Raw genomic sequence first — 72,089 nt, forward strand, 5'->3', positions numbered from 1 at the left:
CCCTGCACTCAAACGCGTTTTTCTGGAGTTACAAAAGTCCAATTGGCACGCTCTCAATTGGTCTAGAAATCTAACATCTTGGGCTTTTCAGCAATGTATAATAGTCCATACTTTGCTCGAGATTTGATGGCCCAAACTGGCGTTAAACGCCAGCCAGAGACCCTTTTCTGGCATAAAACACCGGAACTGGCACCAAAACTGGAGTTGAACGCCCAAACTGGCACCCAAGCTGGAGTTTAACTCCAAGAATGGCCTATGCACATGAAAGCTTCAAAGCTCAGCCTAAACACTCACCAAGTGGGCCCTAAAAAAGAATTTCTGCATTATCTGCACTTAGTTACACATTTTCTATAAACCTAAGTTACTAGTTTAGTATAAAAACTACTTTTAGAGATTCATTTTGGAGGGATGACATTTTACATCTCATATTGTATCTTCTACGGCATGAGTCTCTAAACCCCATAGGTGGGGGTGAGGAGCTCTGCTGTGTCTCAATGGATTAATGCAATTACTATTGTTTTCTATTCGATCACGCTTGATTCTGTTCTAAGATACTCACTCGTACTTCAATATAAAGAATATGATGATCCGTGACACTCATCATCATTCTCAAATTTATGAACGCGTGCTTGACAACCACTCCTGTTCTATCTGAGCTCAACGTAGTCATTGGGCGACAGCTTGAGTGCGTATCTCTTGGGTTTCTAATCCACGCGTTTGACTTGCATCGCCTGACAACAGAGCATTCAAACCCATGAGATCAGAACCTTCGTGGTAGAGGCTAGAACCAATTGGCAGCATTCCTGAAATCCGGAAAGTCTAAACCTTGTCTGTGGTATTCCGAGTAGGATCTGGGACGGGATGACTGTGACGAGCTTCAAACTCACGAATGTTGGGCGCAGTGACAGTGTGAAAAAGGATAGAGAGATCCTATTCCGACACAAGTGAGAACCGACAAATGATTAGCCGTGCGGTAGCTGTGCCTGGTATTTTTCATCCGAGACGAGAGATCCGACAGTTGATTAGCCGTACAGAAACCGTACCTGGACCATTTTCACTGAGAGGACGGATGGTAGCCATTGACAATGGTGATCCACCAACATACAGCTTGCCATGGAAGGAAGCCATGCGTGTTTGGAGAAGAAGACAGTAGAAAAGTAGAGATTCAAACGACAGAGCATCTCCGGAACCTCAACCTGTTCCTCATTACTGAATCACAAGTATCATTCATTTCATTTTATTTACTTTTCATAAACAAAATCATTTATATCATTTGAATCTCCTGACTAAGATTTACAGGATAACCATAGCTTGCTTCAAGCCGGCAATTTCTGTAGAATCGACCCTTACTCACGTAAGGTATTACTTAGACGACCCAGTGCACTTGCTGGTTAGTTGTATCGGAGTTGTGAAAAGTGTGATCATAATTCTGTGCACCACACCTCCCCTAAAACTTGGACTTTGCCACTCAGTTCGGGTCCCAACAAAACCGTTCCACAATCCTTTTCAACAGCCTAAAAATCCAAAATCAATTCAAGGCAAGCCAAAACCAACAGTCACCTCAATTCCATATTTTAAGGAAACCGTTTCAAAATTAAATCATTCTCAACCGAATAAACTCATTTCTAAAGCTTTAAAGAAACGGTTCAGCAACAATCATTTATCAAAACCAAATCATTTAATGCAAACCAAACTAAATTCAAGAGTGTATTCTATTTTTCAATTAAAGAAACGGTTCAGCAACAATCATTTATCAAAACCAAATCATTTAAAGCAAACCAAACTGAATTCAAGAGTGTATTCTATTTTTCACATTCTCAAGAAAATTAACTCAAATCAATTCTCAATGGATTAAACTCGATCTCAAATCTTTAAAAAAATCAACTTGAAAAGTATTCCGTTTCACAAAACCGCACAACTATCCAACCAAACAACAATCATAATCATTCGAGACAATCAAACAATACATAAGGCTGATACAATTACCAAATACACATTGTCTCACATTAGTATCCATATGTAATAATTCTAATATATAAAATATAGTTTTTGGAAAGCACCCCTACCTCAAAACGCAAATCCATAACCCAAACGCCTCACCGAGTCCTTTCCGCCTCAAACCAAAATCAAAGACAGCTTTAAAGCACAGCCCCACGCATTTTCACAGCAGCATAAACAGCTCTAAATTACAACAAGTAACCTCAGTTACTAAATCCTAAGAACATTAATACCGTAAAGGCTTCAATACAGGTACGGGACACTAACGCAGGGCATTTCGAAACATAATTACTTGCCGAAACTAAGAAAGAACGGCTGAACCGAAATAGCGGCGGTCTCCGAGCCGGTTCGGCGGCAGCCCGGCAGCCACCTCAAGCGGCAGCGGCGACAAATTCCGATCACGACAACTAAAACCAACACGCAGTGACTATAGTATTCTCGAAATTCAAAAAGGACAGAAACCGCAATTAAAACCCTTATTGGCAAAGTTTTCCGGCGACGGCAGAACAGCCAGAGGCCTCGGCAGTGGTCCTGGAAGTCACAGAACCACTCCCGGCGGTCAGAATCACAAGGGTGCAGCTCCCTTCTCTGGCAGCGACACCTGCGGCGGCCTGAACCCCTTTCTGACGGCGGCAGTTCCGATGGAGGAGGCTGGAGGTCACGGCACGTATGGCGGCGACAACCCACACACCACGACGGCAGCGACGGAGCTCCTCGCGACTCCCTGGGCAGCAATGAGCTCGAACGGCAGCATCGGCAGGGCACCACGGCGGTGGCTCCCCTCCCCTTGCCCCTGGCTCGTCCGCGGTTCTCCCTCTTCATGATCTGACGATAATGGAGCTGGCTCGACGTGCACGGCGCGACGTTGGCGACGGCGGGACGTGGCGTGGCAGCGACGAGGTGTGGATCAACGGTGGGCGCGATGGCGTCGAAGGCGCGACGGCCCCCAAGCCCGCGACAACCATCACTCGCAGACCACTCCTCTCCTCGATTCTGCTCTCCCAGGCGGCGGCATAGAGGGCGCGGTGGCGGCGGGCTGAACGGAGGCAGCAGCGTGGCTCACCTCCTCTTCTGATCGCAGCTCCGCCCCCTCTCTCCTGGGTCCGTTTTTCTTCTGCATCCCTTTCCCCCTTTACTGCTGTGACTGATTTGAGAAAGGGGAAAGGTTGGTATCACTGCTGCTAGGTCTGAGAAGAGGGCAATTGGAGTAGGGTTTTTCGGCGGCTAGGTTTGGGAAGGATTAGGGTTTCATTTTCAAAAGTTAGGGTTAGGGCATTTTAGTAATTTCAAATGAAATTGGAAAAAATATAGTAATTGAACCCCAATTTAAATTTAACATTAATTGTATATAAAAAAATACTATTTGCTCATCAATTTTATAAATTATTTTCAATAAAATGTCTAAATCTAAAAATTAGAAATAGTATGATTAAATCTTTTATTTTTTCAAAATTATTTATTCCAAATCATATAAAATCTTTATTATTTCACAACTACCAATTTTATAATTTGAATATAGAAAATAATTCAATAATTATAAAATTGGATAATACTCATAATTCCTCTCAAATTCGATAAATCAAAACTTGCCTTAATTATCCTTAATAAAATAATTTTTCTGAAATTAAGATTATAAATAACTATATGATTTGAAACTTGATCATAATAAGACTTTTTAAAAATTTTGAGTCTTACATTATACTTATCTCGTTTACACGGTAAACGAAATAAGGCTTAGTGGCACCTATAAGTAGAACTCGTTGACCGCACCCTTGACTCCACTCATTATTTACATCTCTCTCATTTCTCTCTTTCTCTAGCCATTTTATTGATATTTTTTACTTTCATTGATGTTATGGCACGTAATAACTATATGATTTGAAACTTGATCATAATAAAACTTTTCAAAAGTTTTGGGTCTTACATTATACTTATCTCGTTTACACAGTAAACGAAATAAGACTTAGTGACGCCTATAAGTAGAACTCGTTGACCGCACCCTTGACTCCACTCATTATTTACATCTCTCTCATTTCTCTCTTTCTCTAGCCATTTTATTGATATTTTTGACTTTCATTGATGTTATGGCACGTAATAACTATATGATTTGAAACTTGATCATAATAAGACTTTTCAAAAGTTTTGAGTCTTACATTATACTTATCTCGTTTACACGGTAAACGAAATAAGGCTTAGTAACGCCTATAAGTAGAACTCGTTGACCGCACCCTTGACTCCACTCATTATTTACATCTCTCTCATTTCTCTCTTTCTCTAGCCATTTTATTGATATTTTTTACTTCCATTGATGTTATGGCACGTAATCCTGACATCAACCGCCTAAATGCTAGCTGGCACATTGCAGGAGCTATCGATACTAACATCCTATATCCAATTCTACCAACCTATTTTCACTTCACCGTTACGAAGAATTACTGATATATTGGAGTCGGTACAAGTATCAAACAAACCCTCTTGCACTTTCTATTAGTCTTCCTCATATTAGAAGCTTGTCGCTTCTCCCGTGATTGATTTCTAATGATCTATTTGAATCAACATTGATTCCCTCAATTGAATCTTGTTGTTCCACAACCTGTTATTGAGCGGCTTTTTCCCTCATCTTCCTGCTTCTCTTCTTGTACTTCTTTGTCCCATTTATATCACCAGAACTACTAAATGGTGAAGTCACACTGCACATCAGACAATCTAGTTTCTTTTTGTGAATTCTGAAGTTTAGTATTTTCAGCATAATCACTGGATTTATTTCTTTCAAGCTCTTTTGAGGCTTCCAGCAAATCCTCTTGATTTTCACTGATCACACCAGCACTCAAAGGCTGTAATACAATTGAAAAGAACATCAATGCATAGTCAAGGTACAGTATCCTAAATTTATGTATGAATAACCGGGGGCTCCAATTCTCTCCTTACCTGTAATTTGACAGGACTTGAAAATAATTCAGGAGAGCAAGGCCTTTGTGTCCACTCAAACAGCTCACTATCAAAGAGATCAAAAGAGGTTTTATTTTGCACCTCATCCTACATGACAATATCAAGAAGCCAAGAAATAAAATCAGCAATTTATTATAAGTCTCTTCTAAAGTAATTTGATTTTAACCATGAAAACTCAATTTCCAAATTTTGTTCTGAGTGACTTCAACAACGTTTATCACCAACCAAGTAGTTGAATAGTTTAAGAACCATGAGACTGGGAAGTTATCTTCATCAGCCATATAAAACAAACAGTTAATGAAAAAGAAAAGAGTTTACAATTTCATAGTTTATGACGACATATTCAGTTGCTATAACAACCCGTTACTTAATGATAATGTCAGTTTAGTCGGATTTTCATCATCGGAGTCCTTGAGATCACTGAATGAAGGAGGGCTTGGTGTTGGGCTTTCCATCTATAAGCTTATCCCCGAAAGTTTGCTGACTTAAATTCTCAACACCTTCCTCCTCTCTTAACCAAAAGAAAGGTGAAAGAACGGGTACATCTCTTTCACTTTGGAGAGGGTTTTCATTTGCAGTATCAGTATCCTTTTCTTTTCCCTCTTTTCTAGTTCCACAGAGGGAGTCTCCGGAGCTTGAATTTTTGAATGGAGTTTCAGAAAGAGGATCTTGTGGCACCTGAACCCTTTTCTTAGCTGGAAGAGAAGGTTTTGCAGTGTCAGGAAGATTCTTCTTCCCTGACACTGTTTTTGAGGGTTTTCCTTTTCTGAGCAGGATTTCGATGACTTCGAGTAGCATCCTCTCTACCACAATCAGCATCAGCTTGACATTGCGTTTCTTCATCTGCCAGGTAACTAAATGTCAGTAAAGTATAAAAAGGAGGACATAAATGCATATGCTTGAAAGCACATTCCTATATTTCAAACAAAGCTAGAACTTGAACCTATAAACCCACAGGCAAATTAGCTTGCAACTAAAAGATAGCACAGGCATATGCTTATTACAACACATCAAATCAATAAAATAGTGCATAATGCAAACAAAAACTTGAACACAAGTCATAATAATTTGGAAGTAGGTGAAGTTATGCATAGACAAAAACAGATGGGAAAATTTAACCTGAAAACTTAGAGTGGTGCGGATTCTGGGTGAGGAATAAGTTCATACCAGAAGAGCGTTCCATTCTTTTGTAATATTTAACTTTCATTACATCCAATATTACCAGTAATCTTTACATGAACATGAGCCACCTCTAAAATGGTGGAACCTACTACGATCCCTGATAACAATCTCTCTATCATAAACCTTTGATATGAGTTTTATAGCCATATGACAATCTGCACAAACCCTCAAGTTCTTCATGACCCTAATTGGGGTCCCTGGTGGTGTATTTAGGATCATAAAAGCGATTGCCACCTTTTCACTGTGATAAGACAAAGCTTGCTCCTTCTCCTCTTCCTCTATGTCTGCAAGTACATTTGCAGTGTGAGGAACATAACCTTCTAACTTCAGCAACTCTGTGATTTTCTCTAACAGTGCATATACATCCTTACTCTGAGGATGAGACCTATCGCCCATAGTAAACTCATAAACCCGATTTCCCAACTCCACCATGCTATAGCCAGGTGTTTTCCTAACACCATCCTCTAGCATTGATCTTCTTACTGTCTGTACATCTGACCAACGGTGTTCGGCCGCATAAATATTCGAGAGAAGCACATAGTCCCCGCTATGTTTAGGCTCTAACTTCAAAAGGTGTGATCTAGCTATCTCCCCTAGGCCTAAATGACCATGGATTGTGCATGCTCCCAATAAGGTCCTCCAAATAACAGAATTTGGCTGGATTGGCATGTTCTGAATATATTCATATGCTTGTTTCACTAAACCTGCCCTACTCAGCAGGTCCACCATGCAGCCATAGTGTTCTATCCGTGGCATGATTTCATATTCATCTTTCATCCTTCTAAAGTAATTAAACCCTTCATTCAACATTCCACAGTGGCTGCAAGCATACAAGACACCAACAAAAGTAATCTCACTAGGCTTAACTCTTTGTTCTTCCATCTCTTTGAAAAACTCAAGTGCTTCCTCCCCAAAGCCATTCACTGCCAAGCCAACAATCAAAGAAGTAAAAGAAACCACATTCCTTTCTCTCATCTCGCCAAAAACTTGTTTCGCCTCCCTGATGCTCCCACACTTGGCATAAAAGTCCAGCAGTGAATTGTTCACATGCATGTTCTCTGTCAATCCTACCTTCAACAAGAACACATGAACCCTACGTCCTAATTCTAGAGCTCCAAGTTCAGCACAAGCAGATAAAAGGCTAACCATAGTGAACCCATCCGGCTCCAGTCCCTCCATTTTCATCTCCCTGAATAGCGTCAAGGCCTCACTAGGCCTGCCATTAAGAGCAAACCCATTAATCACAGAATTCCAAGCCACAAGATCTCTTTCCACCATTGACTCAAACAGCTTGTGTGCGCTTTCTGTATCGCCGCAAACAGCATACATGTGAAGCAAACCGTTCTGAACAAACATCAAAGAGCCAAACCCTTTTCTCACTGTAACTGAATGTATAGCTTCCCCTTCTCTAACATTCAAAGACTTGGCAACAGCCTTGAGAAGAAAAGGGTAAGTGTGAGTGTCAGGCTCAACACAAGACACCGACATTTTACGGTAGAAATGAAGTGCAGGACTTGGGTCATCACTTTCAGCATAACCCCTTATCATGGTGTTCCAAGTGAACACATTTGGGTCATGCAATACAGCAAACACATGGTAGGCATAAGACATGGGTGCAGAGAGGGATACAATTGTAAAAATGAGATGCTTGCCCATGTCAGGGTTGTTGAGTGGGACACCATGCCTAAGTGAATATGCATGGATTTGTCTTAGTTTGGATATGGAAGATGCCCAAAACTGCAATAGAGCAATGCATTTTGTGACAATATGGGGTACTGGGTTCAGTGTGGCAGTTGTTGATGATGATGATAAGAAGGTTGAGGAACATAGGTGGATTTTGGGGTTCAAAGGCTGAGATGTGTGCACCAATGAGGAGAGCTTTGAGTATAGTCTCATGTTACATGGTACGATACCACAACATGCTAAGCATTTGATATGTTAATGTTCGCTTAGATCGAATCTATATTGTGCAATGTGTAATGCGAATATAGTGCTGCCTCTTTTTTAAAAGAATACAAAATACAGACGTAGTCTTATATGGCATAATAATAGTAGGTTTGGATTCTGTTAACAAATATATATATATTTGAAGATGAAAATTTCAAACTTGAAGCAAAATGGCATAAGATTATATAATTCGAGTTATTAAAGCATTGAGCATATGACATATTTTCACACTAATGATCATAAGTTGAATAAGAAATATAAGACACTGGATTACACTTTAAATATAAAAACTTATATCACAATTTCATATCTTCCACATCATTATTGACTAGCAAAATAAGGATAAATAACTTTACAATCAAAAGGAATATGGAACAGGAAAGAATATCAACGCTTGAAAAATGAGTCTTTCTCTGTGTTTGTGGATAATCTACCAGATGATATCTCAAGGAGAGAATTGTATCACTTGTTCGAGTGGACGGCAAGAATTAACGACATCTATCTCTGCCGAAAACGAAAATTGGAAACGATCTATCTGTTTGCCTTTGTCCTATACACGACGAAAGGGGGTGCTCTAAAAGCTATCGCAGAGATGAATCACTGGAGGTTACGCGGTAAAGTGCTCTCGGTGGGAGAAGAAAGTTTAGGAGACAACCGCAGGTGAAGGAACGGCAGGTGCATGGGGCCCCGAGACGGCATCGCGAGGGAGGATCAGAGGAAAGACATCATGGAAAAGAAGTGGTTACCGCCCATGCTGTGGAGGAAATGAAAGGGAGTGGACCACCGGCAATGCAATAGGAGAGTCGGTGTACGAAAAGGATTAATGCGCCCATAGTGGATGAGAATATGGAGTGGCTGGGAAGGAGTTTAGTAGGAAAAATTTTCACGCCTCCGAACATGCAGTCTTTGAAGAGCACAATGTGCAAAAATATGCCTCAGGTAGTGGATGTTAGAGAGATCGGGGCATCAAAAGTCTTATTGATTTTTCATATGGTGAAGCAGGCAGACGAGGCTTTTACCTACAAGTTGGATACTCTGCTGCAATTTTTTCATAGGATTTGGAGGTGGGAAGAGGCGGATCGGTGCGAATCTCGAAGAGTGTAGTTACAGTGCTGTGGTGTGCCGCTACATGCCTGGTCGCCGGGGACAGTGGGGGTGAAGTGCTTCGGTGTGATGTACCGACAGAAGCAGGTGCATCCTTCAGGGTGGGGAGGGTTCAAGTTGATACATGTGTATTTGACGCCATTCGAGAATGGGTTCATATTACTGTCGGGAATGCTGGGTTTGAAGTTTTTGTGACGGAGACTGATGAACGGATTTTTGCTGGTAAAGAATTCACAATAAATTCTTGTTGCTAGTATAGTTTCTAAACCAACAAAGAATCCTTTCATACAAAATTTTGGTTGTCACAAGTAATAAACCCCTAAAAATAATAACCGAAGTATTCAAACCTCGGGTCGTCTCTCAAGGAATTGCAGGGAAGTGTTCTTGTTATTGGTTATGGGATTATATCTTTTTGGGGTTTTTGAAATAAGGAACAAGGAAAGTAAATGGCAAGAAAGTAAACTAATAACTAAGAAAGCTCTTGGCAAGGTATGAGAATTAGAAGTTCTATCCTCATTATCTTCCTCAATTGTGACATCAATTGTCCATTGCTCCCACTTAGTTAACCTCTAACTATGAAGGAAAGTCAAGTGGACAAATCAATTTGATTCCTCAAGTCGTAGTCAACTCCTAAGGAAAGACTAGTTTTAGAGAGATTCAAATCAACTAGCAACTTTCAATTATCAATCAACAAGGGAGTTTGATAACTCAAGAGTCTCCAATTACTCAACCAAAGCCAAAAGGAGAGAAATCTACACTAAAATCCAACTAAGCATTTTATCAAACACTTGGAAGGCATAACATAAAAACATAGATAACTAGCAAGGAATATTAAATCCAAAATAACCAATTGCAAACATCAATGACTCACAAATAATAGAAGAAGCAATAAATATGAAATACCTCAAATTGCATTAAATGGAAAATCAAATCTTAACATGAGAATTCATAAACTAAATTGGCAACATAAAGTAATCAACAAGGGAATGAAATAAACTAAAATGCTAAGCCAAATAAAAGTAGAAGAGAAACTAATTAAACTAAGATAGAAATCTAAAATTGAAAATAGCTAAACCTAGGAGTCCTAAAACCTAGAGAGAGTCTCTCTAGAAAACTACATCTAAAACCTAAAATTATGTGAATGAATTGTTGTATTGTGAATGAATTGATTTGATTCCCCCACTCTGCAGCCACTAATCTGTATTTTTTGGGCTTGAAACTGGGCCAAAAATAGCCCAAAAATCGCCCCCAGCGATTTTTGATACGTACAGCACGTGGTTCGGTCACGCGTACGCGTCACTTGTCTGCCGCACCATCCATGCATACGTGTGATGCACACACACGCATTCCTAAACGTCAGGAAACTATGGCAAATTTTATATTATTTCGAAGACCCGGATGTTAGCTTTCCAACGCAACTGGAACCGCCTCATTTGGACCTCTGTAACTCAAGTTATGATCGATTTAGTACGAAGAGGTCAGGCTTGACAACTCAGCAATTCCTTCAATTTCTTGTATTCCTTCCACTTTTGCATGCTTCCTTTCCATCCTCTAAGCCATTTCTGCCCTATAAACCCTGAAATCACTTAACACACATATCAAGGTATCGAATGATAATAAGAGAGGATTAAAATTAGCAAATTTAGGGCCAAAGAAGCATGTTTTCAATCATAGCACAAAATTAGGAAGGAAAATGTAAAACATGCAAATTCAATGAAAAAGTGTGAGAATAGTGGATAAAATCCACTCAATTAAGCACAAGATGTACCACGAAATAGTGGTGCATCAAATCTCCCCACACTTAAACATTAGCATGTCCTCATGCTAAGCTCAGGAGAAGCTACAAAGCAGTGAAGAGGAATGGTAGAAATTATGAAATGCAACCTATCTATATGAATGCAACTAAATGCAAAAATACTTCTACCTACTTGGTTAAAAGTAAACAAATTCTCCAAGACAAACATAAATCAGATTCCACTAATTCAAATTATACAATAAAAGACAAGTAAACTTGTAGGAAGATAGCTCATGAAAGCAGGGAACATAGAATCAAGCATTGAACCCTCACTGGAAGTGTATATGCACTCTAATTGCTCAAGTGTCTAGGGTTAATCCACTCTATTCTTCTCTAGTCATGCTTTCTAAAATTTTGTTCTTCATCTAACCAATTAACAATTATCAAGTGTACAAATACAAATATCATGATGGCTTTTCAATGTTGTAATGGGGCTAAGGTAGGGGTGAGGATATATGTATGGCCAAGTGAGCTATAATTTGAATCTTTGACTAACCTAAGTTCTCACCTAACACACACACACACTCTATATAATTCTAGAATCATGCCTAGCTACCCTTTTGTATATTTCACATACTCATGTATCAAATTTTCTTTAATTTCATCACATATGCATTGATCTTTTTATTGGACTTAACATTGGGGTAATTTTATCCCCTATTCATTTATTTATTTATTTATATTATATATATAATTTTTTTTCTCTTTTTTTTTTAAATAAATGAAAATATAATATATCAATGCATATGGTTTTTCTGATTTCACATGAGTAAGCACCCAAATTCCCAATATTTATCAGTAAAAACACAACACATTTTCATCAACCCAAGTTCCCACATGTCCACACTTAGTTGGCACACAATCTCTATCTTAAGCTAACCAAAGATTCAAATAAGGTAATTAATTGTTTTTCCGCTTAAGGCTAGTGATGTGGTAATATAAAGAACAAAAAAAGGGGGTTAAAAGGCTCAAAGTGGCAAACTTGGTGCACGAAATTGTGATCTCAGGCAACGGCGCCAGAAACTCTGTACGCACGTCTTAATAAATCGTTTTTCATTCACAACTTCGATACAACTAACCAACAAGTGCACTGGGTCGTCCAAGTAATAAACCTTACGTGAGTAAGGGTCGATCCCACGGAGATTGTTGGTATGAAGTAAGCTATGGTCACCTTGTAAATCTCAGTCAGGCGGATATAAAATAGTCATGGAGTTTTCGAACATAAATAATAAATAGATAGAACATAAGGATAGAAACACTTATGTATATCATTGGTGAGAATTTCATATAAGTGTATAGAGATGCTTTCGTTCTTCTAAACCTCTACTTTCCTGCTGTCTTCATCCAATCAGTCTTACTCCTTTCCATGGCTGGCTTTATATAAGGACATCACCGTTGTCAATGGCTACTTTTTATCCTCTCTGGAAAATGGTCCGATGCGCTGTCACTGCATGGCTAATCGTCTGGCGGCTTCACCCTTGTCAATGGCTGCATCCCATCCTCTTGTGAAAATGGTCCAAATGCTCTGTCACAGCACGGCTAATCATCTGAGGTTCTCGATCATACTGGAATAGGATTCACCCTCCTTTTGCGTCTGTCACTACGCCCAGCACTCGTGAGTTTGAAGTTCGTCACAGTCATTCAATCCCAGAGTCCTACTCGGAATACCACAGACAAGGTTTAGACTTTCCGGACTCTCATGAATGCCGCCATCAATCTAGCTTATACCATGAAGATTCTAATTAAGAGATCCAAGAGATACTCATTCAATCTAAGGTGGAACGGAAGTGGTTGTCAGGCACGCATTCGTGGGGGAATGATGATGATTGTCACGTTCATCACATTCAGGTTGAAGTGCGAATGAATATCTTAGAAGCGGAATAAGTTGAATTGAATAGAAAAACAGTAGTACTTTGCATTAATCTTTGAGGAACAGCAGAGCTCCACACCTTAATCTATGGAGTGCAGAAACTCTACCGTATGAAATTACATAAGTGATAATGGTTTAGGCATGGCCGAATGGCCAGCCCCCATGAAAGTCTAAGATAGCATAAAACTGATCAAAGATGTCTAATACAATAGTAAAAAGTCCTATTTATAATAAACTAGTTACTAGGGTTTACAGAAGTAAGTAATTGATGCATAAATCCACTTCCGGGGCCCACTTGGTGTGTGCTTGGGCTGAGCTTGAATGTTACACGTGTAGAGGTCAATCTTGGAGTTGAACGCCAGTTTATAACGTATTTCTGGCGTTCAACTCTGGCTTGTGACGTGTTTCTGGCGTTTAACTCCAGACAGCAGCGTAGAACTGGCGTTCAACACCCTTTTACGTCGTCTAAACTCGGCCAAAGTATGGACTATTATATATTGCTGGAAAGCCCTGGATTTCTACTTTCCAACGCAATTGGAAGCGCGCCATTTTGAGTTCTGAAGCTCCAGAAAATCCACTTTGAGTGCAGAGAGGTCAGAATCCAACAGCATCAGCAGTCCTTCTTCAACCTCTGAATCTGATTTTTGCTCAAGTCCCTCAATTTCAGCCAGAAAATACCTGAAATCATAGAAAAACACACAAACTCATAGTAAAGTCCAGAAATGTGAATTTAACATAAAAACTAATAAAAACATCCCTAAAAGTAACTAGATCCTACTAAAAACATACTAAAAACAATGCCAAAAAGCGTATAAATTATCCGCTCATCACAAACAAAGACAAATGAAATGGTAGGCTATTTGGGATAAGTGAGCTAATAACAAATGATGGCCTCAATCACATATATGCATGAATATACTAAATAATGGACATATAGAATGGAACAAAGTAAAGATTGTAATCATAGAGAAGAGAACACACAAGAATAAAAATTATGGTTAAATAATGTAACCATATAATTAAGCTCAAAATCTCACAGGTTGTGTGTTCTTAGCTATGGACCATGTTCCAAATTACAATCTTCAAACAAGTTTAACATAAATTTTCAATTTGAATTAGTGAAATGCTATAAAATAATTTCTTGGAAAAGAATTCATCGCTTCAACCAAGCAGTGGTAGAATATGCACAAAATCAAGCAAACATGCAATCAAACATGCAAATGCAACAATTAATTTAAAGAGGAAAATTAAACATTGGTGTTGAAATAGGAAATAACTAACCCACAGAAGTCGGTATCGACCTCCCCACACTTAAAGATTGCACCGTCCTCGGTGCATGCTAAGATGTGCAAGTGGATGTGTTGCTACATTGATACTTTTCTCCAAAGATTGTGCAGATGGACTTATCTGTTGCCCCATTGAGAAGCTTTTCTTTTCCCTTCTTGGTGGCCATCCTGAAAAAAAAAGGGAAAGGAAGAAAAGTAACCCAGAAATAAAGATGGAAAACCAATAAAATATGGTTGGATCAATGCCAAATAATGAGGGTCTCAACTACATGGTAGCTACAACATGCAAGTGAGAAAAACAGTAGAAGCAAATGGCATATCAATAATGCAAAAATTGCAACAATGGGGAAGAGAGAGTGGGTAAGGAAAGACAGTATAAGTGCATATCAATACAAATAGAATACAAGTATGATAAAAATTAGCATTGACTTATAATTAATAACACCCAAAAGTTTAGAACAAGTCACGAAACACCAAAATAATTCAAGAAAAGATGCAACAGTTGAATAAGAACATTTAACACCAATGGTAAAATAGGAAGTTAGAAAAGGAGATAAAAATATGAATAAAATTAAATTCAATGAAAGAAAGTATGCAAATGCAGTATGTAAAAGAGAATGAAAGAGAACAAGGATGAGAAGAAAGTGAGAAAAGAATAAGAGGGAGTAAGAGAGGAGAAAGAAGTAAAAAATGAAAAACAGAGCGCGACGCGCGCACATAGGTTGCGCTTGCACGTGAAAACGGACATGGCCATGCGACGCGTAAGCGTCTAGCACGCGTACGCGTGGGTGGTCTGAAAGCGAAAGGATGCGCACGCGTCAGGGACCCGTACGCGTGGGTGATTTTGTGCCTCTAGCACAGTGCCAGCCCCAGACCAGCACAACTCTCTGTTCAGCACGCTATTTACGCCGATTGCCATATCCACGTGTGCGCGTGCTTGACGCATACGCGTGGATTTCCCAGGTTGCAAGTGACGCGCACGCGTGGGTCGAATTGTGCGCAGAGCATGCTTTCTGCCCCACTCCCGCGCAACTCTCTGTTCAAACTTAATGTTTTTTGCATTCACATATGACGCGTGGGCGTCCTAGATGCTTGCACGTCGAATGCGGTTTTTTTTATGCAGAATGCAGGTGATGATGCAGAAATTATGAATGAACACTGATAAAAATAAAATAAAATAAAACTAAGAATGAAAAAGGAACGATCATACCATGGTAGGTTGTCTCCCACCTATCACTTTTAGTTATTATCCTTAAGTTGGACATTTGGTGAGCTCCTTGTCATGGTGACTTGTGCGTGAACTCATCTTGAAACTGCCACCAATGCTTGGACTTCCAATAAGCTCTAACATTTCCGAATGAGTTCACCAAGCCTTGATGGAGTTTTTCACAAGCTTTGAACTCCCAAAATTGATCCTCTTGTATGCTGGGATCCCAAATCTTGTTTCCACACCCGTCTTCAAGTTGATCATCATGATTCCATCCGGGTGGTTTAGCCTTGGAATTCTCATTTAAGCACCCAAACATCCTCCTAGACCCATTCACTTTGGTTCTATACCAACCATTGTTATCAAATCTTGAGCGTGCAACCATCATGAACCTAGAGTGATGCTTCCAACCACCACACAATTCTCCCTTTCTCTTCAATCCACAGAGAGCTCTAAGTTGACCATCCATTTCAAGCAACCCATACTCAAGTAGAATTAGAAAGCCTAGAGATAAGAGATTTAACAGAGCAAGGTCCACTCCCTTGTGCTTCTCTTTGATGATCTCCACCTCTTGACAAGCTTCTTCAATATTAACCTTGTCTTCAAGTTCAATGGGAGAGGATTCAATTGTGGATAGAAATTTGTTGATTCTTGAATCCATCTCTTGATCAACCTCCTCCAAGTTTTCAACCATGACATGTCTTAGAGGTTGTACACCCTCCTCAACATCAAATTCAAACGTCTTGGAAGGAGGTTCTATGACTTGAGTTTCCCATGGAGGTTCTGCATCTCCTAAGTCCTCGACCACTTCCTCTTCTTCGATAACTTCGGTTTTCTCCACTTGCTCTAGTACAAAATCGAACTCCTCTTTGATAACTTCCACTTCTTGACAACTTTCTTCAATCCCCCCTAATTCTTCAACTACTCCTTCATCTTCAAGGGTCTCTCCTACCTCCACTTTTTGGGCCTCCTCTTGCTTCTCTTGAAGTATGTATGCGTGAAACCGATCCATTACATCCCTAAGATGATCCTTTCTCTCTTGTTCCATGTCACTAGCATAACTGGGATCGTGTTGCTCTTGGATTGATGGATATGGATGTTCTTTCATAGAGGATGGTGGTGTACTAGAGCTTGAGGGTTGAGTATTCGAGGTAGAGGCTTGATCCATGCGGGATATAAAAGCTTGGATAGTAGAGGTTAGACTAGTGAAAGCAAAGGTAAGTGTGGTTTGAAGCTCTATTTGCCCTTGGCGAATAACATTAAGGGTGTTGTCATCCAGTGGAGGTTGGGGTGGATAGGAGGGTTCATTTGTTGGGAGAAAAGGCTCATAATACGGAGGTGGTTCTTCTTGATAAGGGTATGGAGATGGTGTATATTGAGGTGGTGGTTCTGGGTATGGTTCATATGGTTCGTATTGTGGTTGGTATGGTGGATAAGGGTTAGGGTTATATGGAGGTGAATGGTGAAAAGGGGCTTGTGAGTATGGTGGTTCATAACTATGTTGAGGAGGGGGTTCATAGGCATATGGTGGGCCTTGTTGGTAACTACAAGGGGGTTCACCATATCCATTAGATTGGTATGCATTAGGATTGGAGTTATACCTATATGAGACTGGAGGAGGTTGCTGCCAAGAAGGTTGATCAAATCCTTGTGGCTCCTTTCATCTTTGATTGTCCCAACCTTGATGCATGTTCTCATTGTAATCTCCACTTCCTGCTACATGATTGTAACCACACTCATAGCCAAAGGGGTGAGAATTCATAGTAACAAAAGAAAATAAAAACAAAAACTAATAAGAAAATAATGAGAGTAAACTCCTAAAACTAGAAACAACTAACAAAGAAACGAAAAAGCAAAATTATTCAAAATATTTACAATAACCAATAATAAGGCACACGTTTGAAATTCCCCAGCAACGGCGTCATTTTGATAAACAGATTTTTGCTGGTAAAGAATTCACAATAAATTCTCGTTGCTAGTATAGTTTCTAAACTAACAAAGAATTCTTTCATACAAAAGTTTGGTTGTCACAAGTAACAAACCCCTAAAAATAATAACAGAAGTATTCAAACCTCGGGTCGTCTCTCAAGGAATTGCAGGGAAGTGTTCTTGTTATTGGTTATAGGATTGTATCTTTTTGGGATTTTTGAAATAAGGAACAAGGAAAGTAAATGGCAAGAAAGTAAACTAACAGCTAAGAAAGCTCTTGGCAAGGTATGAGAATTAGAAGTCCTATCCTCATTATCTTCCTCAATTGTGACATCAATTGTCCATTGCTCCCACTTAGTTAATCTCTAACTATGAAGGAAAGTCAAGTGGACAAATCAATTCGATTCCTCAAGTCCTAGTCAACTCTTAAGGAAAGACTAGATTTAGAGGGATTCAAATCAACTAGCAACTTTCAATTATCAATCAACAAGGGAGTTTGATAACTCAAGAGTCTCCAATTACTTAACTAAACCCTGTTTTGGGAAGATAATTGGGTTCAAGGCGGCCTCTGAAAGCGAGTTTTCCAAGACTCTTCTCCATCTCAAACCAACAAGGTGGGGTGATACGGGATTGTGGATTCTGGGATGGGTTAGAGTGGATTTGGAATTTTCATTGGAGGAGGAAATTGTTCCAATGGGAACTGGAACTAGTCCATCAACTTCATGATAGGTTAAGGCCAATTAAGCTATCAACGGATCGGGAGGATAATGTTGTGTGGAAGTTTGATAAGAAGGGTGTCTTTTCTACTAGTTCTTTCTTGCAGGTCATCCAATTGGAAACTCTAACGGATGAGATCACAAGTTATAGTTTTACCAGTGTGATTTGGAGAAGCGTGGTGCCTCCGAGAGTGGAGTTATTTGGATGGTTTGTGCTAGTTGGTAGGGTTAATACCAAGGAGCGGTTGAGCTGGTTGGGTGTTCTTCCTAATAGTGATAATGTTTGTGTTCTGTGTAAAAAGGAGATAGAATCTGTGCAGCATTTGTTTCTCCTGTGTGAGGTTACATGGCAGATATGGTGCACTTGGTTGAGTTATTTTCGTACAGATTGGGCTGTTCTTGGTACCATGAAAGGGCTGTTTGAAAGTTGGACTGGAATACACAATAGAAAACAAGAACAGAGGAAGTGGCTGACTGGGTTCTTTGCAGTATCTGGAACATCTGGTAGGAACAGAATGATAGGATATTCAAAAATAAAGAAGCAGGTGTTGAGAAAATACAAAGTAGGACGGTTTTGAGCTACCAAGAATGGACCTCAAGTGATCCTTTTGGGTGTTGATGGCAATACTGGGATGCCAATGGAATGGATAACTCTTGTGTAGACTTCTTTTATTTTTGGGTTATTTATGCTCCACTCTATTGTATTGAGCTTCTTTTGTTTCAAAAAAAATAAATATAGACATATTAAAACTCCCAACAATAATTTTGACATAGATACAAGTATTTTGAACAGAACTTTTTCAGCGCACGCAATATTTATTGGCAGAAGAGTTGGCATAAAAATAAAATAAAGAGAAGCAAAGTCAATCAAATATTTCCCATAGTCGACGAAGGAGGATGATCAAAGGTCTCCCAGTTGGTTGTAACAACAACATGCTTTATTCTTGCATTAGATATCTTAAGTGCATCCAATGTTTCAACACATTTCTGCACTTTCTTTTCCTAAAAATATGTAACCATCAAATTTAGCATATAACTCATCATTCCTCTTGAACTTGTGTGATAATAAAGAATGGAATTAAATACCTAAACACTTTCTTGTGCAGAAACATCTTCTCTAGAAATGCTTTTTAATTTGATTGCTTGTCTTATAAACATCTCAATTAGTGTCAAAATCTGAATTTCAGGTGCTGTGTCCCCATTCGAAATGGACTTGTCAATTGCAGACATCTATAGATCAGGGAAACAGAAACAAATTCAATTATATGTGTGTTCATTATGCATTAATGAGAGGAGCTTATTATAGGGGGTTGTTCTCTCTATAAATTTTAATATGGCCTAATCAAATCAAAATAAACATACAATGAAGAGCATTAAACGTCTTAACCTACATAATTTGTGAGCATAATTCAACTGCCCTGTGTCCACCAAATTACGAAAGAGTTGCATAGGTATGTACCTGTTGTGCGAGGTGGTCGAGTTGGAGGATAATATCGTTGATTGCACCAATCGCAGTCTGAATCTAAGCGTTCCTATGCATCTATATGAATTTGCGTTGGATGCTCGAAAGGTCTTCAATCAGAACCAAGTTTGATCTGTCTTTCACTCTGCAAATGTCTAAGTACTCTCCGTTCTCTATCTCTCTCTCTCCCTTCCTCTGTACACCAAGCTCTGTTCATCAACCTGCAACCCCATTTCCACACTCAGAACCTTCTTCACCTCGAGGAAGCTGCTCATGCAACTCACGCTGATCTCATACCTCAATCCACCATAACCAATTGGTTCAGCCATCAATTTACTAAGTTTAGCTTTTGTTTTTCTTCATTGACCGAGCTTGTTCCCTAAGATTGTGTTGGAGTTCTAACACTGTTAGTATGTCAAATTAGTTCATGATTACTTCAATTTATACTATTTAATTAATCTTTGATTTAGCTTTATAATATGATGACTAGTTGAACTGTTTATGTAGCCTTATATTAAAATGAAAGTGAGGAAGTTTTGTCTAGTTGGTCTAAACAGAACAAAGCAAAGTTCATTCTCTTACTGTGCCTTCATTCTTAATCCACTAAGTTATACATAATATTTTACTGATTAATTGTTTTTTTCCCTGGACAAGTCATATTCATTGTTCTATTATTCTAAATTTGTCATGAATTGAATCTTGCATGATTGAAATAGTTAGTAAGAAAAGTCAATCCGGAAGATAGATATCTCTGAAACCTTAACTGTTTTCTCCATATATTTCACAAACAATTTACTGCTTGCTTTCTGATTCTTTGAATTACTGTTTGATGCATTTGAACTCTCAACACTCTTTTCTGTTTGTCTAACTAAGTTAATCAACCGTTATTTCTTTGTCCATCAATCCTCGTGGGATCGACCCTCATTCACTTGAGGTACTACTTGGTACGATCTGGCGCACTTGCCGGTTAGTTTGTGGACTTTAAATTCTGCACCAAATTTTTTGTGCCGTTGCCGGAGATTGACTGTGATTGGCAACTATTAGTTGTCTGATTGCTTAGATTAGGCATTTTAGTTTAATTCTATTTAATTCTTGCTTTACAATTTTCGAAAATTAGTACTATTGTTTTTCCTTAATTTCTGAAAGTTTGGTGTTACCTAGTTAATTTTATTTTTATTTCCTGTTTAATTTTCTTATTAAATTTCGAACTTCCTAGCTTGATTTTGGTCATTATTTTTGAAAATTTTAGCCTTAATTAGTAAGTATTTTTTTATTTATTTTTTTACACAGGTTACCTCATTGGGAATTCTCTACACTCTGACGTAAAGAATCTCATTTTTCTTGTCTTCTGCCTGTTTATGAGCTGGAACAGGGACAAGAAACCTCTTATAGAATTTGATCCTAAACCTGAAAGGACCTTGAGGCGGTGCTTGCAACAAGCTAGACTTTACAAGGCTAGTGAAACTCTTGAAAGGAAAGCTGTAGAGTCCACCATGGATCAGAATCGTGCTGTGAATGCCAATATGGCAAATCTGAATGAGAATGAGCAACCTAGAAGAGTGCTTGGCTCATACACTGCTCCCAATGCAGATCTTTATGGCAAAAGTATTGTGGTGCTTCCTATAGCTGCAAACAACTTTGAGCTGAAGCCACAGCTAGTCACTCTTGTGCAACAAAATTGTCAGTATCACGGACTCCCTTAGAGCATCTCCAACGGTAAAGAAATAAAGGACCCATTCACTATAGGTCTGACAAAAGATGAAGACCAACTGTTGGAGCAACATAAACATGAGTCCCAGCACATTTTTCAAAGCAAGCAAGGCCCTGCTCAGAGGGACTTAGTTTGTTTTCATTGTAATCAATGATATTTTAACATGTGGCACTTAAATTAAAAAAAAATTAAATAATATGATATTAATATAATAACTAACGTTGCATAATATGTTATCAATAAACGGTTGGTGTTCATCTTATTATATACCAATTTATTTAACTTTACGTATATAATTAAATATTATAATTATTTATAAATTAAATATGATTTAAGTATTTAATTTAGTTATTTAAAAAATTATATTAAATAATTAAATTATATTTAATTTATTAATAATTATAATAATTAATTATAATTCTATTTAATTAATAATTTATATTAATTATTTAAATCATAATTAATATAAGTAATTAAATTAATATTGAATATTAATTATATTATTATATTAAATTAGTCGTTGTAAAACTAGCCGTTGCAAAATTAGCTGTTGGAAACTACCCGTTACTATGTTACCATTATCATTAACAAATTAATATTTTGTTACTCTATATATATCACTTAGATACACTTCTATTCTCACAATTTCTACTACTCTTCTTCATCTTCTTCCAAGTTTACAAAATCAAAGTTCTGCTAATATTATTTTTTGTTCGAAAGAATGGATCCAAACCAACTCAACTCTTTCTTCAATTACTTACAAAATTCTTCTCAAATTCCAAATACCCAACAATCTCAAACCGCAAACTCTCAAGTTCTAAATTAAAACTTCACACTACCGAATACATTTCAAAATCCAAATCCACAAAATCTTTCTAATTTCAATTTTCAAGCTCCTTATAATAATCAATTTCCTATATTCCAACCGTAAAATCAAAATTCACAAACACCACATTTTCTATTTTCATCCATATTTAACCCCTCTATCAGAAATGTTACTCCAACTTTCTTGCCGTTTCCAACTCAATTCAATGCATCCAGACATAACTCATCTGGTATTGGTGGCTCTTCTAACCCATCCTCTCAAACTCCTATACAATCTAGTGCAAATTCGCAATATTCAGAATTTATCAACCCTCGTGGATTAGATGCTATCGCCTCAATGATGATGATATTGAAGATCGGAGGCAAGATAGTATTCAACACTGGCATTGAAAAGAGGATGAGATGCTGATCAGTGCATGGTTAAATGTTTCAACTGACCCTATAGTTGGTACCGATCAAAAGGGGAAAACATTTTGGAGTTGAATTTATAGCTACTAAGTAGAATTTTGCTCCGACATGACAAGGGAGGTTGTTGCATGTAAGAAACGATGGTATAAGATCAACAAGACTATTGCACAATTTGCTGGTTGCTACGATCAAGCTAGTCAAAATATAAGGAGTGGTTCAAATGCTGATGATATAAAGGAGTTGGCCTATAAATTTTATTCCATAAATTATGGTAAAAAATTCACTTTTGAGAGGTATTGGAACATGCTTCGGTTGGAGCAAAAATGGAAAAGCCAACTACCTACACAGAGTGGCGGCTCGAAGAGAACCAAGGTTAGTGCAACTGGAGCATACTCATCCTCATCAAACCCAGAAACACCGTTGGCTGACGAACCCGGTGTGGACTCTCCCATTTTCCCACAAGGATCAAAGAAGAGCAAGCGAAAAGGTAAGGGAAAAGCACAAATGTCTGAAAATTTTAACGAAAAGAAATCATCGGTTGTTAAAAAATTATCTCTCATGGAAGAAATTAAGAATGTTAGAGAAAAGGAACTAATGGATAGGGAAAAAAAAGAGAAGAGGAGAGGATATATAGAGCAAAGATTATGGCAATCAAAGAGAAGGAGTTACAAATTCAAGCGGCAATGAAAGAACAAGAATTACAAGCTCAAGCGGCAATGAAAGAACAAGAATTACAAACTCAGAGGTATATTAAAGAAATGCAGATAAATGCAAAAGAAAGGGAAATGGAAAGGATGGCCAAGGAAACGGAAATGGATATTGGTAGTGGGAAATCGTGATTCACACTTTTCACAACTTCGCACAACTAACCAGCAAGTGCACTGGGTCGTCCAAGTAATAAACCTTACGTGAGTAAGGGTCGATCCCACGGAGATTGTCGGCTTGAAGCAAGCTATGGTCATCTTGTAAATCTCAGTCAGGCGGATTCAAATGGTTATGAGGTTTTGATAATTAAAATATAAATAAAATATAAAATAAAATAAAGTTACTTATGTAATTCATTGGTGGGAATTTCAAATAAGCGTCTGGAGATGCTTTGTTGCTTCTGAACCTCTGCTTTCCTATTGCCTTCTTCCAACCATGCGTTACTTCCTTCCATGGTAAGCTATAAGATCCTCTCAGTGAAAATGGTCCTCTACGGTTTCTGCACGGCTAATCAACTGTCAGATTTCTCGTCTCGGATGAAAAATACCAGGTATAGCTACCGCATGGCTAATCATCTGTCGGTTCCAACTAGCGTCGGAATAGAATCCATTGATCCTTTTGCACACTGTCTCTTGCGCCCAACATTCACAGGTTTGAAGCTCGTCACAGTCATCCCTTCCCAAATCCTACTCAGAATACCACAGACAAAGTTTAGACTTTTCGGATCCCAGGAATGCTGCCAATAATTCTAGCCTATACCACGAAGATACTAATCTCACGGACTCGGTCCGTGTATTAGATATCCAAGAGAATATACTCCGGATGTCGTCCAATGACTACGTTGAACATCATGTAGACCGCTTTGTGGTTGTCAGGCACGCGGATCTTGGCTAAGCGACTAACGAAGATTGGGTGATTGTCACGGGTCACCCCTTCATTCTGACTTAACTGAATTAAGTACGAGAGTATATCTTGGAGAAGAAGTAGGCATGAATTGAATAGAAAAACAATAGTACTTGCATTAATTCATGAAGAACAGCAGAGCTCCACACCTTAATCTATGGGGTGTAGAAACTCCACCGTTGAAAATACATAAGTGAAAAAGGTCTAGGCATGGCCGTGAGGCCAGCCCCCAAACGTGTACAATGGTCTATGATAGCATAAAACTGATCAAAGATCAATAGTGATCAAAAGATATAAAATAAATCTCTAAAAGTAGTTTTTATACTAAACTAGTAACCTAGGTTTACAGAAAATGAATAACTAAGTGCAGATAGTGCAGAAATCCACTTCCGGGGCCCACTTTGTGTGTGCTTGGGCTGAGAATTGAGGTTTTCACGTGCATAGGCTATTTCGGGAGTTAAACGCCAGCTTGGGTGCCAGTTTGGGCGTTTAACTCCAATTCTGGTGCCAGTTTGGGCGTTTTATGCCAGAAAGTTTTAGGCTGGGTTTGGACGCCAGCTTGGGCCATCAAATCTCGAGAAAAGTATGGACTATTATATATTGTTGGAAAGCCCAGAATGTCTACTTTCCAACGCAATTGAGAGCGCGCCAATTGGGCTTTTGTAGCTCTAGAAAATCTACTTCGAGTGAAGGAGGGTCAGAATCCAACAGCATCTGCAGTCCTTTTTCAGCCTCTGAATCAGATTTTTGCTCATGTCCCTCAATTTCAGCCAGAAAATACCTGAAATCACAGAAAAACACACAAACTCATAGTAAAGTCCAAAAATATGATTTTTGCATAAAAACTAATAAAAATATAATAAAAAGTAACTAAAACATACTAAAAACTAAGTAAAAATAATGCCAAAAAGGGTATAAATTATCCGCTCATCACAACACCAAACTTAAATTGTTGCTTGTCCCCAAGCAACTAAAAACAAAATAGGATAAAAAGAAGAGAAAATACAATAAACCTCAAAAATATCAATGAAGATTAGCTTCAATTAGATGAGTGGGACTTGTAGCCTTTTTGCTTCTGAATAGTTTTGGCATCTCACTTTATCTTTTGAAGTTCAGAATGATTGGCATCCATAGGAACTCAAAATTCAGATAGTGTTATTGATTCTCCTAGTTCAGTATGTTGATTCTTGAACACAGCTACTTTCTGAGTCTTGGCCGTGACCCTAAGCATTTTGTTTTCCAGTATTACCACCGGATACATAAATGCCACAAACACATAACTGGGTGAACCTTTTCAGATTGTGACTCAGCTTTGCTAGAGTCCTCAGTTAGAGAGTCCTAGAGCTCTTAAGCACACTCTTTTTGCTTTGGACCATGACTTTAACCACTCAGTCTCAAGCTTTTCACTTGACACCTTCACGCCACAAGCACATGGTTAGGGACAGCTTGATTTAGCCGCTTAGGCCAGGATTTTATTCCTTTGGGCCCTCCTATCCATTAATGCTCAAAGCCTTGGATCCTTTTTTACTCTTGCCTTTTGATTTAAAGGGCTATTGGCTTTTTCTGCTTGCTTTTTCTTTTTCTTTCCTTTTTCCTTATTTTTTCGCCATTTTTTTTCATATTTTTTTCAGAAGCTTTTGAATTTCACTGTTTTTTCTTGCTTCAAGAATCAATTTTATGATTTTTCAAATTATCAATAATATTTCTCTTTTTCTTTATTCTTTCAAGAGCCAAAAATTTTAACATTCATAAACAACAAATTCAAAAATATGCACTGTTCAAGCATTCATTCAGAAAATAAAAAGTATTGCCACCACATCAAAATAATTAAGCTAATTTCAAGATAAAATTCGAAATCCATGTACCTCTTGTTCTTTTGTAATTAAAAACATTTTTCATTTAAGAAAGGTGAAGGATTCATAGGACATTCATAGCTTTAAGACATAGACACTAGACACTAATGATCATGTAGTAAAGACAAAAACATAAAGCATATAATTCGAACAATAGAAAAATAAAAATAAGGAAATTAAAGAACGGGTCCACCTTAGTGATGGCGGCTAGTTCTTCCTCTTGAAGATCTTATGGAGTGCTTGAGCTCCTCTATGTCTCTTCCTTGTCTTTGTTGCTCCTCCCTCATGGCTCTTTGGTCCTCTCTGATTTCATTGAGGATAATGGAGTGCTCTTGGTGCTCCATCCTTAGTTGCCCCATGTTGGAACTCAATTCTCCTAAGGAGGTGTTGATTTGCTCCCAATAGTTTTGTGGAGGAAAGTGCATCCCTTGAGGTATCTCAGGAATTTCTTGATGAGGAATTTCCTCATGCTCTTATTGAGGTCCATGAGTGGGCTCTCTTGTTTGCTCCATCTTCTTCTTAGTGATGGCCTTGTCTCCTTCAATGAAGATGTCTTCCTCTATGACAATTCCAGTTGAATTGCATAGGGTACAGATGAGATGAGGGAAGGCTAACCTTGCCAAAGTAAAAGGCTTGTCCGCCACCTTGTAGAGTTCTAGAGGTATGATCTCATGAACTTCTACTTCCTCTCCAATCATGATGCTGTGGATCATGATAGCCCGGTCTATTGTAACTTCAGACCAGTTGCTAGTAGGAATGATAGAGCGTTGGATGAACTCCAACCATCCCCTAACCACGGGCTTGAGGTCAAGCCTTCTTAGTTGAACCGGCTTGCCTCTTGAGTCTCTCTTCCATTGAGCTCCTTCCACACAAATGTCTCTAAGGACTTGGTCCAACCTTTGATCAAAGTTGGCCCTTCTAGCGAAAGGATGAGGATCTCCTCTCATCATTGGCAAATTAAATGCCAACCTCACATTTTTCGGACTGAAATCCAAGTAATTCCCCCGAACCATTGTGAGCCAATTCTTTGGGTTCGGGTTCATACTTTGATCATGGTTCCTAGTGATCCATGCATTAGCATAGAACTCTTGAACCATTAAGATTCCGACTTGTTGGATTGGGTTGGTGAGAGCTTTCCAACCTATTCTTTGAATCTCACGCCGGATCTCCGGATATTCACCCTTTTTGAGCTGGAAAGGGACTTCGGAAATCACTTTTTTCTTGGCCACAACTTCATAGAAGTGGTCTTGATGGACCTTTGAGATGAATCTCTCCATCTCCCATGACTCGGAGGTGGAAGCAATTGCCTTCCCTTTCCTCTTTCTAGAGGTTTCTTCGACTTTAGGTGCCATTGATGGTTATGGAAAACAAAAAAGCAGGGCTTTTTCCACACCAAACTTAAAAGGTTTGCTTGTCCTCGAGCAAAAGAAGGAAGAAAGGAGTAGAAGGAAGAAAGGAGTAGAAGAAGAAGAAATAGAGGAGATGGAGGGTATTATTGGTTTCGGCCAAGGTGGGTAGGAGTGTGTATGATGTGTGAAATTGAAGGTGGTAACGAGAGGTATTTATAGGGTAGGGGAGAGAGGGAATTCGTGTGAGAATGGGTGGGTTTGGGAGGGAAATGGTTTGAATTTGAATGGTGAGGTAGGTGGGGTTTATGATGGATGGATGTGAGTGGTGAAGAGAATATGGGGAAGAGGGTAGGATTTGATTGGTCAAGGGTATTTAAGGAAGAGTTAATGATGGGATTGGTCAATGGTATTTGGGGAAGAGTGTTATGGAAAGGTGTGAAGAGGAGAGAAGAAGAGGTGGGGTAGGTGGGGATTCTGTGGGGTCCACAGATCCTGAGGTGTCAAGGAATTCTGCTCCCTGCACCATTCTGGCGTTCAAACACCCTCAGTGTGCCAATTCTGGCGTTAAACGGCTCTGCTACCTTTCCTGGCGTTAAACGCCAGTCTGCTGCCTATTTCTGGCATTAAACGCCAATATGTCTGCCATTTCTTGCGTTTAACGCCAGCCAGACGCCAGATAGCCTTTTCTGGCGTTAAGCACCCAGAGTGTTATCCATTCTGGCGTTTAACGCCCAGAATGCTGCTAGGCTGGGCGTTAAACGCCCATTCTGCTATCCTTACTGGCGTTTAAACGCCAGTAAGCCTATCCTCCAGGGTATGCTATTTTTGATGCTATTTTTCATTTTGCTTTAATTTTGCAGTTATTTTTATGACTTCACATGATCATCAACCTAAAGAAAACATAAAATAACAATGGAAAATAAATAAATATAATTAAATAACATTCGGTTGCCTCCCAACAAGTGTTTTTTTAATGTCAATAGCTTGATAGTGGGCTCTTAGAGAGCTTCACAGAGACTCAGAGCTTAATGGTGGCCTCCCAACACCAAACTTAGAAGTTTAGTGTGGGGGCTTTGTTTGACTCTGTATTGAGAGAAGCTTTTCATGCTTCCTCTCCATGGTTACAGAAGAAGATCCTTGAGCCTTAAACACAAGGTAGTCCTCATTCAATTGAAGGACTAACTCTCCTCTGTCCACATCAATCACAGCTCTTGCTGTGGCTAGGAAGGGTCTTCCAAGGATGATGGATTCATCTTCATCCTTTCTAGTATCTAGGATTACGAAGTCAGCAAGGATGTAATAGCCTTCAACCTTCACTAAGACATCCTCTACAAGTCCATAAGTTTGTTTCCTTGAATTGTCTGCCATCTCTAGTGAGATTCTTGCAGCTTGTACCTCAAAGATCCCTAGTTTCTCCATTACAGAGAGTGGCATGAGGTTTATACTTGAACGAAGGTCACACAGAGCGTTCTTAAAGGTCATGGTGCCTATGATGCAAGGTATTAAGAACTTTTTTGGGATCCTGTTTCTTCTGAGGTAATTTCTGTTGAACCAAGGTATTTAGTTCATTGATGAGCAATGGAGGTTCATCCTCCCAAGTCTCATTACCAAATAACTTGGCATTCAGCTTCATGATTGCTCCTAGATATTGAGCAACTTGCTCTTCAGTAATATCTTCATCCTCTTTAGAGGAAGAATACTCATCAGAGCTCATGAATGGCAACAGTAAGTTCAGTGGAATCTCTATGGTCTCTGTATGAGCCTCAGATTCCTTTGGTTCCTCAATAGGGAACTCCATAGTGGCCAGTAGACATCCATTGAGGTCTTCCTCAGTGGAAATCACTGTCTTTCCCTCCTCTACAGGTTCGGTCATTTTGGACATATTGATGGCCTTGCACTCTCTCTTTGGATTCTCTTCTGTATTGCTTGGGAGAGTACTAGGAGAGATTTCAGTAACTCTTTTACTCAGCTGACCCACTTGTGCCTCCAAATTTCTAATGGAGGACCTTGTTTCAGTCATGAAACTGTGAGTGGTCTTACTTAGATCAGAGATTATGGTTGTTAAGTCAGAGAAGCTCTGCTTAGAATTTTCTGTCTGTTGCTTAGAAGATGATGGAAAAGGCTTGCTATTGCCAAACCTATTTCTTCCACCATTATTATTATTGAAGCCTTGATTAGGCTTCTGTTGATCCTTCCATGAGAAATTTGGATGATTTCTCCATGAAGGATTATAGGTGTTTCCGTAGGATTCTCCCATGTAATTCACCTCTTCCATTGCAGGATTCTCAGGGTCATAAGCTTCTTCTTCAGAGGAAGCTTCTTTAGTACTGCCGGATGCAGCTTGCATTCTAGTCAGACTCTGAGAAATCATATTGACTTGCTGAGTTAATATTTTATTCTGAGCCAATATTACATTCAGAGTATCAATCTCAAAAACTCCTTTCTTTTGAGTTGTCCCATTATTCACAGGATTTCTTTCAGAAGTGTACATGAATTGGTTATTTGCAACCATTTCAATGAGTTCCTGGGCTTCTGCAGGCGTCTTCTTCAGATGAAGAGATCCACCAGCAGAGTGGTCCAATGACATCTTGGACAATTCAGATAGACCATCATAGAATATACATAAGATGCTCCATTCTGAAAGCATGTCAGAAGGACACCTTCTGATCAATTGCTTGTATCTTTCCCAAGCTTCATAGAGGGACTCGCCTTCCTTCTGTCTGAAGGTTTGGACTTCCACTCTAAGCTTGCTTAACTTTTGAGGTGGAAAGAATTTGGCCAAGAAAGCATTGACCAACTTTTCCCAAGAGTTCAGACTCTCTTTAGGTTGTGAGTCCAACCATGTTCTAGTTCTATCTCTTACAGCAAAGGGGAAAAGCATAAGTCTGTAGACCTTAAGATTAACCCCATTGGTCTTAACAGTGTCACAGATTTGTAAGAATTCAGCTAGGAACTGATGAGGATCTTCCAATGGAAGTCCATGAAACTTGCAATTCTGCTGCATTAGAGAAACTAATTGAGGCTTAAGCTCAAAGTTGTTTGCTCCAATTGCAGGAATTGAGATGCTTCTTCCATAGAAGTCAGAAGTGGGTGCAGTAAAGTCACCAAGCATCTTCCTTGCATCTCCACCATTGTTGTTATTTTTGGCTGCCATAACTACTTCTTTTTCGAAAATTTCTGTTAGGTCCTCTCCAGAGTGTTGTGCTTTAGCTTCTCTTAGTTTCCTCTTTAGAGTCCTTTCAGGTTCAGGATCAACTTCAACAAGAATGTTCTTATCCTTGCTCCTGCTCATATGAAAAAGAAGAGAACAGAAAAGAATAGGAATCCTTTATGTCACATTATAGAGATTCCTTTATGTGAGTAGAAGAATATAAGAATAGAATGAAGAAGGAAGAAGAAGGAGAATTCGAACACAGAGAGAGGGAGAGGGTTCGAATTATAAGAAGAAGAGAAGTGTTAGTAAATAAATAAATAAATAGAAAGAGATGAGAAAGAGAAGAAATTTGAATATTAATTTAAAAGAAAAGAAAAATATTTTTATTTTTATTTTAATTATTAGTTAGAATTCGAATTTAAGAAGGAAAATAAAATAAAATTAGAATTTAAAACAATTAGTTAATTAAAAAGAATTTTGAAAAAGGGGTTAGTGATTTTCGAAAACCAGAGAGAGAAAAGTAGTTAGGTGGTTTTGAAAAAGATAAAAAATAGTAACTTTTAAAATCAAACAAAAAGTCAAGTAGTTAATTGAAAAAGATTTGAAAATCAATTTTGAAAAGATAAGAAGTTAGAAAAATATTTTGAAATTAAGTTTTGACAAAGATATGATTGAAATTTATTTTGAAAAAGATTTGAAAAGGAAATTAAAAAGATTTGATTTTTGAAATTAAAGTTGATTACTTGACTAACAAGAAACTAAAAGATATGATTCTAGAATTTAAAGATTGATCCTTTCTTAATAGGCAAGTAACAACTTGAAAATTTTTTACTCAAAACATTAATTGTTAGCATTAATTTCGAAAATATGAAATAAAAATAGGAAAAAGATTTTGAAAGTAAATTTTAAAATTTTTGAAAATATTGAGAAGAAAAATGAAAAGGATTTGATTTTTGAAAAATATTTGCAAAGATAGAATTTTTAAATTGAAATTTTGACTTGACTAATAAGAAACAACCAAATTTTGAAAAGTTTTGACTAAATCAATCTAAAATTTCGAAAATTATGAGCAAAATAAGGGAAAGATATTTTATTGATTTTTTAATTTTTAATAAGGAGAGAGAAAAATACCAAAATGAAACAAAACATAAGAAATTAAAATCAAAAGGACTAATGCATGCAAGAACACTTTGAATGTCAAGATGAACACCAAGAACACTTTGAAGATCATGATGAACATCAAGAACATATTTTTGAAAATTTTTAAGAAAAGAAAGTCATGCAAGACACCAAACTTAAAAATTTTTAATGTTTAGACACTATGAAATTGAAAATGCATATGAAAAACAAGGAAAGACACAAAACAAGAAAAATCAAAGATCAAACAAGGAAAATCATCAAGAACAATTTGAAGATCAAAGAAGAACACATGATGAATTTTTGAAAATTTAAAGAAAAATTAAAAAGATGCAATTGACACCAAACTTAAAATTTGACACTAGACTCAAACAAGAAACGCAAAATATTTTTGGTTTTATGATTTTATTAAATTTTTTTGTATTTTTTGAAAATTATTTGGAAAAAGAAAATAAAGGGATACAAAATTTTTAATAAGAATCCCAGGAATCATGCAATGTTAGTCTAAAGCTCCAGTCCAAAAGATTTAGACATGGCCAATGGCCAGCCAAGCTTTAGTGAAAGCTTCGGTCCAAAAAAATTAGACATGGCCAAATAGCCAGCCAAGCTTTAGCATAAAACATACAAGCATGTCAATGAGAAGTGGAAGCCTCAGTCCAAAAGATTAGACATGGCTTCACAGCCAGCCAGGCTTCAACATATCTCATGAAACTCTAGAATTCATTATTAAAAATTCTGAAGAACACAAAATTTTTTGGATTTTTCGAAAATAAAAATGAAAAGCGTAAACATAAAATAAAATTACCCAATCTAAGCAACAAGATGAATCATCAGTTGTCCAAACTCGAACAATCCCCGACAATGGTGCCAAAAACTTGGTAGTGGGAAATCGTGATTCACACTTTTCACAACTCCGCACAACTAACCAGCAAGTGCACTGGGTCGTCCAAGTAATAAACCTTACGTGAGTAAGGGTCGATCCCACGGAGATTGTCGGCTTGAAGCAAGCTATGGTCATCTTGTAAATCTCAGTCAGGCGGATTCAAATGGTTATGAGATTTTGATAATTAAAATATAAATAAAATATAAAATAAAATAAAGTTACTTATGTAATTCATTGGTGGGAATTTCAGATAAGCGTCTGGAGATGCCTTGTTGCTTCTGAACCTCTGCTTTCCTATTGCCTTCTTCCAACCATGCGTTACTTCCTTCCATGGCAAGCTGTAAGATCCTCTCAGTGAAAATGGTCCTCTACGGTTTCTACACGGCTAATCAACTGTCGGATTTCTTGTCTCAGATGAAAAATACCAGGTATAGCTACCGCATGGCTAATCATCTGTCGGTTCCCGCTAGCGTCGGAATAGAATCCATTGATCCTTTTGCACACTGTCACTTGCACCCAACATTCGCAGGTTTGAAGCTCGTCACAGTCATCCCTTCCCGAATCCTACTCGGAATACCACAGACAAGGTTTAAACTTTCCGGATCCCAGGAATGCTGCCAATAATTCTAGCCTATACCACGAAGATACTAATCTCATGGACTCGGTCCGTGTATTAGATATTCAAGGGAATATACTCCGGCTGTCGTCCAATGACTACGTTGAACATCATGTAGACCGCTTTGTGGTTGTCAGGCACGCGGATCTTGGCTAAGCGAGTAACGAAGATTGGGTGATTGTCACGGGTCACCCCTTCATTCTGACTTAACTGAATTAAGTACGAGAGTATATCTTGGAGAATAAGTAGGCGTGAATTGAATAGAAAAACAATAGTACTTGCATTAATTCATGAAGAACAGCTTGTGCACGAAATCGTGATCGTTCATTCCTTGGTAACGGCGCCAAAAACTTAATACGCACGTTCATAATCTTAATTCTTTGTCACAACTTCGCACAACTAACCAGCAAGTGCACTGGGTCGTCCAAGTAATAAACCTTACGTCAGTAAGGGTCGATCCCACGGCGATTGTCGGTTTGAAGCAAGCTATGGTCACCTTGTAAATCTCAATCAGGCGGATTCAATTGGTTATGGATATTTGATAATTAAAATATAATTAAAATATAAAATAGGATAGAAATACTTATGTAATTCATTGGTGAGAATTTCAGATAAGCGTATGGAGATGCTTTTATTCCTTCTGAACCTCTGCTTTCCTACTGCTTTCATCCAATCATTCATACTCCTTTCCATGGCAAGCTGTATATTGGGCATCACCGTTGTCAATGGCTACATCCCGTCCTCTTAGTGAAAATGGTCCAAATGCGCTGTCACCACACGGCTAATCATCTGTCGGTTCTCGATCATGCTAGAATAGGATTCAATAATCCTTTTGCGTCTGTCACTACGCCCAGCACTCGCGAGTTTGAAGCTCGTCACAGCCATCCCTTCCTAGATCCTACTCAGAATACCACAGACAAGATTTAGACTTTCCGGATTTCAAGAATGGCCGCCAATAATTCTATCCTATACCACGAAGACTCTGATCGTAGATCAGGAGGCTAAGAGATATGCATTCAAGCTTGCTTTCATGTAGAATGGAAGTATTTGTCAGGCACGCGTTCATAAGTGAGAATGGTGATGAGCGTCACATAATCATCACATTCATCATGTTCTTGTGTGTGAATGAATATCTTAGAGAAGAAATAGGCTTGAGTTGAATAGAAAAATAATAGTACTTTGCATTAATTCATGAGGAACAGCAGAGCTCCATACCTTAATCTATGATGTGTAGAAACTCTACCGTTGAAAATACATAAGAACAAGGTCCAGGCATGGCCGAATGGCCAGCCCCCTAAACGTGATCTCAGAACATAAAATTATTCAAAGACTAACCAGATATGATCAAAAGATGTAAATACAATAGTAAAAAGTCCTATTTATACTAAACTAGTTACTAGGGTTTACAGAGATAAGTAAATGATGCAGAAATCCACTTCCGGGCCCACTTGGTGTGTGCTTGGACTGAGCATTGAAGCTTTCACGTGTAGAGGTCTTCCTTGGAGTTGAACACTAGTTTGTAACTTATTTCTGGCGTTTAACTCTGCTTTGCAACTTGTTTCTGGCGTTTAACGCCAGAATAGGGCAGAAAGCTGGCGTTGAACGCCAGTTTGCGTCATCTAAACTTGGGCAAAGTATGGACTATTATATATTGCTGAAAAGCCCTGAATGTCTACTTTCCAACGCAATTAAGAGCGCACCATTTGGATTTTTGTAGCTCCAGAAAATCCACTTTGAGTGCAGGGAGGTCAGAATCCAACAACATCTGCAGTCCTTCTTCAGCCTCTGAATCAGATTTTTGCTCAAGTCCTTCAATTTCAGTCAGAAATACCTGAAATCACAGAAAAACACACAAACTTCTAGTAAAGTCCAGAAATGTGATTTTTAATTAAAAACTAATAAAAATATACTAAAAACTAATCAAATCATACTAAAAACTATGTAAAAACAATGCCAAAAAGCGTATAAATTATCCGCTCATCACAACACCAAACTTAAATTGTTGCTTGTCCCCAAGCAACTGAAAATCAAATAGGATAAAAAGAAGAGAATATACTATAAATTCCAAATATCAATGAAACTTAGCTCCAATTAGATGAGCGGGACTAGTAGCTTTTTGCCTTTGAACAGTTTTGGCATCTCACTTTATCCTTTGAAGTTCAGAATTATTGGCATCTATGGGAACTCAGAATTTAGATAGTGTTATTGATTCTCCTAGTTCAGTGTGTTGATTCTTGAACACAGCTACTTTATGAGTCTTGGCCGTGGGCCTAAGCACTTTGTTTTCCAGTATTACCACCGAATACATAAATGCCACAGACACATAATTGGGTGAACCTTTTCAGATTGTAACTCAGCGTTGCTAAAGTCCCCAATTAGAGGTGTCCAGAGTTCTTAAGCACACTCTGTTTTTGCTTTGGACCTCGACTTTTACCACTCAGTCTCAAGCTTTTCACTTGACACCTTCACGCCACAAGCACATAGTTAGGGACAGCTTGGTTTAGCCGCTTAGACCAGGATTTTATTCCTTTGGGCCCTCCTATCCACTGATGCTCAAAGCCTTGGATCCTTTTTATTACCCTTGCCTTTTGGTTTTAAGGGCTATTGACTTTTTCTGCTTGCTTCTTTTTTCCTTTTCTTTCTTTTTTTTCGCCTCCTGCATTTTTTTTCTCAAGCTTTTCTCTATTCACTGCTTTTTCTTGCTTCAAGAATCATTTTTATGATTTTTCAGATCATCAATAACATTTCTCCTTTTGCATCATTCTTTCAAGAGCCAACAATTTTAACATTCATAGACAACAAATTCAAAAGACATATGCACTGTTCAAGCATTCATTCAGAAAATAAAAATTATTATCACCACATCAAAATAATTAAACTAATTTCAAGGATGAATTCGAAATCATGTACTTCTTGTTCTTTTATTTTTAGAACATTTTTCAATTAAGAGAGGTGATGGATTCATAGGACATTCATAGCTTTAAGACATAGACACTTAAACACTAATGATTATATAGTAAAGACACAAACATAAATAAAACATAAGGCTCAAGAACCGAAAAACAGGAAAATAAGAACAAGGAGATTAAGGAACGGGTCCACCTTAGTGAGGGTGGCGTCTTCCTCTTCTTGAAGAACCAATGGTGCTCTTGAGCTCCTCTATGTCTCTTTCTTGTCTTTGTTGCTCCTCCCTCATAGCTCTTTGATCTTCTCTAATCTCATGGAGAATGATGGAGTGCTCTTGGTGTTCCATCCTTAGTTGTCCCATGTTGGAACTTAATTCTCCTAGGGAGGTGTTGATTTGCTCCCAATAGTTTTGTGGAGGGAAGTGCATCCCTTGAGGCATCTCAGGGATTTCATGGTGAGGAATTTCCTCATTCTCTTGTTGAGGTCCATGATCTCTTGTTTGCTCCATCCTTTTCTTAGTGATGGGCTTGTCCTTATCAATGAGGATATCTCCCTCTATGTCAATTCCAGCCAAATTGCAGAGGTGGCAAATGAGGGGAGGAAAGGCTAACCTTGCCAAAGTGGATGACTTGTCACCCACCTTGTAGAGTTCTTGAGGTATAATCTCATGAACTTCCACTTCCTCCCCAATCATGATACTATGGATCATGATGGCCCGGTCTACAGTAACTTCAGACCGGTTTCTAGTAGGAATAATTGAGTGTTGGATAAACTCCAACCATCCTCTAGCTACAGGCTTAAGGTCCGGTCTTCTCAATTGAACCGGCTTGCCTCTTGAGTCAACTTTCCATTGAGCTCCTTCCACACATATGTCCATGAGGACTTGGTCCAACCTTTGATCAAAGTTGACCCTTCTAGTGTAGGGGCGTGCATTTTCTTGCATCATTGGCAAGTTGAACGCCAACCTTACATTTTTTGGACTGAAATCTAAGTATTTCCCCCGAACCATTATAAACCAATTCTTTGTATTCGGGTTCCTACTTTGATCATGGTTCCTAGTGATCCATGTGTTTGCATAGAACTCTTGAACCATTAAGATCCCGACTTGTTGAATAGGATTAGAGAGAACTTCCCATCCTCTTCTTCTAATCTCTTGTCGGATCTCTGGATATTCACTCTTTTTGAGCTTAAAAGGGACCTCAGAGATCACCTTTTTCTTGGCCACAACTTCATAGAAGTGGTCTTGATGGACCTTTGAGATGAATCTCTCCATCTCCCATGGCTCAGAGGTGGAAGCAATTTCCTTTCCTTTCCTCTTTCTTGAGGTTTCTCTGGCCTTAGGTGCCATTAATGGTTATGGAAAAACAAAAAGCAATGCTTTTACCACACAAAACTTAAAAAGTTTGCTCGTCCCCGAGCAAAAGAAGAAAGAAAGTAGTAGAAGAAGAAGAAAATGGAGGAGATGAAGGGAGAAGGTGTATTCGGCCAAGGGGAAGAAGTGGTGGTTGTAATGTGTGAAAATGGAGTAGTGTTGAGGGGTTTATATATGGGTGGGGTGGAGGGTAGGTTTCGGCCATTAGGGTTGGGTTTGGGAGGGAAAAGAATTTGAATTTTGGAGGTAGGTGGGGTTTATGGGGAAGAGTGGATGGATGTGAGTGGTTAAGGGTATTTAGGGAAGAGGTATGGAGGTGATTGGTGAAGGGTATTTGGGGAAGAGAGGTATGAAAAGGTGTGAAGAGGAGAGAAGAAGAGGTGGGTAGGTGGGGATCCTGTGGGGTCCACAGATCCAGAGGGATCAAGGACTTAACATCCCTGCTCTATTTAGGCGTGCAAACGCCCTTAGAATGCATGTTTGGCGTTTAAACGCCAGCTTGCTGCTTGTTCCTGGTGTTTAACGCCAATTCCATGCTCTGTTCTGGCGTTAAACGCCAGTTTGGTGCTTATTTCTGGCGTTTAACGCCAGCTTGATGCTTCTTTTTGGCGTTAAACGCTAGTTTGATACTTCTTACTGGCGTTTAAATGCCAGTAAGCTCTTCCTCTAGGGTGAGCTATTTTTAATGCTATTTTTCATTCTGTTTTTGAATTTTCAGTAGTTTTTGTGACTTCACATGATCATCAACCTAAAGAAAACATAAAATAGCAATGGAAAATAAATAGATATAATTAAATAACATTGGGTTGCCTCCCAACAAGCGCTTCTTTAATGTCAATAGCTTGATAGTGAGCTCTCATGGAGCCTCACAGATGTTCAGAGCATTGTTGGGACCTCCCAACACCAAACTTAGAGTTTGGTTGTGGCCTCCCAATGCCAAACTTAGAGTTTGACTATGGGGGCTTTAGTTGACTCTGCAGTGAGAGAAGCTTTTCATGCTTCTTCTCCATGGTTACAGAAAGAGAACCTTGAGTCTTAAATACAAGGTAGTACTCATTCAGTTGAAGGACCAACTCTCCTCTGTCCACATCAATCACAACTTTTTCTGTGGCTAGGAAGGGTCTTCCAAGGATGATGGATTCATCCTCATCCTTTTCAGTGTCTAGGATTATGAAATCAGTAGGGATCTAAAGGCCTTCAACCTTTACTAACAAGTCCTCTATTAATCTATAAGCCTGTTTCATTGATTTGTCTGCCATCTCTAGTGAGATTCTTGCAGCTTGTACCTCATAGATTCCCAGTTTCTCTATTACAGAGAGTGGCATGAGGTTTATCCCTGACCCAAGGTCACACAGAGCCTTCTCAAAGGTCATGGTGCCTATGGTACAAGGTATGAAGAACTTTTCGGGATCCGGTTTCTTCTGAGGCAATGTCTGACTTATCAATGCACTTAGTTCATTAGTGAACAAAGAGGGTTCATCCTCCCAAGTATCATTACCAAATAAACTGGCATTCAACTTCATGATGGCTCCTAGATATTTAGCAACCTGCTCTTCAATGATGTCTTCATCCTCTTCAGAGGAAAAATAGTCATCAGAGCTCATGAATGGTAAAAGGAGGTTCAATGGAATCTCTATGGTCTCTAGATGAGCCTCAGATTCCTTTGGTTCCTCAAAGGAAAACTCCTTACACTACAAAAATAGAAGTTTAAAATGGCATTTATATTACGGCGGTTTCAAAGAACCGCCGTAATATTTAGATAGTATGGCACTTTTGGTCGCTGCCAGTAATAAATTTGTATTTGATGGCGATTTCGATCATTATGGCGGTTTTGAACCGCCGTTATCACTTGTATATAAAAACACAAATTGAACATCCCTCGTTCCAGAAACACTTGGTTGAAAGTTGAAGCTCGTGTACGATGCTACTGCAGTGACCTCTCTCTCTTGTGTTCTCTGACGATCTCCTCCAACGAAGATCTTCTCCGGTGACATCTCCTCCAGCGACAGCTTTCCCAACGGCGATCTCCTCCGGTGACGTCCCCTCTAGCTTCCTCTCCTTGCCATACCCTGCGTCTTCTCCGCCAAAATCTCAGCGCCTCCCTTTCGTTCTGGATCAGAAAGGTTGGCTTACCTCTTTTAAGTAGTTTTCGAGGATTCATCGCGAGTGGTTCCACTGTTTGCGCAGCAAGATCAACAGCAACAGCAAGAATAAGATGTGTGGTTGAATCTGGTTTATGCCTTTTTGTAAACTTGTAATTGCGGTTTTAGATTGCTATTGATGTGATTATGATTATGATTGAGCTACTGTTATTGCAATTGAAATAAGAACCCTAGGTTTTTGGCAAGCATTTGCACCTAATTGTGACTAGACAATACGTGATTGAACGAGAATGCATTTGAATATTAGTGTTTTGATTTCTCGTAATTTATATGCTGTATTTTGCATTTCAGTTACAGTTGATTGAAGAACAGGGATTTTGGTAAGGATGTTTAAACTTGAAACATGGAAATGGACCCCTGACTCATTAAGATTTTGGAATGATGAGTTCTATTTTCATTTCTTTTAGTGCAACTCAAAGTTCAGAGTTGTTTTCAGTTGATATTTGTTGTGACTAGCTCTTACAATTTCTTGCAATTTCTTGTCCATAAGGTATGTTATTGTCTTTGAGTCTAATATTTCTTTTGAGAAGCTTATGCTTTATGTATTTTTTGTGCTTGGGTCATCATTCATTCACTTTTGCTTTGTTGATATGATTGAGATGGATTGTTTCTAAGCCATAGAGGAAGTATCTAAAAGAACAGTGGCGTTAATTGACTGCTTTTGAAATGATTTCTCTAGTAATCTTTGTCATCAGTTGAGTTTGAAAATATCTTCACCAATTGTTGGCCTATCTTTTGAAAATGAGTCAGATGAGCACAAGTCTTACATGTAAGTTCTAACATTTCTGTGTTCCTTGCTTTTAATATTCTGTAGAAAAATTGAAGTGTGACTACTTGAACACTTTCTCGGGTAATGTTGGGAACTAAATAAGCCAATGGAAAGCCAATATGAACATGTTTTGCTCTCTCTTTTGATGTAGGTTCTCTGTCATTACATCTGATGGTTCACTTCAACAAATTGAGCTCAGTTATGGACAAAGTGGATATACCTTTCCCAATTATACTTCTTATCACAGGAAAAATCTCTGCAGCAATATTTTCTGCTTTGACCGTCATCATGAACTTAACTTTTTGGTGGCTGTTCACAAGAACTCTGGTACGATTTTGGTTATTTTCTGTTATATATGATTTGTTCTGTTTTAAGAAATACATTATACTATTTAAATAGATGAATTTTGGCTATCACTTTTATTAATTCCATAAGCAAACTTTTCACCTGATTGGTTTCAGTCTTTCTTTCTTAACAATTCAAATAAAGCTAAGAAAAGGACATTTAATACATACTTCTGAAATCTGAATAAAGTTTCTCTGGGTTACAAACATTTGTGTGCTAAAAATTACCTTTTGGTTCAATTGTTTAAAAGCTGCATTAAACTCACTTCCGTTCTCTGTTTTTGGTTTAAATAAGCTTTTTATGATTAAACTACATATTGTTGTTGTCTTCTCTGTATATATTTGATATCCTTTCTTTCAATTTTTTGGAAAAAAATATATAGTTCTTATTTTGATCCTTTGAGCGTAAGAAAAGGGAATTTTTTGTTTTATTCGCCTCCCTCCTTTTTTTAACATATATGCAGTAAAATATGTGTTATGTCACACATGTTTGTAAAGGGGAAGGCCAATGTATTCTTAAGTACTCACTCGTATTGTTTTATTTTAAATTTCAAATTATTTTTTTTTTATTTTTGGTAATCAATTTTCATTGATTTCATGCCTTTGAAATCCCCCCCCCCCCCTCTTTTTTTTCTGGTTCACAAAAATGAATTAATTCATCACTGAACTTTATGCCTTATCCTCTTATCTTGAGTTTGTTGATATCCCTAGTACTATTTCTTTTCTAGTAACACAAGTTATTGGAAATGGAGAAGAGGCAATTGAATTATTATTTTTTTACATGTCTTGATCTACAACTGGTGTTTGACAAAGTTCTTCACTAATTAGTTATGCATTTATCTCTAGGGTCTTGCCATCTTTCTCTTTGGCATACAAATTCAAGTAGAGAACTGGAGCAGTTGTCCTCTTTGCAGTTTAAGGGATTATATGTAAAGCCATGACATTCAAATCCAAGTCAAAACTGAACCACTTGTTAAACATTTTCTTGGAACTTTTTGGCCATCAATTGATGAGCTCACCAATTGGTATAAAACAAGAGCTAGATTCATGGATGATTTCAGTGGGCAGCTGGATAATTGTTTAAGCTTTCTTGAGTTTGCTCTTCACAAAGGTTTATCTGAGTTGCAGCAATTCCATCAGGATGTCCTATACTTGTATCAAATTATTTATTCTGATGACAGTGATGGCGAAACAAGCTCCAATATGAGTCTTGCCAAGTGGGGAGAGTTGTCGGACTATGATAAATTTAAATTTATGCTTAAGGGAGTCAAAGAGGAGAATGTAAATGAAAGACTACGCAATAGAGCTATTCCTTTTATGCATGGAAAGCTTCACATGGTATCTCTAAGCGGAGATATTAGTCTTCTTGATTCTGCAAATCAAAATATAGAGAAATCATTTCTGGTGAGATGGTTGACAGAAACTGCTTTGGTGAATAATTTGAACATATGCTTGGTGGTTATTGAGGAAGGGTGCAGAAACTTCCAAAGTAATGCCTATTTCAAATAGAGAACCTTTTAGTTTATATTTGATTGTGATATCATTGTGTTCTTAAGCTGGGTACTTATCCTTTGGATCCCAAAACTTAACAAGTTCCAAGACATTTCTATTCATATCTTATATCTATATGTGCATGTGCTAGTATGTGCCATTGAGTGAATTCTTGCAGATATGATTTGGTATCTAATATTAATCATTGGTTACATTAAAATATGTATTCTTGCGTAGGTACTACAATTCAAATAGTGAACCTTGAGAGAAGACTTAGACTTGCTGAAGGTCATATTGAAGCTGGGAGACTTTTGGCATTCTACCAGGTTGGTAGTTTCTCCTTTCTCGCTATGTAACTCCAAACTGGCATACTTTATGGTTATTTGTATGTCAATGGAAATGTGTATGTCAACATGGTCCGGATTACGAAATTGTTGCTTGGTACTGTTTTTGCCACTTAACTATTTGGCAACATGGTTATAAAGTTCAATATATTGTTTTAGCCATATGTTATGTACTTATTTTATTGTGTTGTCTTTTGTATCGATACAGGTCCCAAAAGCCATTAAACTTTTTTGTGGAGGCTGAATCAGATGAGAAGGGTGTCAAACAGATCATTCGCCTTATTTTATCTAAATTTATTCGCCGTCAACCTAGCCGATCTGATAGTGAATGGGCCACTATGTGGCGTGATATGCAATACTTGAGGGAAAAAGCATTTCCTTTCCTGGACCTGGAGTATATTTTGGTTGAATTTTGCAGAGGGCTACTCAAAGCTGGGAAGTTCTCTCTTGCAGGAAATTACTTGAAGGGTACGAGTTCAGTTTCTTTGGCATCGGAGAAGGCAGAAAGCCTTGTCATTCAAGATTTCAACTGCATGAATTGGTTAATTACGGTGCTGTAAATTGTTCCAGATCTGGAATGCTAGAGAATGCCTTAACCTATATCCAAATAGTGCAAATGTCAAGGCAGAGGCAGATATTATTGATGCACTTACAGTTAAGCTTCCCAACCTTGGGGTGAACATTCTACCCATGCAGTTCAGGCAAATAAAAGATCCTATGGAGATTGTGAAAATGGCAATCACAAGTCCAACTGGAGCATATTTTCTTGTTGATGAACTTATTGAAGTTGCTAGACTTCTTGGCCTGAGGTCTGCAGATGAAATAGCAGCTGTTGAGGAAGCTATTGCTAGAGAAGCTGCAGCTTCAGGTGATTTGCAATTGGCATTTGATCTTTGTCTTGGCCCGCAAGGGGCATGGTTACGTATGGGATTTATGTGCTGCAATTGCAAGAGGTCCTGCTCTTGAAAATATGGATGTAGACTCTAAAAAGCTCTTAATTTGGTCAGTTATTATTATTATTATTATTATTATTATTATTATTATTATTATTCTTATTATTATTATTATTATTAATTTGATTTGCTTTGTTTTACAGCGTTCTCAAATATGATATGCAGAATCTAGAGGTTCCAACCATTTCTTTCCTAGGAACACTAGTTAATTCTGGTATTAGAGTTCTAGTATACAGGTAGGTAAAACTTTCCTTTATTTTCTATAATAATCATGTTAAGTAGTTTAATTAATTAATTAATTATATCATCATACATTACACCTACCACTAGTCCACTAGTCCAGTTACTGGTTACATGGAGCGCGGTTCAAGCTTCCCATGATTCCTGCTTGTGGACCCCAGAATTTAATATATATATATATATATATATATATATCTTAATTATTTTTTTTTGCTTTCCACATGTCATTCATATCCATATATAATTAGAGCGTATTTCATCTTTTTTGTATACATATACACTTAATATATGATCGTTTTCTGAACTTGAGTCATTTTCTATCTAAGATTTTTTTTATATGATAGAACAAGAAACAAAAATGCTGGAACAAATTCTCGGGATGAAACTCACACAAGAGACCAAGAAATTAAGGCAGGCTTGTTTTAAAGTTAATTACAAAAGGAGGAAACTTTTGGCCTCCAAATCTTATTCATCATCACTTAGCTAAGTTAAGCTACTTGTCTTGTATATTCATATTCTAAGTAGTAAAAACAGCACCTATTAGATGATTTAAATACATTATTAGATATTAACATACTTTAGTGAACTGGATGGTAGATTTGACTAATTAGTGTTTATTGCAAATTTGCAATGCTTGTATTTTGGTAAGTTTAGTAAGACAAGGTTTTGTATAGGAGTTATTACTTTTGATTTTCAATAATAAAAAATTATATATTATATTAATATTTTGTTTATGAGTTATATAATATTTCATTTATGGATTATGATTTTTTGCTATTGTGAAATTTTAATCACAAAATTATTTATTTAACGCGATAAAAATAACAGTAAAAATTATTTTTTTAAACGATAAAAAATGTCACTGTCAGGGTAAAATGGCGATTCATGTCAGGGTAAAAATGGCAGTTCAAAAATGTCGTTTTAACCAATCAAAACGTTATTGTCAGAGTAATAATGGCGGTTCAAACCGCCGTTTTAACCTATCCAAAAACTGCCATTTTAACCCTGGAAATAACGACGGTTTGAATTGCCGTTTTAACCAACCAAAACGCCACTCTGTCAGGGTAATAATGGCGGTTCAAACCGCCGTTTTAACCTATCCAAGAACCGCCATTTTAACCCTAGAAATAACGGCGGTTTTGAACCGCCGTTTTAACCTATTCAAAAACCGCCGTAATAACCAGAATGGCACCCAGAATTACGTCGCTTTACGAAACCGCCATTATTGGTAATAATGGCGGTTCAAACCGCCGTAAATACAAAAAAAACCGCCGTTTTTACCAGAATTTTTTGTAGTGTTATTGGTCAATGAACGTCCTAGGAGGTCTTCCTCACTAGGATTCACGTCCTTCTCCTCCTCTCTGGGTTCGGCCACACCAAGTAAGGTTATGGCCTTGCACTCTCTTTTTGGATTCTCTTCTGTATTGCTTGGGAGAGTACTAGGAGGAGTTTCAGTGACTCTTTTACTCAGCTGGCCTACTTGTGCCTCCAAATTTCTAATGGAGGACCTTGTTTCATTCATGAAGCTTAGAGTGGCTTTAGATAGATCAGAGACTATATTTGCTAAGCTAGATGGATTCTGCTCAGAATTCTCTGTCTGTTGCTGAGAGGATGATGGAAAAGGCTTGCTATTGCTAAACCTGTTTCTTCCACCATTATTAAAGCCTTGTTGAGGCGTTTGTTGATCCTTCCATGAGAAATTTGGATGATTTCTCCATGAGGGATTATAGCTGTTTCCATAGGGTTCTCCCATGTAATTCACCTATGCTATTGCAGGGTTCTTAGGATCATAAGCTTCTTCTTCAGAAGATGCTTCTTTAGTACTGTTGGATGCAGCTTGCAATCCATTCAGACTCTGAGAAATCATATTGACTTGCTGAGTCAATATTTTATTCTGAGCCAATATGGCATTCAGAGTATCAATTTCAAGAACTCCCTTCCTCTGAGGCGTCACATTACTCACAGGATTCCTTTCAGAAGTGTACATGAACTGGTTATTTGTAACCATGTCAATGAGTTCCTGAGCTTCTGCAGACGTTTTCTTTAGGTGAATGGATCCTCCTGCAGAATGGTCCAATGACATTTTTGACAACTCAGACAGACCATCATAGAATATACTTATGATGCTCCATTCTAGAAGCATGTTAGTAGGACACCTTTTGATCAGTTGCTTGTATCTTTCCCAAGCTTCATAGAGGGATTCTCCTTCCTTCTGTCTGAAGGTTTGGATTTCTACTCTAAGCTTGCTCATCTTTTGAGGTGGAAAGAATTTGGCCAGGAAAGCACTGACCAACTTATCCCAAGAGTTTAGGCTATCTTTAGGTTAAGAGTCCAACCATATTCTAGCTCTGTCTCTTACAACAAACGGGAAAAGCATAAGCCTGTAGACCTCGGGATCAACCCCATTGGTCTTAACAGTATCACAGATTTGTAAGAATTCAGTTAAGAACTGAAAAGGATCTTCTGATGAAAGTCCATGAAACTTGCAATTCTGTTGCATCAGAGAAACTAATTGAGGCTTTAGCTCAAAATTGTTTGCTCCAATGGCAGAAATTGAGATGCTTCTTCCATGTAAGTTGGAATTTGGTGCAGTAAAGTCACCAAGCATCTTCCTTGCATCTCCACCATTGTTATTATTTTCGGCCATGTCTCCTTCTTTTTCAAAAATTTCTGTCAGATTTTCTCCAGAGAGTTGTGCTTTAGCTTCCCTTAACTTCCTCTTCAGAGTCCTTTCAGGTTTAGGATCGGCTTCAACAAGAATGTTCTTATCCTTGTTCCTGCTCATATGAAAAAGAAGAGAACAGAAAAGAAAATATGGAATTCTCTATGTCACAGTATAGAGATTCCTTATGTGAGTATAAGAGGAGAAGAATAGAAGGAGGAGAAGAGAAAAACTCGAACACAGAGAAGAAGATAGGGTTTGAATTATGAGTAGAAGAGAAGTGTTAGTAGATAAATAAATAAATAGAAGGAAATAAGAGAGGAGGGAGAAAATTCGAATTTAATTTAAAAATAAAAGAAAAATATTTTTGTTTTTATTTTAAAATGCAGGTAGAGTTCGAAAATTAAAAGAAGGATTAAAATTAAAATAAAAAATTAAAACAATTAGTTAATTAGAAAAAATTTTGAAAAAGTGGATAGGAGTTTTCGAAAATTAGAGAGAGAAAATTAGTTAGGTGGTTTTGAAAAAGATACGATTGAAATAGAAAACCTTTAAAAATAAACCAAAAAGTCAAGAAGTTAATTGAAAAAGATTTGAAAATCAAATTTGAAAGGGTGAGAAGTTAGAAAAGATTTTGAAATTGATTTTGAAAAAGATATGATTGAAAATCATTTTGAAAAAGATTTGAATTGGAAATTAAAAATATTTGATTTTTGAAAATTGAAATTGATTACTTGACTAACAAGAAACTAAAAGATATGATTTTAAAATTTAAAGATTGAACCTTTCTTAATAGGCAAGTAACAAACTCAAAAAATTTTTGAATCAATCACATTAATTGTTAGTAAAGATTTTGAAAAATATGGAATAAAATAAGAAAAATATTTTTGAAAATCAATTTAAATTTTCGAAAATATGAAAGAAAAATGAAAAAGATTTGATTTTAAAAAAAATTGAAAAGATAGGATTTTTAAATTGAAAATTTGACTTGACTCATAAGAAACAACTAAATTTTAAAAAGTTTTGAAAAAGTCAACTCAAATTTTTGAAAATTTATGAGAGAATAAGGGAAAGATATTTTTTTTATTTTTGAATTTTTATGAAGAGGGAGAAAAACAACAAAAAGACTCAAAACATGAAAATTATAAATCAAAACACACAATGCATGCAAGAACACTTTGAATGTCAAGATGAATACCAAGAACACTTTGAATGTCAAGATGAACACCAAGAACACTTTGAAGATCAAGATGAATACCAAGAACTTATTTTTGAAAATTTTTTAGAAAAGAAAAACATGCAAGACACCAAACTTAAAAAATTTTACTCCATAGACACTAATAATTCTAAAATGCATATGAAAAACAAGAAAAGACACCAAACAAGAAAAATTTAGAGATCAAACAAAGAAATTCATCAAGAACAACTTGAAGATCATGAATAACAAATGCATGACTTTTCGAAAATTTTAATGAAACATTAAAGATTAAAAAGATGCAATTGACACCAAACTTAAAAATTGACACTAGACTCAAGCAAGAAACATCAAATTTTGGTTTTTTTTTATTTTATTAATTTTTTTTTTTGGATTTTTCGAAAATTAATTTGAAAAAGAAAAATAAGGATTTCAAAATTTCTAATGAGAATTCCAGGAATCATGCAATGTTAGTCTAAAATTCCGGTCCAAGAATTAGACATGGCTTACTAGCCAGCCAAGTTTTCAGTGAAAGCTCCGGTCCAAAAGCTAAATTGCTAAGACAAGCTTTAGCAGATCATTACATACAAAAGCTAAATTGCTGAGAAAGACAAAGAAGCTCTTCTAATGATAGTTGAAACCTCGGTCCAAAGGATTGGACATGGCTTCACAGCCAGCCAGACTTCAACAGATCATCGTGAAAAACTCTAGAATTCATTCTTAAAAATTCTGAAGCCATAGATAATAATAATAATAATAATAATAATAATAATAATAATAATAATAATAATAATAATAATAATAATAATAATTATTATTATTATTATTATTATTATTATTATTATTATTATTATTATTGTTATTGTTATTGTTATTGTTATTGTTATTGTTATTGTTATTGTTATTGTTGTTATTATTATTATTATTATTATTATTATTATTATTATTAAAAAATTTTCGAAAATAAAAAGAATAAAAACAAAAACTTAAAATTAAAATAAAATTACCTAATCTGAGCAACAAGATAAACCGTCAGTTGTCCAAACTCGAACAATCCCCGGCAACGGCGCCAAAAACTTGGTGCACGAAATCGTGATCGTTCATTTCTTGGTAACGGCGCCAAAAACTTAATATGCACGTTCATAATCTTAATTCTTTGTCACAACTTTGCACAACTAACCAGCAAGTGCACTGGGTCGTCCAAGTAATAAACCTTACGTGAGTAAGGTCGATCCCACGGAGATTGTCGGTTTGAAGCAAGCTATGGTCACCTTGTAAATCTCAGTCAGGCGGATTCAATTGGTTATGGAGATTTGATAATTAAAATATAATTAAAATATAAAATAGGATAGAAATACTTATGTAATTCATTGGTGAGAATTTCAGATAAGCGTATGGAGATTGCTTTTATTCCTTCTGAACCTCTGCTTTCCTACTGCTTTCATCCAATCATTCATACTCCTTTCCATGGCAAGCTGTATATTAGGCGTCACCGTTGTCAATGGCTACATCCCGTCCTCTCAGTGAAAATGGTCCAAATGCGCTGTCACCGCACGGCTAATGTAATACCCTAATATTCAAATCCTTATGCTCGAGTCATAAGTTAATGATATTACGGTGGTACGACTCTCAGGTGGATTTTTAATAAATAAATATAGGTAATTTCGAAAGGAGTATTAATCGAGAAGCCTAAAAAGAGTAGAAATAAAATCGCGAAGACGTATCACTCACGTTTCGACAACAAAAGATAAACCGTGAAGCCAAAAACGATATACGGACAAGGCATAGAGGAGATTGAGAGATAGATAACAGATAGATATTTATAACATAAGTAAATAGCCACTAGTCGCGACCCGCGAAGTTTAGGCCGGCTAGGGTATAGTATGATAGTAGTTGAAAACAGTATATCATAATCTCTCCCAAAGGAAACATGAGAGCCTCTATAGGCAATTCAAAAGAGTTCAATACATAATATAATCTTTCCAAAACAAAGGTGGAGAGATTCTAAGCAAAACACCAAGTAGAGAAAATAAAGATCTTCGACGTCTCTCAGACGACCCACAACTCACTTCTGAGCACCTGGACCTGTATCTGAAAAACAAGAGATATATACGGAATGAGAACCCCGGGCCCATGGGTTCCCAGTACGGTAAAAGTGCCAAATAAATTCAATGTACTGCAATAAAAACTCACTAAGCATCCTAAACTTCTTTGCCAATTATTCATCCTAGGTTCTCGCTAACCCATGAATAGGCAACTGTCATAAGGGAGTGCTAAATTTAATTCATGTTTCACATGTTTCCTAACTCGCTGACTCTTCCACGAATCAGACTCAGAATCATAAGCAAAACCATCACCAGTTGTTCTGCCTCAGCAATTCTATATCAATACATCATACCCTCGCCTGGAGCTAGTGAAACCACATCACTGCGTCTACCCAGGGAGCTCTAATTATCTTATTCAATAATCATCATCATCATGCAATCGCATCATCAATTCATCTCCTCAAGAACAGCCCTCAACACCCACCGACATCAGCATGAGGGGCCTCTCAATTGCACAAACACAAGCAATACAGGCAAGTAATACACAAATATGGTACAAGTAGAACAAGTAGCATATAGTCAGGTAACATGGCATATATGATGTAGAAATCCAAAACAAAGAGGCAAACCCAAACAATTCAAACATATGCAAATGATGAATGCCTGCCCTATGGCCGATGATATCATCTGTCGGTTATATAGCCAACCCGACATGTCCTGGTAGCTAACCATTGGACAGAAACACCCATCGTGGAGCAAGTAGGTTTGAGCTACAACCCCATTGCTACTACCCACTCAACCCAGAGCCAGTGGAATAACCACTACTGCGGCTACTACCCAGGCGGGTGTTTAAAAGCTCAACCTGGAGCGAGTGGATTCACCACTACTGCCGCTACTACCCAGGCGTCACAATCTCTGACCTGGAGCAAGTGGGACGAACCACAACCCTTGCTACTACCCAGGATCTCAAAACATACATTCATTCAGTTTAGAAACAATCATCACTGTTATCAAATCTCAAACATTAACCTGGAGCAAGCGGGATGAACCACCACCCTTACTACTACCCAGGTATCGCAAATACACATTTATTCAAAACTCCATAATTAAACTCATTTATCATAAACATCCTTTCCCGTCTCATACCCGGAGCAAGTGGACAACGCCACTGCCTACTACCCGGGGTCACACATCACATTTCAACATTTTTCATTATTATCCATTTAACACATTCATTCATTAATCATATATGCATTATACTCAGCCATAAACAATAATGGCTTTACCGTAACCCGGCAATAACTCAGCCATTCGGCTCATGGTTCAATCAAGAACCGGCCATTTATCAATAAATATAGCCCTTCGGCTCATGGCATACACGGTACTTCCACCGTCATCCTCCATATCTCATATAATCATTTTTGATCATCATTGATCATAACCTTTCCCCTTGCTTCACTCGCAAGTTACTACATCCCCTAGCTCCTTTCTCATTGCTAGGCATATCATAATGATTTAATACATAAGGGGTAAGATTGGAGGCTTAGAAGTATGAGATTTGGCTTTGAAAACTCAAAAATCAACTTTGGCATGAAAACAGGGCCACGCGTACGCGCACTCCACGCGCACGCGTGGATGGCCACAAAACTCATCAACGCGCAAGCGTCATACGCATGGACGCGCGGGTTGCAAAATAGCCAAACGATGTACACGCGTCAACCACGCGTACGCGCGGATACCTTTGTGCCCCAGGCACAAAACTGGCACAACTCTCGGGAAAATGGCTGGGCATTTGGTGCAGCGCATCGACGCGCCTGCGCACACCACGCACACGCGTGGATGGTGCTTTCTTGAAGAACGGCACGTACGCGCCAAGTGCGCCTACGCGCGGAAGGTCGTTCTGCTAAAAATTTTCTAAGTTAAAAGCTGCAGAATTTACAGATTCAACCCCCAATCTTCCGACGGACATAACTCTCTCATTTTAAATCGTTTTTCACCCGTTCTTCGAACGGCATGGACATCCCGGATCCAATTTCATTTCTAAACAAATTTGGCACAAAACAGAGATCCGTAGTCCAAGTTATGTCCCATCAAAATATGCCCAAAAACCATATTTTCATACAAAACCACAAGGTGCCATTTTCAAAACAAGTCATTTTCAACTATTTTCAAAATCAACCAAAACATGCCAATTTCAACCCTTTTTGAAATCAAACAAAATGTACCAAAATCAACATCGAGCCATCCTCAACTCACACATTGACACTTTACCAAAATTTCCAAAAACCACATCCAACCATTTTAACACTTCTCAATCAAATGGCTAAAGGACAAACACAATATCATGTCATACATCCTTCCTCATCCCAATTTCCAATAATACCATTTCCAATCAACCATCATTATACATAATCAATATTATACTCACTATCACGTGGTTTCATCCACAAATCAACCTTAATCATTCCTCAAGCATATATCACAACATACATATCTCTAATGCATCATCATACCATCAAGGCATCAATAATCATAATCACATATATGATCACATAATATATCTCAACCAAACCAAACATACCTCATCTACATAATTTCACCCAAAATTACCAAATTCCACACTTCAACTCATCAAACCTTATTATTCAATAACCAACCTAATCATTCATATATTCATTATCTGAAATTCATCCAATCACTTGTGCCATCATACAATGCACACATCGACTTACCTTTCTTACCTCTTTCCGGCCTCCGGCCCAAAATTCACGGCCTCCGGCCCAATATTCACAATTTAAATGCATAAACCACAAATCAATACTCATTACCCAGTACATCAAATTCTCAATACACCAAGCATACAAGGCCACACAATTTTCAACCCAATTATTAATTCACATTACATACCAACTATGCATATTAGTACCAACCATTTACACAATCCAAACTTAATCCTAAAGGCATCTAGCCTAGGAATTCTCATTACAACACACGGTACTTAAATGAAACTTAAACCGTACCTCTTGTAGCCAAACCAATTGAGCCTCTTCTTTGGAAGTCTTCACCAACCTTAGCTCCAAGCCTCACCAAAGCTCCTCAAGCAATACCAATCTCCCAATTGAGCACCAACATCACCAAATACACTAACACAACCAATATCACATACATACATCAACCTAGGGCTCATAAAAATGACAAATCACAAGGTTTTGAGCACTTCTTACCTCAGCCCATATGAAGTAGGGATAGAACCCGCTTAGAATCCATGTTGGAGTATCCCTAAACACCCAAAATCACAAGATTTCAATACTAACTACCCAAAAACGTGTAACAGTAGAGAATTTCGAAAAGTGGGCAGAGATGAATGGAATACTCACCACAAAACTTAGATAGAATTGTAGAGGATGAGAAGAGCGACGCGTGGCCGCAAACGGCTTGCCAATCGGAGCTCCGTAGCTCAAGTTATGGTGGTTTGAAGATCAAAGGGAGTTAGGTTTTCTCTCTTCTCTTCTCTCTTCTCAATTTCAGCGCCCCAACCCTTCTTTTTAGGATAAAATGAGCTGAAATGCTCATAACTAATGTATATATATGTTGGGTCTTGGGCCCACTTAGGCCCGGTTCACTTATTTTTGTCCGTTGGCCCAACTTTGGGCCAAAACCTTTAAGATTAGCGCACTAAATCGAACTTTAAATATTTCTACCTTCCCTAATTATAATTTCTCATTTCTTAATCTTATTTACTCATAATCAATTTTCTCAGCTGTAGTACCAGACAGATCTCAGCCGGTACTGTCGGTCAAAATTCCACTACGCACTTTTACGCAGAAAACTATGTTTTTCGACTCGGAAAAATTCACTGAATCCAAATATCATATTTAAATTATCAAATTCCAATTGCCAAATCTTCCAACCATATTCGCTCCTATTTAACTTATTATTTAATTAATTTTCGGTTAGATCGGGTATTACAGCTAATCATCTGTCGGTTCTCGATCATGCTAGAATAGAATTCAGTAATCCTTTTGCGTCTGTCACTACGCCCAGCACTCGCGAGTTTGAAGCTCGTCACAGCCATCCCTTCCCAGATCCTACTCGGAATACCACAGACAAGGTTTAGACTTTTCGGATCTCAAGAATGGCCGCCAATAATTCTAGCCTATACCACGAAGACTCTGATCGTAGATCAGGAGGCTAAGAGATATGCATTCAAGCTTGCTTTCATGTAGAACGGAAGTGTTTGTCAGGCACGCGTTCATAAGTGAGAATGGTGATAAGCATTACATAATCATCACATTCATCATGTTCTTGTGTGCGAATGAATATCTTAGAGAAGAAATAGGCTTGAGTTGAATAGAAAAATAATAGTACTTTCCATTAATTCATGAGGAACAGCAGAGCTCCACACCTTAATCTATGATGTGTAGAAACTTTACCGTTGAAAATACATAAGAACAAGGTCCAGGCATGGCCGAATGGCCAGCCCCCTAAACGTGATCTCAAAACATAAAATTAGTCAAAGACTAACCAGAGATGATCAAAAGATGTAAATACAATAGTAAAAAGTCCTATTTATACTAAACTAGTTACTAGGGTTTACAGAGATAAGTAAATGATGCAAAAATCCACTTCCGGGCCCACTTGGTGTGTGCTTGGGCTGAGCATTGAAGCTTTCACGTGTAGAGGTCTTCCTTGGATTTGAACGCCAGTTTGTAACTTGTTTCTGGCGTTTAACTCTGCTTTGCAACTTGTTTCTGGCGTTTAACGCCAGAATAGAGCAGAAAGCTGGCGTTGAACGCCAGTTTGCGTCGTCTAAACTTGGGATAAGTATGGACTATTATATATTGCTGGAAAGCCCTAGATGTCTACTTTCCAACGCAATTGAGAGCGCGCCATTTGGGTTTCTGTAGCTCCAGAAAATCCACTTTGAGTTCAGGGAGGTCAGAATCCAACAGCATCTGCAGTCCTTCTTCAGCCTCTAAATCAGATTTTTGCTCAAGTCCTTCAATTTCAGTCAGAAAATACCTGAAATCACAGAAAAACACACAAACTCCTAGTAAAGTACAGAAATGTGATTTTTAATTAAAAACTAATAAAAATATACTAAAAAGTAATCAAATCATACTAAAAACTATGTAAAAATAATGCCAAAAAGCGTATAAATTATCCGCTCATCAACAGCAGAGCTCCACACCTTAATCTATGGGGTGTAGAAACTCCACCGTTGAAAATACATACGTGAAAAAGGTCTAGGCATGGCCGTGAGGCCAGCCCCCAAACGTGTACAATGGTCTATGATAGCATAAAACTGATCAAAGATCAATAGTGATCAAAAGATATAAAATAAATCTCTAAAAGTAGTTTTTATACTAAACTAGTAACCTAGGTTTACAGAAAATGAATAACTAAGTGCAGATAGTGCAGAAATCCACTTTCGGGACCCACTTTGTGTGTGCTTGGGCTGAGCATTGAGGCTTTCACGTGCATAGGCTGTTCTTGGAGTTAAACGCCAGCTTGGGTGCCAGTTTGGGCATTTAACTCCAATTCTGGTGCCAGTTTGGGCGTTTTACGCCAGAAAGTTTTAGGCTGGCTTTGGACGCTAGCTTGGGCCATCAAATCTCGGGCAAAGTATGGACTATTATATATTGCGGGAAATCCCAGGATGTCTACTTTCCAACGCAATTAAGAGCGTGGCAATTGGGCTTCTGTAGCTCCAGAAAATCCACTTCGAGTGTAGAAGGGTCAGAATCCAATAGCATCTGCAGTCCTTTTTCAGCCTCTGAATCAGATTTTTGCTCAGGTCCCTCAATTTCAGCCAGAAAATACCTGAAATCATAGAAAAACACACAAACTCATAGTAAAGTCTAGAAATGTAATTTTTGCATAAAAACTAATAAAAATATAATAAAAAGTAACTAAAACATACTAAAAACTAAGTAAAAATAATGCCAAAAAGGGTATAAATTATCCGCTCATCAGATATGCAAATACTTAATGCTGACACATCTACAATGAGTGAAAAAATGACAAGCTCTTCATGAGATTGCATGTGAGAAAATAATCGCCAAGTGGTTTACTTAATGGTTCCTTGTATTCGTAGAGTTATGTAGTATGTTCTTATTTTTATTGCATATTACTGGTATGTGATGTAGTTTGTTTTATTTATTTCCGATGTAATTTTTTAAATTAGTCAATATTATTGTGCCGTTATTGTTCATGAAAGTGACCATTGCAAAATTAGTCGTTGCAAAACTAGCCGTTAAGTAGCCGTTGTAAACCTAGCCGTTGAGGAGTAGGTACTTATTGTAGACACACTTATAAATATCAACTATCAAGGACTTTGCAACTCCACTTCAACTCTTTTTTCTCACCTCGAAAGAGAACTAAAAATTACATTTCTAGATATGGCTAGAAATTTTGATGATATGTTTAATGAGGCTTTGTATGGCAAAAAAAGACGGCAAGATAACACACTCATAGATAGTTGGATCGATGAGTATTTACTTGAAGATTCAGATGAAGAAGATCTCGATAGAAGCTCTATCCCAACTCCTCATAGATGGATCAACAAAGATCGAGAAGTAGGACATGATCGCCTTTTTCAAGATTACTTTGCAGATGAACCGATGTATAATGCTAACATTTTCCGACAGATATTTCGAATGAGAAGACATGTGTTCCTTCGGATACTAAACACTCTCTCAAACGTCTATCGGTATTTCCCACAGAGAGTTGATGCAACTGGAAGAAGAGGCTTGTCACCACTCCATAAATGTACCGCTGCGATACGAATGTTAGCATATGGCGCAGCAGCTGATGCTGTTGATGATTATGTGCGCATAGGCGAGAGCACTACAATTGAATGCTTGGAAAAATTTGTTGAAGGTGTCATTTCGGTGTTCGAGGATGAATACTTGCGAAAACCAAATCCAAATGACGTTCGACGCCTGCTACAAATGGCGGAGGGTCGTGGCTTTCCTGGCATGTTGGGTAGCATTGAGTGCATGCATTTGCAATGGAAAAATTGTCCAAAGGCGTGGAAAGGTATGTACATGAGTGGTTATCGTGGAGTTGCAACCATAGTACTTGAGGTTGTAGCATCTTCAGACCTTTGGATATGGCATGCGTTCTTTAGAGTTTCTGGTTCAAATAACGATATCAACGTGTTAGATCGTTCTCCAGTGTTCGATGATATTCTAAATGACCGTGCTCCGAAGGTAAATTATACTATTAATGGTAACAATTACACTATGTGATACTATTTAGCAGACGGTATTTATCCTGAATGGGTCACATTTGTCAAATCAATCTCAAATCCACAAGGGGAGAAACGCAAGTTATTTGCACAATACCAAGAAGGGCAAAGAAAAGATGTGGAGCGAGCATTCGGAGTGTTGCAAGCACGCTTTGCAATTATACGTGGTCCAAATCGCTTTTGGAAAAAGAAGAAACTGCCAACATAATGATTATATTGCATAATATGATTGTTGAGGATGAAAGAGACACTTATGCAAGAAATTTTTCTCAAGGCTTAGAGTATGATGATGTCGAAAATGGCTTATCACAACCTCAGCTGGGAGAAGAAGATTTTGCACCATACCATCAATTTCTCCAAAGAAATGCCCATCTTCGAAATAGGCAGCAGCATAGATAATTGAAAGAGGACTTAATTGAACACATATGGCAATTTCACAATGCTTGTCGTCAACTATAGAGCTTAATTATGTTTTTCTTTTTATTAAGTAATTTTACAAATTAGTGTAATCCCGAATTATATATTGTGTATTATTGTTATATATGAATTTATTTAATATTAATATCTTTTAATAGTGAATTATTTTTAAATTTATAAATTTAAATTATATTATTGAAAAAAATTAATTACATTTATTTTAAGTATTTTAATTAATTAATTAAGTGAGACCACAACAGAGACTAAAGTTAGTTCCTCCTAATGGAGAAGAGAGAGATACTTTGAGTTCTTATTTACTGTTTATGATGCAAAAGTCGATGTGGAGTTACTTTTTATGACAGGTGGGCCATAAACAGGAACTGGGATGAGTTCCCTACTGGAGATGGTCTTAGGAAGATTTAAATCAGCTTATTTCTAATTTTTTGCAGATTTGTGATACTGTGAAGACTAATGGAGTGAATCCTGAGGTATACAAACTCATGATCTTCCCATTTGCTGTGAGGGATAGAGCAAAATTGTGGTTAGATTCTCAACTCAAAGAGAGTCTGGATACTTAGGATAAGGTGGTCACTGGATTTCTGACTAAATTTTTCCCACCACAAAATCTGACTAAGTTGAAGGTGTAGGTTCAGACTTTCAAGTAGAAAGATGGTGAAACCCTTTATGAAGCTTGGGAGAGATTCAAGTTACTGATTAGGCAATGCCCTCCGGACATGTTTTCTAAATGGACTCAGCTGGATATCTTTTATGAGGGCTTATGTGAAATGTCCAAGATGTGTTTAGATAATTCTGCAGGTAGTTTATTGCACATGAAGAAGATACCAGAGGAGACTACTGAGCTTATTAAGTGGATTACTAACAACCAATATTTATACTCATCAAACTGGAATCTTGTAAACTCTGGGACTCCTCAGAAGAAAGGTGTTTTGGAGCTTTTGATGCTCTTCTTGCTCAGAACAAATTTTTGTCTCAGCAGATGAATTTAATTACTCAACAATTGAGTGGGATGCAGGTTTCAGCTGTCAACACTCAGACTGCACCTCAAGAGGCCCCTTATGACATGACTGGTAGCTCTATGCAAGGTGAGAATTATGATTATGCTCAATCTTCTACTGAACAGGTCAATTATATGGGGAATGCTCCTAGAAACTCCAATAATGATCCATACTCTAAGACCTATGATCAGGGGTGGAGAAATCACCCAAATTTTGGGTGGAGAGAGCAACCTCAGAGATCCCATGATTTTAACAATAATTTTTCAGGGTGGTTTTCAACAGAACAATCCGAATAACAACCAATTTCAGTCTCATCAGCAACAACCACCTCAGCAGGCAAATTTTCAGCCCCAGAAGAACACTGATTGGGAAGCACTACTAAATAATTTTATGCAGAAAACTAGAGCTTCCATTAGAAATTTGGAGGTGTAAGTGGGCTAGTTGAGCAAGTAAATACCTGAGAGGCTTCCAAGTACATTTCCTGATGATATAGTGGTGAACCCAAGAGAAGACTGCAAGGCCATTCAATTGAGAAGTGGTAAAGTGACTGGTTCTGAGACTAAGGTCAATGTAGGGGTGGCAACGGGGCGGGTAGGGGCGGGTTTTTGCTCTACCTGACCCCGCCCCGCCCTACAGAAAACCCGCATCAAACCCGCCCCGCCCTACCCACGGGTTGTAAAATGTTAAACCCTAACCCGCCCCTGCGGGTACCCGCTCCGCCCCTACCCGCCCCTATAATTATTAAATCCAACAAATAAAATTAAATTTTAAAAATTATATAACCACCATTTACATACATAATATAAATTAAAGTAAAAATTTATATATGATATAATATTATTAATCATTTTACTAATTATTTTATATATGTTACGTATATTATATATTAAAAATATATATATATTTACATATATATTATATATACCGGGGCGGGTAGGGGCGGGTTCAACCTAAACCCGACCCCGCCCCGCCCCGCACAAGAACCCGCCCCGTTAAAACCCGCCCCGGTGCGGGGGCGGGTAATTACCCGCCCCGAGCGGGTAGGGGCGGGGTGGGTACCCGCGGGTTCGGGTAGTGTTGCCACCCCTAGGTCAATGAGGAGCTAGTTGAATAAGAAGCTCCAGAGGAGATGAAAGAAGAGGTGGGGCAAGTCCCTCCTAGGCGTGCAGATAACCCATTCCTAGTCTCTCTTGATACTTATCCTACATTGCCAAAGTCTCTTGAGTACAAGCCTAAAATGCCATATCCTCAGAGGCTTCAGAAGGCTTCCAAAGACAAGCAATTTTCTAGATTTTTAGAAGTCTTCAAGAAGCTACAGATCAACATCCCTTTTGCTGAGGCGCTTGAGCAAATGCCTCTCTATGCTAAATTCATGAAAGAACTATTAACTAACAAGAGAAATTGGAAGGAAAAAGAGACAGTGGTGTTAACTAAGGAATGTAGTGCTATTATTCAACATAACCTTCCTGAGAAGATGCAGGATCCAGGGAGCTTTGTAATTCCTTGCACCATTGGAGATGTCACTATTCAAAGAGCCTTGTGTGATCTTGGAGCTAGCATCAATCTCATGCCACTTTCAGTTATGAAAAAGCTCCAAATTGAGGAGGTAAAACCCACTCGTATTTCTCTTCAACTTGCTTATCTTTCTATTAAATTTCATGTGGGGGTTGTCGAGGATTTACTTGTGAAAGTAGGGCCATTTATTTTTCCTGCTGATTTTGTTATATTGGATATGGAAGAGGATAAAAAGTCCTCTATTATTCTTGGAAGACCCTTTTTAGCTATAGGTAGAGCTCTGATTAGTGTGCAAAAGGGTGAATTAACCCTGAGGGTCAATGAAGAACAGGTGGTCCTTAATGTATTTGAAGCCCTCAAACACCCTAATGATTCTGAAGGGTGTATGAGAGTTGATGTTTTTGAACTACTTGTTCAAGAAGTACTAGAAGTTGAGGTACTTGATGATATTCTGGATCTCCTTTCTGACTATAAATTACTTGAGATTGATTATTCACCAACCCAGAAAGACATGGTGAGCACGCCTAAAGTGGAGGAAGAAGTCCCCAAGCTTGAGCTAAAACCTTTGTCTCCTTCTTTGAAATATGTGTTTTTAGGTAAAAATGATTCCTATCCATTGATTGTTAGCTCTTCCTTGAAACCTGGTGAGGAAGAGGCGCTTATTACAGTGCTCAGGAGCAATAAAACAGCTCTTGGGTGGACCATTGGTGATTTAAAGGGGATTAGTCTAACTAAGTGTATGCACAAGTGGTGCACAAAATTGTTACTCTCTTACAATTTCGCACACATGACCAGCAAGTGCACTGGGTCGTCCAAGTAATACCTTACGTGAGTAAGGGTCGAATCCCACGGAGATTGTTGGTTTGAAGCAATCTATGGTTATCTTGTAAATCTTAGTCAGGAAGTCAATTATGTTTATCAATTGAATTGTGAGTAACCAGTAGAGCATAAATTAAAAGTTACTTGTTGTGCAGTAATGGAGAATATGTTGGAGTTTTGGAGATGCTTTGTCTTCTGAATCTCTGCTTTCCTCTGTCTTCTTGTTCACGCACGCACGTCCCCCTATGGCAAGCTGTGTGTTGGTGGATCACCGTTGTCAATGGCTACCTTCCATCCTTCCAGTGAAAACTACGCTCACGTGCTCTGTCACAGCACGGCTAATCACCAGTTGGTTCTCGATCCGGTTGGAATAGGATTTACTATCCTTTTGCATCTGTCACTAACGCCCAGCCTTCAGGAGTTTGAAGCTCGTCACAGTCATTCAATCCTTGAATCCTACTCGGAATACCACAGACAAGGTTTAGACTTTCCGGATTCTCATGAATGCTGCCATCAGTTCTAGCTTATACCACGGAGATTCTGATTAAAGAATCTAAGAGATACTCATTCAATCGGATATAGAACGGAGGTGGTTGTCAGGCACACGTTCATGGTTTGAAGAAGGTGATGAATGTCACAGATCATCACCTTCATCACAGTTAATCACGAATGAACATCTTAGATAGAAACAAGCGTGTTTGAATGGAAAACAGAAATACTTGCATTAATTCATCGAGACACAGCAGAGCTCCTCACCCCCAACAATGGGGTTTAGAGACTCATGCCGTCAGAGAATACAAAGTTTAGATCTGAAAATGTCATGAGATACAAAATAAGTCTCTAAAAGTTGTTTAAATACTAAACCAGTAGCCTAGGGTTACAAAATATGAGTGGACTATGATGGATGATGCAGAGATCCACTTCTGGGGCCCACTTGGTGTGCTGGGGCCCACTTGGTGTGTGCTGGGGCTGAGACTTTAAGCAATTCACGTGCAGAGGTCATTTGTGGAGTTGAACGCCAGTTTTTGTGCCAGTTTGGGCGTTCAACTCCAGTTTTTTATCCTTTTCTGGCGCTGGACGCCAGAATTGGGCAGAGGACTGGCGTTGAACGCCAGTTTACGTCGTCTATTCTTGTGCAAAGTATGGACTATTATACATTTCTGAAAAGCCCTGGATGTCTACTTTCCAACGCAATTGGAAGCACGCCATTTCGAGTTCTGTAGCTCCAGAAAATCCACTTTGAGTGCAGGGAGGTCAGAATCCAACAGCATCAGCAGTCCTTTTTCAGCCTGAATCAGATTTTTGCTCAGCTCCTTCAATTTCAGCCAGAAAAATACCTGAAATTACAGAAAAACACACAACTCATAGTAAAGTCCAGAAATATGAATTTTTCCTAAAAACTACTGGAAATAAACTAAAAACTAACTAAAACATACTCAAAACTATATGAAATTATCCCCAAAAAGCGTATAAAATATCCGCTCATCACAACACCAAACTTAAACTGTTGCTTTTCCTCAAGCAACTAGACAAATAAAATAGAAGACTAATAGGTTGAGAAGCAATAATATCTCAGAGTTTTTGATTGAAGCTCAGATCCTAATTAGATGAGCGGGACTAGTAGCTTTTTGCTTCTGAACAGTTTCGGCATCTCACTTTATCCATTGAAGCTCAGAGTGATTGGCATCTATAGGAACTCAGAATTCAGATAGTGTTATTGATTCTCTTAGTTCAGTGTGATGATTCTTGAACACAGCTTCTTTATGAGTCTTGGCCGTGGCCCTAAGCACCTTGTTTTCCAGTATTACTACCGGATACATAAATGCCACAGACACATAACTGGGTGAACCTTTTCAGATTGTGACTCAGCTTTGCTAAAGTCCCCAATTAGAGGTGTCCAGAGTTCTTAAGCACACTCTTCTTTTTGCTTTGGACCTTGACTTTAACCGCTCAGTCTCAAATTTTCACTTGACACCTTCACGCCACAAGCACATGGTTAGGGACAGCTTGGTTTAGCCGCTTAGACCAGGATTTTAGTCCTTTAGGCCCTCCTATCCACTGATGCTCAAAGCCTTGGGATCCTTTTTATTTGCCCTTGCCTTTTGGTTTTAAGAGCTTTTGGCTTTTTCTGCTTGCTTTTCTCTTTTTTTTTTTTTTCTGCAAGCTTTGTTCTTTGCTGCTTTTTCTTGCTTCAAGAATCATTTTTATGATTTTCAGATTATCAATAACATGTCTCATGTTCATCATTCTTTCAAGAGCCAACATATTTAACAGTCTTAAACAACAAATTCAAAAGACATATGCACTGTTCAAGCATTCATTCAGAAGACAGAAAGCATTGCCACCACATTTAACCAATTAGAATTTCTTTTATTAAACTCGAAATTTTATTGCTTCTTATTCAAAAGATCTACTATTTTATTCATGTTTAATGATGATGAGAAAAATAAACTATAGCTTAATTGGAGATAAAATCAAATAGATACTAATTACTATTATATGACTTCTAAGGTAAACTTTTTATAAGGACACTGTCACAGAGTTAAGGCAGAAATTGGAAATTAACAACCTTTATTCTGGGGGTATGGGAGTTCCTCTGATCCTTGGGAGGCTTGGTATTACAGAAGACTTTTGGCGCTTCAGTTCCCTTAAGTCACGTCCCTGCTCCTCTTGTTCTTTAAACATATGGGTCAGCATTTGACTGTGTTCCTTCTGTTGTTTTATTATTTGCTCCATAGCTTCTTGTATCTTGGTGATAGACGTCTCAAGATATTCCCAATATTCTGCTTGAGGAATCTCTGGAAGGAATTCCTGTGCTCTCTTCTTGATAGGATCCTCCTGTGCTTGTTGTCTCTCCATTGATGCCTTGGTGATAGACTTTTCAATTAGGATATATTCAGTTATTCCCATCTTGACTCCAGCGTCCTTGCAGAGCAGAGAAATCACGCTTGGATAAGCCAACCTGGCCTCTCTTGAATTTTTATTAGCTATCTTGTAGAGTTCAGTGGAAATCAGCTGATGAACCTCCACTTCCTTCCCAGTCATGATGCAATGAATCATCACTGCTCTTTTAACTGTGACTTCAGAACGGTTGCTAGTGGGCAACAGAGAACGCCCAATGAAGTCCAGCCATCCTCTGGCAACTGGTTTGAGATCCTCCCTCTTGAGTTGATTTGGGACGCCCTTTGTGTTGGTGGTCCACCTGGCTCCAGGGATACATATGTCTTCTAGAATCTTATCCAGGCCAATGTCTGCTCTCATCATCCTCCTATTGAAGGAGTCTGGATCATCCTTTAACTGAGGTAGCTTTAATATCTCTCTGATCTTGTCAGGGGAGGTATGAACAATCTTTCCCCTGACCATGGTCCGAAATTCGTAGCATGCAGTTCCAGATAGTCTTTGCTTGTCAGTCTGCCACATGTTAGCATAGAACTCCTGGACCATGTTCCTTCCTACTTTCGTTTCAGGATTAGCTAGGACTTCCCAGTTCCTGATTCGAATTTGCTCCTGGATCTCCGGATATTCATCTTCTTTCAGATCGAATCTCACTTCCGGGATCACTGATCTCAGACCCATTACTTTAAGATAATGGTCTGAATGTTCTTTAGATAAGAACTTCCCTTGATTCCAAAGTGATTTTGGAACGCTCTCTTTCTTGCCTCTTGGAGTGGATTGTTTCCCTTTGGGAGCCATGATCTTAGTAGTGATCTCGGATAAACACACCAAACTTAGAGGTTTGCTTGTCCTCAAGCAAAAGGAAAGAAAGGAGAGGGAGAGAAGGAGATCGAGGTGCACTTGTTGATGGAGGAGGGGGGGAGGCCGAACCCAAATTTAAAGGGGTGGGGGTGGATTTTCGAAAGATTGGAAGAGATAAGATAAAAAGATTGAGTTGAAAAAGATAAGATAGAAGATATAGTTTGATTTTGAAAAGATAGGATAGATTTTTGAAAAAGATAAATCTGGGTTTTTGAAAAAGATAATATGAAAAAGATATTGAAAAGATTTTAGAGTGAAAAAGATAGATTTGTTTTTGGAAAAGATTTGAAAAGAGTTGGATTGATTTTGCAAAGAGGGTGTGTGCTTATGAATTAAGATACATTTGATATTTTGAGGGTAGGATTTTTTTGAAATCAGGGTTCTTGACATGTTTATGTAAATAAAATCATGTATTTAATCATAAAATTTTAAATTAAAATGGAAATACGTGTGGGATAACTGGATTTGGCTCCTCCCTGTCCTCCTGGCGTTTGAATGCCCAAACACTGCCTGTTTTGGGCGTTCAGCGCCCAAATGCTGATCTCCTGGGCGTTCAGCGCCCAGTTGCTGCCATTCCTGGCGTTCAACGCCCAGTGGGTGGCCATTTCTGGCGTTGAACGCCCAAATGCTGCCATTACTGGCGTTCAGCGCCCAGTGGATGCCCATTTTGGGCGCTGAACGCCCAAAATGCCCTTTACTGGCGTTTTCTTGCCATTGAGCTCTTTTACTCTGTTTTGTGTGCCGAGGTCTTCTGTAAATGATTATTTACCTTGTTGTCAATGAACTCTATATAAAAAATAAAGATAGAAATAGGGCAAAATGCTTAGAGGATTGTTGCCCCATGGCTGGGTTGCCTCCCAGCAAGCGCTTCTTTATTGTCTTTAGCTGGACCTTGCTGAGCTTTTAATCTAGCTTCAGCCTTGAGCATTCTTGCTCAGTGTTGCCTTCAAGATAATGCTTGATTCTCTGTCCATTGACAATGAACTTCTTATCAGAATCAATATCTTGAAGCTCCACATAACCATATGGTGACACACTTGTAATCACGTATGGTCCCCTCCACCGGGATTTCAGTTTCCCGGGGAATAGCCTGAGTCTAGAGTTAAACAACAGGACTTTTTGTCCTGGTTCAAAGATTCTAGATGACATCTTTCTGTCATGCCATTTTTTTTATTTTTCTTTATAAAGCTTGGCATTTTCGAAAGCTGTGAATCTGAATTCCTCTAGCTCATTTAGCTGGAGCAATCGTTTTTCTCCAGCTAATTTGGCATCAAAGTTTAGGAATCTGGTTGCCCAGTAGGCCTTATGTTCCAGTTTCACGGGCAGGTGACATGCCTTACCATACACCAGTTGGTATGGAGAGGTCCCTATAGGGGTCTTGAATGCTGTTCTGTAGGCCCACAGAGCATCATCCAAGCTCCGTGCCCAATCCTTTCTACGGGTATTTACTGTCCGTTCCAGGATTCTCTTTAATTCTCTATTAGAGACTTCAGCTTGCCCATTGGTTTGTGAATGATATGGAGTGGCCACCTTGTGGCGAATTCCATACCGAACCATGGCAGAGTAAAGCTGTTTATTGCAGAAGTGAGTGCCCCCATCACTGATTAGTACTCTAGGGACACCAAACCTGCTAAAAATATGTTTCTGGAGGAACTTCAGCACCGTTTTAGTATCATTGTTGGGTGTGGCAATAGCCTCAACCCATTTTGATACATAATCCACTGCCACCAGAATATAAGTGTTTGAGTATGATGGTGGGAAAGGTCCCATGAAGTCAATTCCCCATACATCAAACAACTCTATTTCCAAGATCCCTTGTTGAGGCATGGCGTAACCATGAGGCAGGTTACCAGCTCTTTGGCAACTGTCACAATTACGTACAAACTCTCGGGAATCTTTATAGAGTGTGGGCCAATAGAAGCCACATTGGAGGACCTTGGTGGCTGTTCGCTCACCTCCGAAATGGCCTCCATATTGAGATCCGTGGCAATGCCATAGGATTCTCTGTGCTTCCTCTCTGGGGACACACCTACGGATAATTCCGTCTGCACATCTCTTAAAGAGATAGGGTTCATCCCACAAGTAGTACTTTGCATCAGTAACTAATTTCTTCTTTTGTATTCTATTGTACTCCTTGGGTATGAACCTTGCAGCTTTATAGTTTGCAATATCGGCAAACCATGGTGCTTCCTGAATGGCAAATAGATGCTCATCAGGGAACGTCTCAGAGATTTCAAGAAAGGGGAGGGACGTCCCTTCCACTGGCTCTATCCGGGACAGATGATCAGCCACTTGGTTCTCTGTCCCTTTTCTGTCTCTTATTTCTATATCAAACTCTTGCAGAAGCAATACCCATCTGATGAGCCTGGGTTTTAAATCCTGCTTTGTGAGTAGATACTTAAGAGCAGCATGGTCAGTGTACACAATCACCTTTGATCCTACTAAGTAGGATCTGAACTTGTCAATGGCGTAAACCACTGCAAGTAATTCCTTTTCTGTGGTTGTGTAATTTTTCTGGGCATCATTTAAAACGCGACTGGCATAATAAATGACATGCAGAAGCTTGTCATGCCTCTGTCCCAATACTGCACCAATGGCATGGTCACTGGCATCACACATTAGCTCAAATGGTAATGTCCAGTCTGGTGCAGAAATGACTGGTGCTGTGACCAGCTTAGCTTTCAGCGTTTCGAATGCCTGCAGGCACTCTGTGTCAAACACAAATGGCGTGTCAGCAGCTAGCAGATTGCTTAGAGGTTTTGCGATTTTTGAAAAATCCTTTATAAACCTCCTATAGAATCCTGCATGCCCCAGAAAGCTTCTGATTGCCTTAACATTGGCAGGTGGTGGTAATTTTTCAATTACCTCTATTTTTGCTTGATCCACCTCTATTCCCTTGTTTGAGATTTTATGCCCAAGAACAATTCCTTCAGTCACCATGAAGTGACACTTTTCCCAGTTTAAAACTAGGTTGGTTTCTTGGCATCTTCTCAAAACAAGTTTCAGGTGATCAAGACAGGAGCTGAATGAGTCTCCATATACTGAGAAGTCATCCATGAAGACTTCCAGAAATTTTTCCACCATGTCAGAGAAAATAGAGAGCATGCATCTCTGGAAGGTTGCAGGCGCATTACATAGCACAAATGGCATCCTTCTATAAGCAAACACTCTGGATGGACATGTGAATGCTGTTTTCTCTTGATCCTGGGGATCTACTGCAATCTGGTTATAGCCTGAATAGCCATCCAAAAAGCAGTAATAATCATGACCTGCTAGTCTCTCTAGCATCTGGTCTATGAATGGTAAAGGAAAATGATCCTTTCTGGTGGCTGTATTGAGTCTTCTATAGTCAATACACATGCGCCACCCTGTAACTGTTCTTGTAGGAACCAGTTCATTTTTTTCATTATGAATCACTGTCATGCCTCCCTTTTTTGGGACGACTTGAACAGGGCTCACCCAGGGGCTATCGGAAATAGGATAAATAATCCCAGCCTCTAGTAACTTGGTGACCTCTTTCTGCACCACTTCCTTCATGGCAGGATTTAGCCGTCTCTGTGGTTGAACCACTGGTTTGGCATTATCCTCCAATAGGATTTTGTGCATGCATCTAGCTGGGCTTATGCCCTTAAGGTCACCTATGGACCACCCAAGAGCTGTCTTGTGTGTCCTTAGCACTTGAATAAGTGCTTCCTCTTCCTGTGAATTTAAAGCAGAGATTATGATCATTGGAAAAGTGTTACCTTCTCCCAGAAATGCATATTTCAAGGATGGTGGTAGTGGCTTGAGCTCGGGTTTAGGAGGTTTTTCCTCTTTCAGAAGAAAGTTCAGAGGCTCTTTCATGTCCTCTGAATCCTCCAAATCAGGCTGAACATCTTTAAAGATGTCTTCCAACTCTGATTCGAGACTCTCAGCCATGTTGATCTCTTCTACCAAAGAGTCAATGAGATCAACTTTCATGCAGTCTGTTGATGTGTCTGGATGCTGCATGGCTTTAACAGCGTTCAACTTAAACTCATCATCATTGACTCTCAGGGTTATTTCCCCCTGTTGGACATCAATGAGGGATCGTCCAGTTGCTAGGAAGGGTCTTCCTAGAATGAGAGTAGCACTCTTGTGCTCCTCCATTTCCAGCACAACAAAGTCAGTAGGAAAGGCGAATGGCCCAACTCTGACAATCATGTCCTCAATTACGCCTGATGGGTATTTAGTGGAACCATCAGCAAGTTGGAGACATATCCGGGTTGGTTTAACTTTATCAGTTAAGCCAAGCTTCCTGATAGTGGATGCAGGTATCAGGTTGATGCTTGCCCCAAGATCGCATAAAGCTGTCTTGGTGCAATCACCTTCTAATATGCATGGTATCAGAAAACTCCCAGGGTCTTTAAGCTTTTCAGGAAAGCTTTTCAGAATGACTGCACTGCATTCTTCAGTGAGGAGAACTCTTTCTGTTTCTCTCCACTCCTTTTTATGACTCAAGATCTCTTTCATGAACTTGGCATAAGAAGGTATTTGCTCAAGTGCCTCTGCAAATGGAATCTTTATTTCAAGAGTCCTTAGATAATCTGCAAAGCGAGCAAATTGCTTATCCTGCTCCTCTTTCCGGAGTTTTTGAGGATAAGGTATCTTGGCTTTATAATCCTCAACCTTAGTGGTTAAAGAAGCCTTTTTAGAGGGGTTGTTATCAGCACTTGTGCGTGTCTGATCCCTCACTGGCAATTGAGTGCCAGAGTCAGAAGCTGGAGTGACGTTAGACGTCAGCTCACTGTCTGTTCCTGGCGCCTGAACGCCAGAAATGTGCCCATTTTGGGCGTTCAACGCTGGATTCTGCCCCATTTGGGCGTTCAACGCCAGATTCTTGCCCATTTCTGGCGTTGAACGCCAATCCTGCCTTGTTTCTGGCGCTGAACGCCAGTTTTGGGCATGGTCTGGGCGTTCAGCGCCAGCCTTCCACCCATTTTCTGGCGTTTTAGTGCCAGAATTATTTTTCCCTGGGCTCTTACTGTCCTCAGGGGAATCTTTGGTGGGTCGCTCATTTCTTGAATTTTTGATGCCTTGAGGTGGGGTATTTAATGTTTTCCCACTTCTTAATTGAACTGCTTGGCATTCTTCTGCTATTTGCTTTGATAGCTGCTGCTTTGTTTGCTTAAACTGTTCGTCCATATGTATATTAGCTATCCTTGTCTCCTGTAACCTGTCTTTGAATTCAGCTAGCTGCTTTGTTAGAAAATCTAATTGCTGATTGAATTCAGCAGCTTGTTTTACAGTACTGAATTCAGCAGTTACTGTTTTAACCTCTTCATTCATGGAAGGGTTGCTGCTTAGATACAGATGCTGATTCCTGGCAACTGTATCAATGAGCTCTTGAGCTTCTTCAATTGTCTTTCTCATATGGATAGATCCACCAGCTGAGTAATCTAAAGACATCTGAGCTCCTTCTGCAAGCCCATAGTAGAAGATGTCTAACTGAACCCACTCTGAAAACATTTCAGAGGGGCATTTTCGTAGCATCTCTATGTATCTCTCCCAGGCATCATAAAGAGATTCATTATCTCCTTGTTTAAAGCCTTGGATGTCCAGCCTTAGCTGTGTCATCCTTTTTGGAGGGAAATATTGATTCAGGAATTTTTCTGTCAGCTGTTTCCATGTTCTTATGCTGGCCTTAGGTTGGTTATTTAACCACCTCTTGGCTTGATCTTTTACAGCAAATGGAAACAGTAATAGTCTGTAGACATCCTGATCTATTTCCTTATCATGTACTGTGTCAGCAATTTGTAAAAATTGTGCCAGAAACTCTGTAGGTTCTTCCTGTGGAAGACCGGAATACTGGCAACTTTGCTGCACCATGATAATGAGCTGAGGATTCAACTCAAAGCTACTGACTCCAATGAAGGGTATGCAGATGCTACTTCCATATGAAGCAGTAGAGGGGCTAGAATATGACCCCAGAGTCCTCCTGGACTGTTCATTTCCACTTATGTCCATGATGGATCTATGGATATAACTTGGACTGATTTACCTTTCTATTTATTTTATTTTATAAGAAGTAAATACTTAAATAAAATAAAATAACTAAAAAGAATTTGAATTTTGAAGTTAAAAAAAAAAATTTTTTTTCGTTTATAAAAAAAAGAAATTAATTAGTTAATAAAAAAAAGAAATTTTTGAAAAAGAGGGAAGATATTTTCGAAAATTAGAGAGAGGGAGAGTTAGTTAGGTAGTTTTGAAAAAGTTAAGAAACAAACAAAAAGTTAGTTAGTTAGTTGAAACAAATTTTGAAAAGATAAGAAGTTAGGAAGTTAGAAGAGATATTTTGAAAAGATATTTTTGAATTTAGTGAGGAGAGAGAAAAACAATAAGATAGTACAAGATTTAAAATTTTTAGATCTAATGCTCCTTGTTTTCGAAAAATTTGGAGGGAAAACACCAAGGAACACCAAACTTAAAAAATTTTAAGATCAAGACACAAGGAAAACTCAAGAACACTTTGAAGATTCACAAGAACACAAGAACATGAAGAAAGAACACCAAACTTAAAATTTTTTTAGAAAACCAAACCAAAATTTTCGAAAACCAAAGGGAATTCAACAAGAAAACACCAAACTTAAAGTTTGGCACAGGATTTAATAGAAAAATTATTTTTGAAAAAGGTTTTAAAAATATGATAGCCAATTATCATGAACATAAACACCACGTTCTAAATAGCTGAGCTATAAGTTTAAAGTATGTTAACAAGGGATAAATAATAAAAGACTCTAAACCAAAAAAGAAAGATTTTTCCTAATCTAAGCAACAAAATAATCCGTCAGTTGTTCAAACACGAACAATCTCCGGCAACGGCGCCAAAAACTTGGTGCACAAAATTGTTACTCTCTTACAATTTCGCACACATGACCAGCAAGTGCACTGGGTCGTCCAAGTAATACCTTACGTGAGTAAGGGTCGAATCCCACGGAGATTGTTGGTTTGAAGCAATCTATGGTTATCTTGTAAATCTTAGTCAGGAAGTCAATTATGTTTATCAATTGAATTGTGAGTAACCAGTAGAGCATAAATTAAAAGTTACTTGTTGTGCAGTAATGGAGAATATGTTGGAGTTTTGGAGATGCTATGTCTTCTGAATCTCTGCTTTCCTCTGTCTTCTTGTTCATGCACGCACGTCCCCCTATGGCAAGCTGTGTGTTGGTGGATCACCGTTGTCAATGGCTACCTTCCATCCTTCCAGTGAAAACTACGCTCACGTGCTCTGTCACAGCACGGCTAATCACCGGTTGGTTCTCGATCCGGTTGGAATAGGATTTACTATCCTTTTGCATCTGTCACTAACGCCCAGCCTTCAGGAGTTTGAAGCTCGTCACAGTCATTCAATCCTTGAATCCTACTCGGAATACCACAGACAAGGTTTAGACTTTCCGGATTCTCATGAATGCTGCCATCAGTTCTAGCTTATACCACGGAGATTCTGATTAAAGAATCTAAGAGATACTCATTCAATCGGATATAGAACGGAGGTGGTTGTCAGGCACACGTTCATGGTTTGAGGAAGGTGATGAATGTCACAGATCATCACCTTCATCACAGTTAATCGCGAATGAACATCTTAGATAGAAACAAGCGTGTTTGAATGGAAAACAGAAATACTTGCATTAATTCATCAAGACACAGCAGAGCTCCTCACCCCCAACAATGGGGTTTAGAGACTCATGCCGTCAGAGAATACAAAGTTTAGATCTGAAAATGTCATGAGATACAAAATAAGTCTCTAAAAGTTGTTTAAATACTAAACCAGTAGCCTAGGGTTACAAAATATGAGTGGACTATGATGGATGATGCAGAGATCC

At 38.4% G+C, this 72,089-nt stretch overlaps 3 protein-coding genes, 1 non-coding gene and 3 pseudogenes across 10 annotated transcripts; 4 read left to right on the top strand and 3 right to left on the bottom strand.

The window, feature by feature from the left end:
* Positions 1 to 4,279: 4,279 nt before the first annotated feature.
* LOC107624093 (pentatricopeptide repeat-containing protein At4g21065 pseudogene) lies at positions 4,280 to 8,173 on the bottom strand (annotated as a pseudogene). 3 transcript variants are annotated; one of them, XR_015906983.1, is made up of 4 exons: positions 6,067 to 8,157; positions 5,308 to 5,790; positions 4,927 to 5,034; positions 4,280 to 4,832 (listed from the first exon to the last, which is right to left on the bottom strand). The product of XR_015906983.1 is annotated as a pentatricopeptide repeat-containing protein At4g21065 pseudogene, transcript variant X3 (transcript). The 3 variants fall into 3 exon arrangements; XR_015906982.1 differs by having other exon boundaries at positions 5,266 to 5,790; XR_015906981.1 differs by having other exon boundaries at positions 4,927 to 5,790; positions 6,067 to 8,173.
* Positions 8,174 to 18,846: 10,673 nt separating this feature from the next.
* Positions 18,847 to 19,774, bottom strand: LOC107620308 (BAG family molecular chaperone regulator 2-like; annotated as a pseudogene).
* A 2,723-nt stretch (positions 19,775 to 22,497) lies between these two features.
* Positions 22,498 to 23,076, top strand: LOC107620309 (glutathione S-transferase T2-like). The gene has a single exon (XM_016322489.1). The coding sequence runs from the start codon at positions 22,498 to 22,500 to the stop codon at positions 23,074 to 23,076; it is 579 nt and encodes a 192-aa protein (XP_016177975.1).
* A 16,839-nt stretch (positions 23,077 to 39,915) lies between these two features.
* LOC107620310 (MAG2-interacting protein 2-like) lies at positions 39,916 to 44,235 on the top strand. 4 transcript variants are annotated; one of them, XR_015906986.1, is made up of 7 exons: positions 39,916 to 40,199; positions 40,351 to 40,526; positions 41,390 to 42,032; positions 42,272 to 42,360; positions 42,587 to 43,380; positions 43,475 to 43,567; positions 43,916 to 44,235. XR_015906986.1 is itself a non-coding variant. In XM_088506797.1 (5 exons), the coding sequence occupies exons 3-5, from the start codon at positions 41,591 to 41,593 to the stop codon at positions 42,620 to 42,622; spliced, it is 567 nt and encodes a 188-aa protein (XP_088362923.1). In that variant the 5' UTR covers positions 39,916 to 40,199; positions 40,351 to 40,526; positions 41,390 to 41,590; the 3' UTR covers positions 42,623 to 44,235. The 4 variants fall into 4 exon arrangements, 1 of the variants encoding a protein (XP_088362923.1); XR_015906984.1 differs by having other exon boundaries at positions 43,475 to 44,235; XM_088506797.1 differs by having other exon boundaries at positions 42,587 to 44,235.
* Positions 44,236 to 45,708: 1,473 nt separating this feature from the next.
* On the top strand, positions 45,709 to 45,816 carry LOC148579374 (small nucleolar RNA R71). The gene has a single exon (XR_015896121.1). It is a non-coding gene; the product is annotated as a small nucleolar RNA R71 (small nucleolar RNA).
* A 10,079-nt stretch (positions 45,817 to 55,895) lies between these two features.
* Positions 55,896 to 60,293, top strand: LOC107620311 (uncharacterized). Its single transcript, XM_021114484.1, has 4 exons — positions 55,896 to 56,687; positions 58,176 to 58,245; positions 60,054 to 60,187; positions 60,270 to 60,293. Exons 1-4 carry the CDS (start codon positions 55,896 to 55,898, stop codon positions 60,291 to 60,293), a joined length of 1,020 nt encoding a protein of 339 aa, XP_020970143.1.
* LOC148579375 (small nucleolar RNA R71) lies at positions 57,788 to 57,883 on the bottom strand (annotated as a pseudogene).
* Positions 60,294 to 72,089: the final 11,796 nt, after the last annotated feature.

This window comes from Arachis ipaensis, chromosome B10, assembly GCF_059453495.1.
Source record: "Arachis ipaensis isolate K30076 ecotype BB chromosome B10, ASM5945349v1, whole genome shotgun sequence".
Taxonomy (NCBI): domain Eukaryota; kingdom Viridiplantae; phylum Streptophyta; class Magnoliopsida; order Fabales; family Fabaceae; genus Arachis; species Arachis ipaensis.

Excerpts from the sequence above, each read along its gene's own strand:
- LOC107620311 (XM_021114484.1), top strand. The coding sequence starts at position 55,896 with ATGTTTAATGAGGCTTTGTATGGCAAAAAAAGACGGCAAGATAACACA. Across the intron at positions 58,246-60,053 it reads GACTGGTAGCTCTATGCAAG|GGTGTATGAGAGTTGATGTT; the intron begins GTGAGAATTATG and ends ATGATTCTGAAG. Across the intron at positions 60,188-60,269 it reads CACCAACCCAGAAAGACATG|GTAAAAATGATTCCTATCCA; the intron begins GTGAGCACGCCT and ends ATGTGTTTTTAG.
- LOC107620310 (XM_088506797.1), top strand. The coding sequence starts at position 41,591 with ATGGATGATTTCAGTGGGCAGCTGGATAATTGTTTAAGCTTTCTTGAG. Across the intron at positions 42,033-42,271 it reads AGGGTGCAGAAACTTCCAAA|GTACTACAATTCAAATAGTG; the intron begins GTAATGCCTATT and ends ATTCTTGCGTAG. Across the intron at positions 42,361-42,586 it reads GACTTTTGGCATTCTACCAG|GTCCCAAAAGCCATTAAACT; the intron begins GTTGGTAGTTTC and ends GTATCGATACAG.
- LOC107620309 (XM_016322489.1), top strand. The coding sequence starts at position 22,498 with ATGACAAGGGAGGTTGTTGCATGTAAGAAACGATGGTATAAGATCAAC.